General features: G+C 38.4%; 1 protein-coding gene and 2 long non-coding RNA genes across 4 annotated transcripts; 2 read left to right on the top strand and 1 right to left on the bottom strand.

Moving 5' to 3' along the window:
- The first annotated feature begins 566 nt into the window (after positions 1 to 566).
- LOC141631929 (uncharacterized) lies at positions 567 to 1,871 on the top strand. Its single transcript, XM_074444536.1, has 4 exons — positions 567 to 838; positions 1,089 to 1,482; positions 1,616 to 1,730; positions 1,846 to 1,871. Exons 1-4 carry the CDS (start codon positions 567 to 569, stop codon positions 1,869 to 1,871), a joined length of 807 nt encoding a protein of 268 aa, XP_074300637.1.
- A 2,501-nt stretch (positions 1,872 to 4,372) lies between these two features.
- LOC141634166 (uncharacterized) lies at positions 4,373 to 7,478 on the bottom strand. The gene is made up of 5 exons (XR_012538923.1): positions 7,273 to 7,478; positions 6,304 to 6,486; positions 5,955 to 6,055; positions 5,165 to 5,235; positions 4,373 to 4,698 (listed from the first exon to the last, which is right to left on the bottom strand). It is a non-coding gene; the product is annotated as an uncharacterized LOC141634166 (long non-coding RNA).
- A 24,494-nt stretch (positions 7,479 to 31,972) lies between these two features.
- Positions 31,973 to 52,513, top strand: LOC141627458 (uncharacterized). 2 transcript variants are annotated; one of them, XR_012537022.1, is made up of 9 exons: positions 31,973 to 32,398; positions 32,652 to 32,956; positions 33,027 to 33,132; positions 33,490 to 33,556; positions 34,061 to 34,129; positions 34,244 to 34,521; positions 50,556 to 50,621; positions 50,717 to 50,805; positions 50,905 to 51,115. It is a non-coding gene; the product is annotated as an uncharacterized LOC141627458 (long non-coding RNA). The 2 variants fall into 2 exon arrangements; XR_012537021.1 differs by adding an exon at positions 52,234 to 52,513 and having other exon boundaries at positions 31,973 to 32,221; positions 32,316 to 32,398; positions 32,652 to 33,132; positions 33,490 to 34,521; positions 50,905 to 50,956.
- Positions 52,514 to 72,089: the final 19,576 nt, after the last annotated feature.

Here is a 72,089-nt window from a genome sequence, read left to right as displayed (position 1 = left end):
TTAGACCGATATTCGCTTAATTCAAAGTGAATATAATAGTGTCATAAAATGAATATCACATTACATAACACACGTTCATCAAATTACACTATCATATTCATTTAACTCAACGTGAATATAATAGTATCATAAGGTGAATATCACACTAAATACTACATATTCATCAAATTATATTATCATATTCGCTAAAATCAAAATGAATATAATAATGACTTATGATGAATATCACATTTGATAAGACATAATCATCAAATTAAATTATCATATTCACTAAATTCTAGTGAATATAATAGTGTCATATGATGAATATCAAACTCGAGACCACAAATTTAATCATAAATAATGATAGATAAAACATAAAAACTCAATTTAATTTACACTATTATACAACTTTTAGGGTTTAATATAATTTAAACATAAACCCGATATATTAGAATTTTATTAATCAAAACACGAAGTACTTTTAACACATACCATCCTTGAATGGTAACACTTTTGGATTTTTCCCTGGGAAAAGAGGGCTTAGGCAGGGGGATCCCTTATCCCCCCTCCTGTTCACTCTTTGCATGGAGTACCTTTCAAGGATACTTACTGTTGTGGGGCAACAGAGTGACTTCAAATTTCATCCCCTCTGCTCTCATCTGAAATTAAATCACCTCCTCTTTGCTGATGATCTCCTCTTATTTGCAAAAGGGAATGCTTCTTCTATTATGTGGATTTTAAGAGCATTTGCCACTTTTTCTGCTGCTTCTGGTCTTCAGCTTAACAAGGATAAATCTGAAATATACTTCAATGGGGTGCAACATAATACTCAGCAGGATATACTACAAGTGTCTGGGTTTGTGAAGGGCTCCCTGCCTTTCAAATATTTGGGTGTCCCTATCTCCTCTAAAAAATTGACTAGCAATGAAGGAAGGAAACTTATTGATAAAATTGTGGCTAGGATAAGAGCTTGGGGGGGCCAAACACTTATCCTATACTGGACGGCTGACTTTGGTCACCTCTGTTCTACAATCCCTTCACTCTTATTGGTCGAATATTTTCCTCATTCCCAACTGTATAATGAGCAAGATTGATGCTATCTGTAGAAACTTCTTATGGGGTGGCAATGACCTATACCTAAGAGCACCTGCTATCCACTGGGATCAATGCTGCAGGTCTAAATCTGAGGGTGGCTTAGGTTTTAAAGCTACTAAAGTTTGGAACAAAGCCATCCTGGGGAAGTATATTTGGTGGATTGCCAATAAGAAAGACCATCTGTGGGTAAAATGGATAAATCATGTGTATATGAAAGGGACTCATTGGACTATTTACACACCCCCAACTGATTGCAGCTGGACTTGGAAGAAAATTGCTCACCTCATGGGTATTTTCAGGTCAGCTTATGTTAATGACAAGTGGAATGGTACCATAAAAGATTACAGTGTGCAAGAGGGGTATAGGTGGCTCAGGCCTTCCCTTCCTCAAGTTCACTGGTGGAGGGTTTGTTGGAATAATCTGAACATTCCTAAAACTTCCTTTATTTACTGGGCAATGATTCAAAATAGGCTGTTTACCCGTGATAGAATGAATAGAATGGGGTGTCATCAGGGTCTGAGTTGTTACATCTGTGCAGGAGCTGATGAGAGCCATCTTCACCTTTTCTTTGATTGCCCTTTTAGCACCAGATGTGTTTACCTTTTGCAGTCATATCTTGGTATTCACTTTGATCCCAGGAAGCTTACTCAGTGGTATAGATGTGGAAGAAGACTTAGTCTGCTGGTCAGGAAGTTTGTTACCAGTTGTCACATTAAGCTGGTCCATTCTATTTGGCTGGCTAGAAATAGAGCTCGGCTTTCTGACCAGGTTATTCATCCAGAGCAGCTATGTAACACCCCCATACTCCAAGTGCCTTACCAGGACCACTCAGGTATAAGGATGCTACCATCTCGGTTACCTGAGGCAATGATGATCAAATAGACAAAACGAAATAACATTTAAATAGTAATACTTTAGCGAAAGGTTACAATCCAAAACCAAAACCAAAACCAAAATACGAATACAAGTTCTCAAACCAACTGTCTAACAACTAACTGAAATGTTTATTAAACTACTAAGCTACAACGGAAGACTTCTATCATCAGACGGTGGCACATCCCAGCTATCCCAGTAACTCGACTCATACCTGCTCAATAACTGCTCACCATCCCCGAATGGATCACCACGATTTTAAAACATTAAACGGATCGAGACTAATCACACAATTTATATAAACCAACAACACAGTAAAACAAACAGCTCAATTATCACAGTTATTCTCCGAACTCCAAACCCAACTCCACAATCCTGACTACACACTAAAGTGTGTAGCCCTGCCAGAGTGCCCATCGCAACAGTCACTCCGCCGCTGGGGACCGCAACCGTTCCCACCTAAGCCCCGCTCATCTCCATCGAGCGATAAACCCAAATCCATTAATGTGCACATCCCTTCTGTGGCGGGTTCCACAGAAGGCGAATCATGGGCGTGAAGCCACTCCCGCAAGTGACTCCACTCAGCCAGGGACGCACCCCGAAGAACACAGACAGATACAATCAATCACAGCTACAACCGACAATCAAAGCCAACAATCGTCACAATACGAGTATGATAATATTCAACAATCACAAACACCAATCAACACATCATGGGACTAATACTGAGTAGGGAAACCCTACCTGGAAATCACAACACAATCAGACGATCTCACAGCTGATATCAAAACGCTTCCCCTACGAATCCTCCTCCTAACATACAAACATATAATCACTACCAATCACAAAATACAACAAAACCCCCAATTCCCAATATTAGGGTTTAACCAACTTTAACGAAATACTATAAAAACGGTACATAGAGCTTACCCTCGACGCAAGGAGTACAACGGTATAAAGAAAGGTAAAATCCGACCTTCCAAGCTCCGGGATTTGCCAACAATGCGATTGATGCGAAGAACGTAGTTTGATTTCTCTTTTTGAAAGTAATTAGGTTTTAAAAGTGTTTAAAGAAATGTGGCGGAAGTTATTATATACTTAATCGCATTATTAACAAAACCCGACAAATCGTCCCCCGTAAACCGGCTACTCGATCGAATAGCTGAGGTACTCGATCGAGTGCCCCTTACTCGATCGAGTATCTACGTTACTCGATCGAGTACCCAACAGGTCAGAAACTATTGTTAAGACGCAACTCACCCTTACTCGACAGAGTACGGCCTACTCGATAGAGTACCCAGAGACTCATAAATCCGTAGTATTACAGTCTTCCCTCCTTAAAAAGAACTTCGTCTCCGAAGTTCAAACCACAACAAAACAAAGACACACTACAACACTCCCGACTCCACAACCAAAACATAACTCGGCATAAAACATGTTACTAACCCAAACTCAACCCGACTCAACGACAACAACCATACCGACACAACATAAAAAGGGTATAAAAACTCTTAAAAACTCTTTGCGATCATCTCCTACCCCCTAAAAGAAACAAGGTTACGTCCCCGTAACCATACATACCTGATCAAAAAGGAAAGGGTAACGCTCTCTCATGGCCTCCTCTGCCTCCCATGTAGCTTCCTCAGTCTCGTGGTTAGACCAAAGAATCTTAAGCAAAATTGTCTCACCACTCCTAGTCTTCACTACAAGAAAAAGGCCTATTTGCAACGGACCAATCCGTTGCGAAATAACCCTAATCCGTTGCTTATATACAGTTTGCAACGGATATCCGTTGCAAACTGGTGCGTTGCTTATATGGCGTTGCAAATGAAAAAATATGCAACGGATCGGCGTTGCTAATTTTTATGCAACGGACGTATATTATTTGCAACGAATGATCCGTTGCTTAAATGAGGTCCACGCGGCACCTGTTTGGTCAATTATGAGACGGATTTCCGTTGCAAAAAAAATGTTTTCCGTTGCATAGTAGAGGGAAAAGTCAACAAATTGACTTTTTAAATTAATGGATAGCCGTCACAAAACCTGTAATTTCCGTTGCAAACACAAATGCATTGACTTTTTTAATTAATGGATAGCTGTCACAAAACCTGTAATTTCCGTTGCAAACACAAATGGGAGATTCAAGCATTCCTGCATCCATTTTCCTCCATTTCGTTACGATATCAAACAATTAAACAATAAACTTTACAGAAGCCACCAATATAGAAACTTGGAATTGTTCATTTAGCAAATTTAAAAGAGTACATACATTGAAAACATCCTCAAAAAAAATCCATACGTAATTTGCTAAGCAATTTCGTTGTCTAGCTATTATGGAGTAATCTAGCTAATTAGTTGGGATTGATGTCGAGTTGCCACTTCCACCATCATCATTGAAGTCGTCTCGATTTTGGAACTATCACAATTTGGGTCAAAGTCAGACCCAAACTTTGCTTGTAGAAACGCCTCCATTCTTTGTACTTTGTCTTCGAGCACTTTGTTGCGGAGCTCAGTTTCAACATTCTTGCTCACAAGTCGAGGTAGTATTCCGGGCGAATAATCCTGGTCGATATTATTGGACTCTCTACTTCCAGTAGCCGAGCGTTCTAAGTAATGCTCGCGTGCGGCTTCAGTACCAAAAACTAACCCCTTCTTATTAAAGCCGCATTTTTCAAGGTAGATTTTATCTTTATTGATATCCGTTTCACCTTGAGATTGAAGGGCACTAATTTCTGCCTCAATAAATACCTGGAACATAATCCAACCTCATCATGTCCAGTCCTTATTCTGAAGGCGGGGCTCTATATGCTCTAGGTTTAATGAACACTAATCATGGGGAGGGCATCAAACCATTTCTTCGTGATAGCCTACGCAGTACTAATGTTGAGGTGTGATATTTATTTTTAAGGATTTACTATTTAGTGTCATTTTGTTTGGTTCATCAGTGGAGTTAAATATGTGGGAGGCTAGAGTTTACATAATTTAAATTCCTACACTACAGCTAAACCATCATAACATCCAAGCCTACACTACAGCTAAACCATTATAGCATCCAAGCCTACACGAATCAAGCCTACACTGCACTTGGTGAAAGTTCAACACCATCAAACCACAAGCCTCACACATCCCTCCATTGTATTTCAATACTCGGGTTGGAATCAAAGACAACCAGCAAGACGAAGTTTCAAAATCATTTAAAAAAATCAAAACTTACAACGTAATCTTCAGCACATTGACATCTCTTCTGATTCCATCACCTCCATAAAAACAGCTCTTCTGAACGAACTTAGAACAAAAAACAATATTTTTATCAGACATGAACAACAATAAACTACTGAAAATTTGAAGTCAAAAGGAGGCCAACGTATTGAGATAGGAGTAGCTTGTTTCACTTTTGTGTAGCAGAAGCTCATAACAGTCAGGATTTATAAACAAACACAAATCTTCAAAGATGACATGCCTAATTTGACGAAGGATATGGTAGAAAAGTATCGAGAATTACCTTCAAAAATTAATATCATCACACATCGCATATTTGTTTACGTCTCCGAATTCAATTATCAAAGGAAGAAAGCAGACTACGATCGTGGGTTCTTATTTAATCTTAGAAGGATGATGGGAAATATTAATATAACCCAATAAAAGATGAAACTCAAAAAACTTAGCAACTATTTAGTACATACAAGACTAATCTAATGGAAAGATAATAATAGGATCACAAAATATCATACGTATCTAGACCAATATGAGCATAACTTACCTTCATACCCATTAGGGTCACATCGTACAAGTGTGATGGAGTATGTATTCACCATGTTATTAAAAAAATTAGTCACAAAAAATAGTGCTCTTCAAACACACAATATGATTAACAAATTCATATCCAAAGTAAGCAGAAAATAATAACAATTCATGTCAAAAACATTAAACCGTATGCGCATTATCGAAGATTAAAACAACTCTTTCAAAGAATAAAACGAGAAATAAAAGTCGTAAATAAGGACCTTGCATAAACGGCATTTGATGGAGGAAGGGTGCTGAGAAGAAGATGACTTGCTAGAAACAACTTTGGTCCAACGTAAAATGCAATCATAGCAAAATTTATCTACAAAAAAAGCCCATAATTTATAGTTAGGGTGCCTGAATTTTTAGTTTTAGGGTGCAAGCAACTAATGCTAAAAAGAAAAACTTTAATCCTACGCCCTCCCGTCTCAATCAATTGTTTACCTTTTATTAACATATCTATCCTCACAATGAGCATAAAAGGTAAACAAATGAGTGAGACGGAAAGAGTATAAATAAAGAGTATAAATAATTGAAGAAAGTGAGAAGAGGGTGGTAGAGGAGACATACAGAGACAGTGATCCAAAAAAGATTCATGGGTCAGCTAACATCACACTGACAAGTGCAAAGGACTTAGCTTTAAACATGGTCTCTACACAACATTCTAGATTCAAACACAACACTTCACTTCTACATTGGCAAGCTGCACCTAGACTGCTAGCGTATACAAAGCGGCTGTTGCTGTAGAAATTTCTGAAGGTTTGCAAAAGATCATTACCAAGAGCCTAAGAGGCACACTTATGAATGCAAGAAAACAAGAAATTAATAAACAAGAATTTGAAAAATAATGACTACTATATCTCAGTTCAATTCTTTAGTATTATCTCAGTTCCGAATCTTGGGTCGAAGATATAGAAGCGAAAAAGGTTACTATATCTTACGAGTACTATACAATTACCGCAACTAGAGATGGTTAGGTGTTAATTTATATATATGCTGACATGTATGTGAACGTGAAAATATGACCAGGGGTACCTTCCGTAGTGTACCTCGATACGTCTTTGTTTTTAACCTTGAAGCTTCAATATTCACAAACTTAGCTCAACCTTTATTAATGAGCAATCGCTCTCAATTTTATCAGTCTCGGACAAGTTTAACCATAGATTACACTTTCAAGTTGATGAAACGCCTGAAGCTTCAATTCTAACACACTACGCTCAACATTTATTAACAATTGCTTCCGATCTAATAAATCTCGAGCAAGTTATAACCATAGACTATGCTTTCTCTAGCTGATGCAACATAGTCTAAAGCAATATATACCTAATTTAAATTGATTAAAAGCCCCCAATTTCAATAACCCTAAAAATCAAGTAATATCAATTCAATCCTAGTAATTCAAATACAACAACAATTGATTATCAAACAAGAATAGTAACATTGGACAACAAACTAATGCAGTCGATTAAGCATAAAATCGGATGCAAAACCCATAAACCTAACTAAAACGAAATTATTAAAATGGTAGATTATACATACCGTGTTCAGAAATTACTCAAATGCGAGAACGGAAAAGACGGAAAGAAGGATGAGCCGCCAATGAGAGATCGATTGGGTCTAACGGTGGCAGATTGATTGGTTTTTGGTTGGATGATAATGGTGTTAATCAATCGATTATTTTTTTGGGAAATTTTGTTTTCCTTTTGGCAGTGGAAACTGAAAATTAGCATTGTAGGTTTAATTTTAGGTTTGGGGAAAATTTTAAGATAATTCACAAAGTTTTGCGCCTTTTTTTTTAAAAAAAAAGAAATGTTTAGATAATGTTAATATGAAAAGCGTTTTTTATTGTTTTTTTAACACAACGCTTATTTAGGAGAGGCGTTCTCTTTATTGCTAGAAAACGTTTAAGTAACTTAACCGTAGCCTTTTCTACTTGCCAAATGTGATTTTTCTACTAGTGGAGTTGGGGTTGTGAATTTGGGGTTGTGAATTTTGACTTGTCTAAATAGTATAAAAGATGAGTTTTTAATAAAGAGGGAAAATGGAAATAAAACCCGCGCATGATGGTTTATTGGGAATTGTAGGAGTTTAACCAATATGCAACAGATAGGCATTACAAAATCCGTTGCATAAATTAACCAGCTTTAAATTTATTAGGCGGGTAAATAGATATGACGCATATCCGTTGCAAATTTTCATTAAGCCGTTACATAATTTAATATCCGTTGCAAATTTTCATTTAGCCGTTGCATAATTTAATATCCGTTGCAAATATAATAATATCTGTTGCAAGTAATACTTAGCAACGGCTTATACAGTTCGTTGCAATTAGTCCGTTGCAAATCAGCCTTTTTCTTGTAGTGCTTCCTAACCTTCCGGTCAAGAATCTGCTTAGGTACCTCAAGATATGATAAAGACTCATCAAGCTCTAAGCTCTCTGCCTCTAACACATGTGATGGGTCACTCACATACTTCCGCAGCTGAGATACATGAAACACATTATGCACTCTCTCTAACGCAGCTGGTAAAGCCAGACGACATGCAACCTCTCCAACCCGCTCTAAGATCTCATAAGGCCCGATGAACTTATGACTTAGCTTGCCCTTCTTCCCAAATCTCATAACCCCACGCATAGGAGACACTTTCAGAAGAACCTTGTCCCCAACCTGAAACTCTATACCCCGGCGATGTAGATCTGCATAACTCTTTTGCCTATCCTGAGCTGCTCTCATCCGTTCCCTGATCATCTTAATCTGTTCAACCATGTCATGTACCATCTCTGGTCCTAGAACCACTGCCTCAGCACTGTCGTCCCAATAAATCGGACTCCTGCATCTCCTCCCATAGAAAGCCTCAAACGGTGCCATGCCAATACTAGTGTGATAGCTGTTGTTGTAAGAAAACTCCATCAAATCCAACCTCTGTTCCCAGCTACCACCAAAGTCTATCACACAAGCTCGTAACATATCCTCAAGAGTCTTGATGGTTCTCTCAGTCTGACCGTCTGTCGCCGGATGAAATGTTGTACTCATCTTCAAAGTTGTTCCCAAAGATTCCTGCAACTCTTTCCAAAACCGTGAGATAAACCTCGCATCTCTGTCAGATACTATGTCCTTAGGGACTACATGTAACTTAAGCACATTCTTCCGATAAGCCATAGCTAATTGTGCTTTAGTCCATGTATCTTTCATTGGCACAAAGTGAGCTGACTTGGTCAGTCGATCCACTATTACCCATATCATGTTGTTACCTTGTTGACTCTTTGACAAACCCACGATAAAATCCATAGAAATGGATTCCCACTTCCACTCAGGTACCTCTAAAGACTGAATCTTACCTTGTGGTCGTCATTTGTTCCCCTTTAACTCTCGGCATGTCAAACAACGGGCCACAAACTCATTTATTTCTTTCTTCATCAGGCCACCAAAACGTGTTCTTCAAGTCCTTGTACAGTTTGTCACCACCTGGATGTACTGAATATGGTGTATAATGTGCCTCTGTCATGATAGTCTTTTTCAGCTCCTCATCATTAGGGACACACCACCTACCATCGAACCTCAAACTACCATCTGTATGAATAGAGAATCGAGACACTGTCCCTTTCTCTAATCCAGCTCTCCACTCAACCATCTTAGGGTCTATCACCTGTTTACCTCGAATATCATCATAAAGATAAGGCTGTACTGTCAAATCTCTCACAACATCCCCTCTCTGCATCATATGTATCCCAAACTTCCCCACCTCATCTCTCAACCTCATAAAAGATAGAGCTGTACACAGGGAATGTACACTCTTCCTACTCAAAGCATCTGCAACAACATTGGCTTTCCCTTCATGGTAGATAATATCCATGTCATAATCGCCAATCAGCTCCATCCACCTCCTCTGTCTCATGTTCAACTCCTTTTGAGTGAAGATGTACTTGAGACTCTTGTGATCTGAAAATACCTTAAAGGTCACCCCATAAAGGTAATGTCTCCAAATCTTGAGAGCAAACACCACTGCACCCAACTCTAGATCATGTGTAGGGTAGTTCTCCTCATACGGCCTCAATTGCCTAGAAGCATAGGCAATCACCTTACCTTTCTGCATCAACACACATCCCAACCCATTCGTTCAGGCATCTGTATAAACCTCAAAGTTCTCGATCCCTTCAGGCAATGCTAAGATAGGAGCTGTGGTCAAACGCTCCTTTAATGTTTGGAACGCCGTCTCACAACTATCATCCCAACGAAACCTGTTCTCTTTCCTCATCAAAGTTGTCATAGGTCTAGCTATCTTGGAGAAATCTTTCACGAACCGTCTGTAGTATCCAGCTAAACCCAAGAAACTCCTGATCTCAGCAACATTCTTTGGTGCTTCCCACTTTGTCACTGCCTCAATGTTTTTAGGATCCACGCCTACTCCCTCCTTAGAGATCACATGCCCCGGAAAAGCAACTTTTCTCTAACAGTAACTCACACTTGGACAAGACTTAGCATATAACTCATGCTCCCTCAAAGTCTGCAACACAATCCTCAGATGCTCCTCATGCTCCTCCTTAGTCTTGGAGTAGACTAAGATGTCATCTATAAACATAGCCGGTGCATTAGATAACCCAAACGACATCACCACGTACTCATAATGACCATACCTCAACGTGAAAGCTGTCTTTGGTATGTCCACCTCTCTAATCTTCACGTGATGGTACCCCGACCTCAAATCAATCTTGGAAAAGACTGATGCACCACTCAACTGATCAAACATGTCATCTATCCTTGGCAAAGGATACTTGTTCTTCACCGTCACTCAGTTCAGCTCTCTGTAGTCTATGCACAACCTCAAACTCCCATCTTTCTTCTTCACAAAAAGAACTGGTGCTCCCCACGGTGATACACTAGGTCTAATGTATCCCTTCTCTATCAGATCATTTAACTGTTTCCTAAGCTCCTCCATCTCTTTAGGACCCATCTGGTACGGTGCCTTAGAGATTGGCCCCGTCCCCGGTTTCAACTCAACTGTGAAATCTATCTCCCTCTTCGGTGGCAACCCCGGAATCTCCTCTGTAAAGACATCCGCAAACTCTCCCACTACTGGTATCTGATCAACTGTCGGACTCTCTATCCGGTCATCTCTCACATGGCATAAGATCAAAGGGCATCCCTTCCTTAGATAAGACTTCAAGGTGACAGCTGCAATCAACTTAATTTTGGGTTTGACCACAAACCCACGATAAGACACACTAACACCCTTAGGACCTCTCAAAGACACTTTCTTTTTATGACAGTCTATCTTAGCTTTATACTTTCCCAACCAATCCATCCCGACTATCATCTCAAAACCGTCAAAAGGAAACTCTAGCAACTCTACAGGTAGATCAACTTGCCCAAGTACCATAGACATATCTCTATACAACCTCCCACATGATACAGATTCACCCGAAGGTATAAAAAATTTCTCACTAACAGACTCATATACCCTCAAGCCCAACCGTTTAACATGACTCGAAGATACAAACGTCTGAGACGCCCCCGAATCAAACAAAACAAAGGTATGAATACCGTTAACAAGAAAAGTACCAGTGATAACATGTGCATCATCCTCAGCTGCTTTCTTATCCATCATGAACAACTTTCCATCGGTCTTTCGTCCACCTCCCGGACAAGATCTTGGCCGATGTGGTGGCTTAGCACCACCCCTGGTTGTTGTTGTGGTTCGTAGCTGGTTTGTGATAAGAATTATCGCCATTGCGGTTACCTCCACCCCGATAGCTCGACTTCCCGGTTAGACCATGACCGGACGGTCTATTGCTCGCATAACTCGTGCGGGTCCCCGAGAATAGCTTCCCGAGCCGATCCCCGAAAAGCTCCCGGTGCACTCGTGCACTCATGTCTCTTGTGGCCTACACTGCCACAGCCAAAGCAAGTCATCCCCCAACTACCACTACTACTCACACGGCCACGCCCAAAGGAAGCCCCAACACTGAACCCTAACCCAGCAGAAAACCCTCTAGCTTGATTGTGGTTGCCTTTCTTGTGACTAGATTGGCCACCACCCTCACTCTTAGCCTTTCTTTTCTCAACACCCACTCTCTCCTGAGCCATCTCCACCAACCTCTCAGCTCTCCCAGCCCTCTCATAAGCTTCCTTAACATCAGTAAGGACTCCCACAGGCAGCTTATCCATGATCTTAGGGGTCAACCCCCTCTCAAACCTCAGCGCCAGGTTCTCCTCACTCAAACCCATATCCTCAGCATACCTAGACTTCTCATTAAACTGCTTGTAGTACTCAACAAGTGACATATCAGATGTCATCTTAAACCCATCAAAATCCTCTCTCAGCTTACTCCTCACATGTTCCGGTACAAACTCTTTCCTCATAGCCCTCCGAAACTCTTCCCAAGGTATAGTAGGTAAGCCCTGGTTCGCATACATCTCCCTAGCACCCACCTTCACCTTATCCCACCACTCGCCAGCTGCTTCCCTCAGGTAGAACGCAGCTTGTTCTACTCTCATCTCATCAGGGCAGTGAACCACGTCTAGTATGTTCTCCATCTCACGATGCGAGTTGTCAAGAAGGTTTGGTTCCCCGGTCCCCTTGTACTCTTTTGGGTTAAACCTCGCTATATAAAGGCTGATCTTAGAGTGATCAACCTCCTTGTCCTTTCCCACTTTCTTTAAGGCCTCTGTAAGAGCATCCTGATGCTCCAATATCTTAACGATATCATCTATGTTCATGGTCTCAGCTCTCGCATACAAAGCGTTTCTCTTGGGCGGCATCTTGAAACTATATAAGAAAGGGTAGACATAGACATACACACTAAAACCTCAAAACACGAAAGCGGATTGCCCAGAACACACTCGATCGAGTGCCTAAACATACTCGATCGAGTAGCGGCTACTCGATCGAGTGCCCACCATACTCGATCGAGTGCCCCGACATCAGACCCCAAACAGACCTTCTAATCTCTAACATACTCGACCGAGTAGCCAGGCTACTCGATCGAGTGACCCCCTACTCGATCGAGTGCCCTATGTACTCGATCGAGTACCCGAAAACCACTATTCTGGTTATAAAAACATCAAATACCCACTCGATCGAGTCAGACCCACTCGACCGAGTATCTCACCTACTCGATCGAGTACCCCTTTACTTGATCGAGTCATGTTGACTCGTATATACTACCCGCATGTTATCTCACATATCCCAACATACTATGTGTAACACCCCCTCATACCAAGGTACCTTACTAAGGACTACCCTAACATGAAAGGCTGTTACCATCTCGGTTTCCCGAGTTTAGTATATCAAAGTTACAATTTCCAAACAACATTTATTAAAGTATAAAGAATTAGCGAATACATTATCTCAAATCAACTCAAACTAAAAGTGTAAGAACTTCAATACGATCAAATCATTGACGGCTAAACTCAGAATAAATGGAAACTAGACTCAAGTGATGTCTCCCCATGTCCGTCCCATAACTAAACATCTCGCATTACTGTCATATCTGCTCACCATCCCCGAATGGATCACCGCAGGTTTACAAAACAACAACACGGGGTCGATTATCGCATAATTCAAATAAGACAAACAAATAATGTAACCGGCTGATCATCCTCCATCCCCGGTCTCCCAATTTCACACATTAACCGACTACACACCGAAGTGTGTAGCCCGCCATTACCCATCGCGACAGGTAATCCTCGCCGCTACTTGATGGGTGACGCGACCCCATCCCCACCTAGTCCGGCTCATCAACGAGCGACTAACAATCCCTGTCCCTTAATGTGCACATCCTCCCGTGACAGTTCCACGGAGGGCGAACTAGGGTGTGAAGCCACTCCCGCAAGTGACTCCACCACAATCACACATACCACAAAGATCACGGTTGCCACAACACCACTTCCGTCACAACACAACCACATCACCACCGTCACCACAACACCAACACTCCGATGATCGTGACAACAATCATACACAATACAACAAATATCTCAATTCAATTACGGAAAAGAACCGAGTAGGAAACCCTACCTTTTCGCAATTCGCTTACGCCGCAATCAACCATACAAATGCATAACAATTACCACATCGTCACCTACAACAACAATCATATAGTTCCAATCACTAATTGCAAAACCCCATTTCCCCCAATTCATGAATAAAGACAAACCCTATAATTAATCATCAACAACATAGGGATAAAGACTTACTGGCGAAAGAAACAAAGGATGAATGCACTTGCTATGATCACACACACACACAAGGGGAGATTTAGTGAGGATTAGAGCGTCGTTTGAGTGATTAGGTTTTATGAAATGTAATAGGAAACTGTTTTGCGTTTATAAATAACTCTAACCCTTTCTAAATCAATCGCGGAAAAATATAACCGTCAGACCGGATACTCGGTCGAGTAAAATGTATACTCGGCCAAGTATCCTCTACTCGGTCGAGTATTCACCATACTCGGCCTAGTATTCCTACAGTAACCCAAACAAACTACACTCTTGGCACTACTCGGCCGAGTAGGCTCTACTCGGTCGAGTACTTAGCTTATAAAATCCGTAGTATTACAGTCTTCCCCCTTAAAAAGAACTTCGTCCCCGAAGTTCCAACCCAACCTATAAACCATGGACACTTAACACTAACTCCACAAACCACTCTTCCTTCCACAACATGGCTCATGATATCGTCTCAACTATAGCATAGGCTCCCAATACTGACTCCATAACATTACCAAATAACCACAATATAATGTTGCCAACCTTGTCTCACTTCCATAACACTCAATAGCACTCAATCCACAAAAGAAGATCAACCATCAAAACGGAATTTTACATTCTACCATCCTTAAAACGAACTTCGTCCTCGAAGTTTACTCAAACACATAAATATCATCTTCCAATCACAAAACTATCGGACTCATAATCATCATCATTTAATCACAACACTATTGAAATATTCTCTCATTCCTAAACATCGAACTACTACAAGCACGGTCATTACCTTTAATAAAAATCAAAACAAATATCCGTCCTTTATGCTACACCAACACTCTACTTCCAATTATAGTACCATATGCACAACCATTAAAATATCTTTTATCGCATCCTATTCCTCTTAAGATAAATGTTACGTCCTCGTAACTCACTAATACTAAATCCTAGCTATATCTTCTCATTATCCCCATCACCACCGCATGTCAAAGATAACCACTTATAATCTGAACAGTCGCCATGCATATATCTTAGGCTCTCTTACTTAAACAACTCTCATCCTTCAATTCACTCGTCACACCCCCTAACCTATACCTCAAAATCTTTAACTTAACCCAAAACTTCAACTCTTCCACATTACCGCAACATGACACACCTCTCTATATAAACTATATAAAACTCATATCACCAAAAGCATAACTCACACTCCACACTTGTTACGTACACTCACACTAGATCCTCAAGTTCTTTTCTTTCATTACCGCAAAACTCATACATAACTTAACATGACACCAATTCCCAATATCCTGCACTTACTATCTCAACAAAAGATTATGAACCACCTGCCGCTTTTAGATCATTACAACACATATTCCACGAATCACTTGCCATGACTATGACTACCGATGCCTCATCTTAAAATAAGATCAAAATTATCAGAATAACTTCTCACAATCGTATCCCATCAATGAGAATATCACTATACCATGACAACAACGAAAACATATACAACTCTCTTTCATATCCTACTCTACTCTCATTCCCAAACCAAATCGGTAAGAAACATCAACAAACAAAACAACAGTCTACATGTTCAACCAAAACTCACAAGGAACAACAACAAATAAAACAACAATCTATGTTTAACTGGTATGCACTTTTGAAACTCGTATCATAATCACCTCACCTACTCCACCACAACCGGTGACGGCATCGCAACACCGCCACCAACAGCCGCACCGCAGTGCGAAAATACCCGCATCACAATACTAAGTACCGTGCCCGGATCACCACCTGAGGCACCACAACCACACCGATAGACATCACAACATACACAATCCCATAAACACTTACTCAATATAACATCTCGGACAAGAAAAACTTACACAAGACTGCTTTACCAGATCACAACACCATATATCATACGGAATAAATAGACAAGAATCTCATGCATACCATCCATACTTTCTCATGGAATAAACATATATCATGAATACACATGCAAGTATAACCAGTCTTGTCAGACCACCCAAACTATGAATTTTGATCATCATTCCATTAAGTTATCAGATTCAACATATGTTACAGAACATTCAGATAACAACATTATAACTATCACACCATACCGCTTCTCGTGAGGTCACAACCTCACACAAACATTTATATATTTCTTAGACCCATAATCACATCTAACTAGTCAATTGTGATCACGTAAGTTACCACTTGACAATGAATATCTCTTATCCGGACTTAACTCAGGTGCCCTTCCTAACATATCTTCTCTTACACACAATTATCACCCCTCCGGCAAATGTAGCCATAACATCAGTACTCAACTTCCAGCGAACACCTCGTATATCCACATCTTATACTTCTTCACAACCAAACATACTAACCAACTCCCCAAAATCAACCTCATTAGAACAACTAACTTCCCTAAAGTAACATCACCCTCAGCCACTAGTGACACTACTATGACACCAACATCCTTCATGTGACTACTCTCTTACTATCACTTCTTAATATAACAATCTGTTTCCTCTCTTTGGTTATCATCCCAAATACGAACATCCAATCCATCAACAAAACATACCTCAACATTATTCCCAATTCTATCCTTTATCATATCGCTACCTAACTCCCCACCAAAATCTCAGATCTTGCAACACCCCACAAGCTTCTTATTCCCTTAATACCTCGAAACTCACGGCTAACACGTCGTCCCGCTCTCCTATATAACCATTAACTCACACCCTCTAGTGGGGATATCGTACATTTCATAATTTCCTACCTTCATGCTCCTTAACTCCGGTCAACGTTCTCTCAACTTACTTCCATCCCTCTTTCCCTCTTTTTACTCAATAATGCCAATTAATAAGTCATCTCCTTTCTCTTTCTACCTAACCCTTTAGTCATTTGTTTATTTTCCATAGCTCTACAACTCTAATTCCATTAATTCATATCAATATCTTATCATTCTTCTTATCTTTTATCATCTCTCATCTTGCTTCACACTCACCCTTGTCACCATCAAGTCCACGCACTAACAGTTACTCTTCAATTAGTCGTATCTCCCTTTCGCATCTCTAGAAACCAAAATTCACTTCATACCGTTTGTCCAAAGAATTACACACTAGGCTCACCCCTTGATATTCCAACTTCCCAAACTTAGCCACTTTCTACAAATCCACATCGCGACATAACTTCCTTTAAGTTCACTATATACCTCTCTTTCCTATCTTCTTACAAAAACCTTCCATTACATATATCCTTAAGCAACTCTATCCTAGCTGTCTTCCTCCATAAATCCTTACACATCCAAATATGCCACTATTCGTATCCCTTATCTCAGTCTTTCATTCTCATGCTTCTTTACACTTACATCACCCTTGCCCATATACACTTACTTTTATACTACTCAACACACGACTATATCACTCATCATATCTCACAAAACATGCTCTTTACCTCGATTAGCTCATCATTCTTCCCTTTTCTTTTTCCACTATCCTTCACAACCACATTAACACATGTCTTCCTTACCCAACACATGTCCCTCATAAGCCGTCATTCTCCATGTCATAACTTCCGGTAACTTACGTATCAAGACCATATCACATATAAAAGAATGCGTTAAGACTCAAAACATACATGTGTATATACCCTACGACTCAAAACAATGTAAAAACATAGCCACCGGCTCAAAACAAAAGTAAGAACATAGCCACCGACTCAAAGTGGCCGCCCAATGAGGTACTCGGTCGAGTACATAACATACTAGGTCGAGTAAAAGGTACTCGGTCGAGTAACTATATTACTCGGTCGATTTTTCAACTCCAGAAGCAAACTCAATTATCGCATAAGGATTACTCGGTCGAGTATTGGGAATACTCGGCCAAGTAGACCTTACTCGGTCGAGTATGAGACTACTCGGCCGAGTTCACGACTCCATACGCTAAACAGTATTATCACAGAGAGATTACTCGGCCGAATATGGAATACTCGGTCGAGTATAAAAGATACTCGGCCGAGTAGGGACTACTCGGTCGAGTATCGGCGCAGTTCTCAGCACCGACCAGTTTTCGTAAAACAGTCATATCTCACTCGTTACTTGGTCATTTTGGGCGTGTGACCTATCGTTAGAATCGTAAGAGGACAGGTTATCACCTCAACTTGGAATCACAGCAATATCATTTCCAGAACTCGACTTATGACAGTTTTAAGACAACCCTTCCCTAATCGTTCTTTATACAAATCAAGTTTCCTAAGCCAAAACAACTTGAACATACATAAGGCAACAATAATAATTCAATACCTCTAAAAATCAGTACATAGTTGAACATTTATCATACTCACATTAAAATTAAACACGACATTTACATATATAGACGCATGACCTTAATCACATGCTTCTACCAACAATCAAGCATTAAAATCATCATGTTCATATGCACATGTACCACTACCATACTTCATGCTCAGCATTGTATTAAACAGATAACATGATCACATTCTTCATAATCAATATCAATCAGATACAAATTCACAATTCACCTTTCATATTTTACCATGTTCCAACACTTAACATGCCAACATATTCCTTCTCAAAGTTTAACATGAAAAATCCTCGATGCATCTTTCAACAACTATCACATTCCACTTCTTTCATCATTTCATCCAACCATGCACAAGGTTCAAACTATAGATATCACACTCACAGAACTCAAGCATACAACAGTTTCCCCCCCATGTGACCGGCTTGAGATCGTAAGGGCCTTAATGCGACTTCGGGACGTCTTCCAAGTCCTTGCGGTAGCTCCAAACAACTCTCCCCGGGTTAATTTTATTTAGACTCCCTAAGTTCATTGGGTTCATTTATTTTAGGTGCCGGAATCGTCGGCTCTGATACCACTTTGTAACACCCCCTCATACCAAGGTACCTTATCAAAGACTACCCTAACATGAAAGGCTGTTACCATCTCGGTTTCCCGAGGATAGTATATCAAAGTTACAATTTCCAAACAACATTTATTAAAGTATAAAGAGTTAGCGAATACATTATCTCAAATCAACTCAAACTAAAAGTGTAAGAACTTCAATACAACTAAAATCATTGACGGCTAAACTCGTAACGGCGGAAACTAGACTCGAAGTGATGTCTCCCCATGTCTGTCCCATAACTAAACATCTGCATTACCTGTCATATCTGCTCACCATCCCCAAATGGATCACCGCAGGTTTTACAAAACAACAATACGGGGTCAGTTCTCGCATAATTCAAATAAGACAAACAAATAATGTAACCGGCTGATCATCCTCCATCCCCGGTCTCCCAATTTCACACATTAACCGACTACACACCGAAGTGTGTAGCCCTGCCAGATTACCCATCGCGACAGGTAATCCTCGCCGCCAGTGGGTGACCGCAGCCCATCCCCACCTAGTCCAGCTCATCAACGAGCGACTAACAATCCCTGTCCCTTAATGTGCACATCCCCTCCCGTAACGGGTTCCACGGAGGGCGAACTAGGGTGTGAAGCCACTCCCGCAAGTGACTCCACCACAACCACACATACCACAGCATCACAGCTGTCACAACACCACTTCCGTCACAACACAACCACATCACCATCGTCACCACAACACCAACACTCCGATGATCAGCAGACAACAATCATACACAATACAACAAATATCTCAATTCAATTACACAAGAACTGAGTAGGGAAACCCTACCTTTTCGCAATCCGCTTACGCTACAATCAACCATACAAATGCATAACAATTACCACATCGTCACCTACAAAAACAATCATATAGTTCCAATCACTAACTGCAAAACCCCATTTTCCCCAATTCATGAATAAAGACAAACCCTATAATTAATCATCAACAACATAGGGATAAAGACTTACCGGCGAAAGAAACAAAGGATGAATGCACTTGCTATGATCACACACACACAAGGGGAGATTTAGAGAGGATTAGAGCGTCGTTTGAGTGATTAGGTTTTATGAAATGTAATAGGAAACTGTTTTGCGTTTATAAATAACTCTAATCCTTTCTAAATCAATCGCGGAAAAAATATAACCCGTCAGACCGGATACTCGGTCGAGTAAAATGTATACTCGGCCGAGTATCCTCTACTCGGTCGAGTATTCACCATACTCGGCCGAGTATTCCTCGGCAGAACCCAAACAAACTACACTCTTGGCACTACTCGGCCGAGTAGGCTCTACTCGGTCGAGTACTTAGCTTATAAAATCCGTAGTACTACACTATGCAACATTATAAACTCAACATTATAATATAGTTAAGCATGCAATTCTACCAAGCTTTTCATATGATCAACAAAACAACTATATCATATTATCAAACGCCACATAGTAAACAACCAACATGCTTCTTGATCGAACAACATTTCTATACATTTCACCAACCTTTCATGCACAAACTCAACCTTCTACTCCAAACATCCAACAATTACAGCATACATCACCACATTCACATACAAACTAACAAACATCACATACGACCTTGACATATACCCCCCATGTGACCGGTTCAAAATTGTAGGGCGAGTTCGCGACTTTAGGACGTCTCCCAAGCCTTTGCATTAGCTCCTACAACCTTTACCCCTGGTTCATTTTAATTTACTCCATATGTTCATTAGATTCATTGGTTACCGGTTTTAGGATCGTCGCCTTGATACCATTTTGTAACAACCCCATACTCCAAGTGCCTTACCAGGACCACTCAGGTATAAGGATGCTACCATCTCGGTTACTCGAGGCAATGATGATCAAATAGACAATAACGAAATAACATTTAAATAGTAATACTTTAGCGAAAGGTTACAATCCAAAACCAAAACCAAAATACGAATACAAGTTCTCAAACCAACTGTCTAACAACTAACTGAAATGTTTATTAAACAACTAAGCTACAGCGGAAGACTTCTATCATCAGACGGTGGCACATCCCAGCTATCCCAGTAACTCGACTCACACCTGCTCAATAACTGCTCACCATCCCCGAATGGATCACCATAGTTTTTAAAACATTAAACGGGGTCAGTACTAATCACACAATTTATATAAACCAACAACCCAGTAAAACAAACAGCTCAATCATCACAGATATTCTCCGAACTCCGAACTCCAAACCCAACTCCACAATCCTGACTACACACTAAAGTGTGTAGCCCTGCCAGAGTGCCCATCGCAACAGGTTACTCCTCGCCGCCAGTGGAGGACCGCAGCCGTTCCCACCTAAGCCCCACTCATCTCCATCGAGCGATAAACCCAAATTCATTAATGTGCACATCCCTTCTGTGGCGGGTTCTACAGAAGGCGAATCATGGGCGTGAAGCCACTCCCGCAAGTGACTCCACTCAGCCAGGGATGCACCTCGAAGAACACAGACAGATACAATCAATCACAGCTACAACCGACAATCAAAGCCAACAACCGTCACAATACGAGTATGATAATATTCAACAATCACAAACACCAATCAACACATCATGGGACTAATACTGAGTAGGGAAACCCTACCTGAAAAGCACAACACAATCAGACGATCTCACAAGCTGATATCAAAACGCTTCCTCTACGAATCCTCCTCCTAACATACAAACATATAATCACTACCAATCACAAAATACAACAAAACCCCCAATTCCATATATTAGGGTTTAACCAACTTTAACGAAATACTATAAAAACGGTACATAGATCTTACCCTCGACGCAAGGATTACAACGGTATAAAGAAAGGTAAAATCCGACCTTCCAAGCTCCGGGATTTGCCAACAATGCGATTGATGCGAAGAACGTAGTTTGATTTCTCTTTTTGAAAGTAATTAGGTTTTAAAAGTGTTTAAAGAAAAGTGACGGAAGTTATTAAATACTTAATCGCATTATTAACAAAACCCGACAAATCGTCCCCCGTAAACCGGCTACTCGATCGAGTAGCTGAGGTACTCGATCGAGTGCCCCCTTACTCGATCGAGTATCTACGTTACTCGATCGAGTACCCAACAGGTCAGAAACTATTGTTAAGACGCAACTCACCCTTACTCGACAGAGTAAGGCCTACTCGATAGAGTACCCAGAGTCTCATAAATCCGTAGTATTACATGCTAGTCAAGCAAGTTTTGCGAGATATGTCCATCAGATTTTGGGCCATAAATCAGCAGATAGTTCAGAGTAGAGATAAGTGTTGGCTTGATAAGATAGCATCTTTGAGTCTGTAATCTTTTTGTTTTCCGTTTATGTTCACATTGTATGTAATATCCCCTGGATGATGTACTTTTGTTAATATTAATATACTTACCTTTTACCAAAAAAAAAAATTTAACACATATCCGCTAAGTTAGAATTTAATTAATCAAAACTCGAATCAAGATTACAAAACCACTGTGTTGGATGGAAAATTAATTTTTATGCATGATTTTTTTTGATAAAAACGGAAGACGTAGTTTGAAACAGGAGAAAAAAAGAGTTTATGGAAAGTGATAATTGTTAAGTAGTGGGGACTTTTGTTATTTTTTTTTTAATATTGGGAGTAGGAAGTACCATACACCTAAGTGTATGGTATAAGAATTGCCTACATATTACTAATCACTTGTATGGAGTATTATATATGGAGTATGTTATAACTAAAATCCCACTACTTTGGTACTAACTTTGTTTTTTTGTTTTTAGTACTAAAATTTTTGTTAGAGCCTTACTAAAGCTCTTGTATTTCACATATATTATCCTACAACCAGTTGTATATTAGCATTATACAACTGGTCTAATCCAATCCCACATTTTAAAAAAAAAATACACCAAAATCAAACGTTAAACCAGATCCCTCTTTAGAAAACTTTCAATGTTCTCCTATTCATCATATAATGAAAAACAATAAGCAATTAACAGTACCATAAAAAGAAAAAAAATGCTTTTAAAAGTATTTTAAGCTAAAGTTCTACATCAATTTACATATTAATATGTATTTTTGGGGAATATTTTGAGATCTCGAGTTTTGTAAGATACATTCTGAGCTTTCGAGTAAACTTCTTGAGCTCTGAATTTTCTTTAGCCTTGTATTTTTTTGAGTTTATAAGTAAAGTTTTTGAGCTTTTCAAGATATATTCCGAGCTTGCGAGTAAGTTTTTCGAGTTCGATAAGAAACTTTTCGAGCCCGGTAAGAAACTTTACGAGCTGTGTAAGAAATATTATGAGCTTACAAACAAATTTTTCGAGTTTCATATGTATCAAAGTGTAATGCTGTGAATTATTAATAAAGGAAATCAAAGATGAAAACCTAATATATTGTTACGTGTATTAGGGCCAATGCTCGTCTAATCGTCTTATCTCACCTTATTCCTTCGTTTCTCCTTCTACCATTCTTTTACATTTCATTCTACACCTCCATCATCATCTGGTCATTATCATCCCGTCTCCATCACCGGTCTACTGCTAATTGTCCATTAAATCTTTGATTTTGTTTAGAGATGGAGAATTAAATAGTCGAAATAATGATATTAAGGGAGAAGATGATTGAGTAATTATATATATTGGAGAAGCAGTGAGAAAAATATGGAGAATAGTAAGAAGAGAGGAGAGATCTAATGTAATACTACGGTTTTCTATGTCTTTGAGTACACTATCGAGTGGGGCTTACTATGTCGAGTAAGTATGTTTGGTTTACGAAACAGTGTTCTGCTGATGGGTACTCGATCGAGTAAGTTGGGAACTAGATCGAGTAAGGGTCACTCGATTGAGTAAGTTACTTACTCGATCGAGCAAGTTGGTTTTACAGGTTGTTTTTGACGGGTTTTGATAGCAACGTGAGAAAGATATATAAACTTAATCCGTCAATTTCTTTTCATTTTTACACTTTTCTAAACTTCACAAAAATAAAACAAAGTTACGTTTCTTCTCTATCTCTCATTGCTATCAAATCCTAAGGGCTAGAGTCGACGGATCGTTGTGTTCTTTACGCCGTTGAGATCGTCGTATTGTGGGTAAGATCCTAGTATAGTTTTTTTGTTGTTTCATTGATTTTGGTTGAAACCTTAATTGGGTAAATTAGGGGGGTTTTAGGAGTATTGTGTTTATTAGATAGTGATTGTATGATTGTATGTTTGATAGGATGTGATTTCATTGAAGAACGATGTTGATTAGCTGATTGTGACGATCTTGGTGATTCCTATTCCAGGTAGGATTTCCTACACAGTTATTGGTTACATACATGTTGGTTGGTTGATGCATTGTTGGTGGTTGTTGATTATTAACATTTGTCTATATCGTATTGGAATTGGTGATTGTTGGTTTTGTGTTTGGCTGTGATTGTTTGTCTGTGGTTCTCGAGGTGCGTCCTCGGCTGAGTGGAGTCACTTGCGGGAGTGGCTTCACGCCCTTGATTTGCCCTCTGTGAAACACGTCGTAGAGGGGATGTGCACATTAAGGAACATGGGTTATCGCTCGGATGAGATGAGCGGGGCATAGGTGGGAACGGCTGCGGTCCTCCACTGGCGGTGTGGAATACTTGTTGTGATGGGTATTCTGGCAGGACTACACACCTTAGTGTGTAGTCAGGTGTGTGGAATTTTGATGGATATTGGATGATTAAATTGGATGATTGTTGTATTGCTTTAGTTGTATTGTTTTATGTAAACAGTAACTGACCCCGGTTTAAAAGTTTTGAAAATTGCGGTGATCCATTCGGGGATGGTGAGTAGTTATTGAGCAAGTATGAGATGATGCACATGGGATAGCTGGGTTGAGTTGCCACGAGATATCTAGAAGTCTTCCGCCGCGTCTTAAACATTCATTTACATTATTTGAATTAGTTTTTTTGGGAACAGTTGTATTTTACTTTATCAGTTCTAGTTTTGGACTTGCTTCACTTTAAACATATTTAATAAAGTATGTTTCTTTATTGTCTATTTGATATACATTGCCTCGGGTAACCGAGATGGTAGCATTCCCATGCTTTAAGTGGTCCTGGTAAGGCACTTGGAGTATGGGAGTGTTATAAAGTGGTATCAGAGCGACGATTTTGAAACCTGTAACTAATGAACCCAATGAATCTAGAGAGTCAAAATAAAATGAACCCGGGTAGAAGTTGTTAGGAGCTACTGCAAAGGCTTGGGAGACGTCCTAAAGTCGCGATCTCGCCCTACAACTTTGAACCGGTCACTAGGGGGTGTCATGGGATCGCTATGTGTTTACTAATATTCTATTACGTATGTTGGATGATATGTTGTATAGCAATGTTGGATGAATGATTGTGGTGGACTGGTGAATTTGGTGGAAAAAAGTGAAGAAGATGTACGTAGTAATATGTTGTGGATGATCATGTTGTATGGTGGAAGTGATTTATAATGTGGCAATCTTAGTAACATGAGATTCGGGGATGTGATATGATTATACATGATTTTGTTTGCGTAAATATATAATAAAGTTATATACTTGTTTACTGTTGTTTCATATGCACATGTTGGATGAAGAATGTGGTTGAAATGGATGAATTGATTGGAAAAGATGGAGTGGCAATTGCATGAGAATATGAATTTCGTGATTAAGAATATGTTTAGGTAATGAAGTGGAGTTGTAATATTGTTGTATTAGTAACATGGGAATAGGATTTGTAATGTATAAGTATGTTTTGTTTTACGAAAAGTTATAAAGTTAAAGCATGCGGGTAGTACATGATTGATAAGTTGAATGTTATGTGAGCACGATATATGTTATTATTTGGCTTTTGGTAGATAGTAACATGTGGTTAAGGATAATGGTTTTATAAGTATCGAGTCTCTTTTGTTCACTTTGTTGATATTTAAGTTGTTTGAAAGGGAAAATCAAATAGTTATGTTGTTCAATTATAGAGGAGTTGTCTTTAAACTATTATAACTTGAGATTTATATATGAGTTTTATGTGATTCCAATTTGAGGTGATAGCTTGTTCTTTTACAATTCTAAAGACAGGTGACACGCCCAAAATGACCAAGAAACGAGTGAGATATGACCGTTTTACGAAAATTGGACAGTGTTGAGAACTGCATAGGGTACTCGATCGAGTGGCCCTTACTCGATCGAGTGCACTTCGTGTTACTCGATCGAGTAACCCTTACTCGATCGAGTAGCCCTGGTAATTTATTTGAAGTGCTTCTGACCTTCACCTACTCGATCGAATAGGCTGTACTCGATCTAGTGACCCCTGTTTTGGGTCATATGCTTATCTTTTGACTTCGTCGCATATCATGTTTAATTGAAAGTTATCCTTTTGCTTCTTTATGCATTGTTTTACATATGTGTTGGTCGTGATGTGTAAGTTACCCAATCTTATGATGAGGGGAGTGGCACCTTCTAATGGGTATGAGTTTGGTGGGGAGGACATGAGTTATATGTGGTTGTGATGAATAGTGGAAAAAGAAAGGAAGATGGATGAGCTTATCGAAACATGGAGAATGTTTTGTGAGATGTGGTGAGTGATATAATCACGAATTTGAGTAATGTAAAGGTAAGAGTATATGAGCAAGGAGTGATGTAAGTTTAGGGAACGTGAGAATGAAAATATTGAAATGAGGGATGCAAATAGTGGCAAATTGGGATGTGTGAAGATTTATGGAGGAAGATGGTTAGGATTATGTTGGTTAAGGTTATAATTAATGGAAGTTTGTTATAGAGGTATGGAAACGAATGGTGTATAGTGAGATCGAGTTATGCCGCGATGTGTAGGTAGTGGCCGAGTTTGGGAATTTGTAATATCAAGAGATGAAACTAATGTGTGATTTCCTTGGACAATTAACGGTATGAAATGAGTTTTGGTTTCTAGAGGTGAAAAAAAAAACTCTGCTTGTATGGACGGATTGGTGACAAGTGTGAGTGATAGCATGATGAGAGAAGATTCATGGTAAGAAAAAGTGAGATGGTACTGATATGAAATAAAGGGATTCGAGTTTTGGAGCAATGAGAAGGTAACTGGAGCACTAAAGAGTTAAGTAGAAGGAATAAGGAGTTGAATTGTTAATTGATTTTGTCGAGTATAAAAGGAAAAGAATGAGAGGAGTAAACTAGGAGAATGTTAACCGGAGTTATGTGATATAGAAGTAAGGAATCGTCGAGATGTTTGATACTATCATGAGGATGTGAGTTAATGGTTATATAGGAGTTTCAGAACGACATGTTAGTCATGAGTTTCGAGAAATTAAGAGGAGTAAAAAGTTGGTAGAGTATTTGCAAGGTACGAGATTTTGGTGGTGAGTTAGGTGACGATACAATTAAAGACAGAACTGGGATGAATGTTCAGGTAATTTTTGTTGATGGACTTAATGTTCGATATTTGGGATGTTAACCGAAGATGGGAAAGAAACCGTGATATTTAGAGATGAGTGTAAGAGGTTTGATATACGAACAGTGGTAGTGTTGAGGTGTTGTCACTAGTGTTTAAGGGTGATGATAAGCAGGAAATATAGTCATTCTAAAGAGGTTGATTTTATAGAGACCAGATTGATATGTATAATTGTGAGGGAGTATAAGATGTGGTTATAGGAGGCCGTTGCTAGTAGTTGAGTATTAGTGGTATGGTTACATCTGTCAGGAGGTGATAGTTATACGAATGGGAGAATGTGTTATGAAGGGCATGCGAGTTTAAGCTCGGGCGTGAGATAACCTTTATCTAGTGGTAACTTACGTGATCAGGATTGACTAGTTGGATGTGATTACGAGTCTATGATGTGTATAAATGTTTGTGTGAGGTTCTAACCTCACGAGAAGTGGTATGGTGTGATAGTTATACAATTGTTATCTGAATGTTCTGTAATGTATGTTGGGTATGGTAACCTAATGTAATGATATTCAAAAAGTGATAGTTTGGGTTATCTAGCATGGCTAGTTATACTTGTATGTGTATTCATGATATATGTTTATTCCGTGAAATGGTGTGGATGATATTCATGAGGTTCTTATCTGTTTATTCCATGTAATATGTTGCGTTGTGATCTAGTAAAGCGGTTTTGAGGAAGTTTTCTTGTCCGGGAAGTTATATTGAGTCAGTGTTTATGGGATTGTATAAGTTGCGATGACTATCGGTGTTGTTGTTGTGCCTCGGGTGGTGATTCGGGAATGGTACTTCGTGTTGTGATGCGGGTATTTTCGCGCTGCGGTGTGGCTGTTGGTGGCGGTGTTGAGATGCCGTCATCGGTTGTGGTGGAGTAGGCGGGATGTTTATGATACGAGTTTTCGAAAGTACATACCAGTTATACATAGATTGTTGTTTTGTTTACAGTTGTTTCCTGCGAGTTCCGGTTTGGACAGATAGACAGTTGTTTTGTTTATTGATGTTTCTTACCAATTTCAGCTTGGGAGTGAGGGTAGACTATGATATGGAATAGAGTTGTGTATGTTTCCGTTGTTGTCATGGTATAGTGATATCTCATTGATGGGACACAGTTGCGACAGGATGTTGGAGTACTTGTGATCTTCTTTTAGAGGAGGCATTGGTTGACATAGTAATGGCAAGTGATTGTGGAACATGTGTTGTACTGATCTAGAAGCTACAAGTGGTTCATAATCTTTTATTTGGACAGTGAGTATAGGGTGTTGGAAATTAGTATCATGTTAAGTTGTGGATGAGTTTGTGGTAATATAAGAGAGAGCTTGAGGGTCTAGTGAGGGTGTGTGTCACAATTGTGGATCGTGAGTTATGATTATGGAGATAAGTACATGTATAGATGAGTATGGCGTTTTGCGGTAATGTTGAAGAGTTAGTGTGGTGATTTTGCGGAAGATTTTATGGGATAGATTAGATGGGGTGCAAGATGAATTGAGGAATGATGACTGTTAGAGGAAGAAAGACCTGGATATAGGAATGGTTGTAGGTGTTGAGGTTATAGTCGGTTATCGTTGACATGCGGTGGTGATGAGGATTTTGGAAAGTATAGCAAAAGATTTAGTATTTGTGAGTTACGAGGACGTAACATTTATCTTAAGAGGAGTAGGAAGCAACAAAGAGAGTTTGATGGTTGTACATGTTGTAGTAGATTTGAAAGTTTGAGTCTTGGTGGAGAATAAAGAATGGATTTGTATTGTGGTTGATATCATTAAAGGTCATGGTCGTGCTTATAGTAGTGTGATATTTAGGAGTGTGAGAATACTTCGATAGTGTTTATAGTTGGATGATAATGTTTATGAGTTCGATAGTGTTGACAGTTGGATGATAATTTATAAGTAGGAGTAAACTTCGAGGACGAAATTCCTTTTAAGGGTGGTAGAATGTAACATTTCGTTTGATGTTTATGAGTTTCTTGATATTGGATTTTCTAGTGGATAATATGTAGTGAGGCGAAGCTAGTGTTGTTGGTGGATGGTATTTGGAAAAGTATGGAGTTAGTGTCGACAGACTATAATGTGGTGGATACGATATCGTGAGCCATGTTGTGGAGGTAGGCATAGTTGGTGGAGCTGGTGTTAAGAATCCATGTTTTAGAGGTTGGTTTTAACTTCGGGGACGAAGTTCGTTTTAAGGAGGGAAGACTGTAATACTACGGTTTTCTATGTCTTTGGGTACACTATCAAGTGGGGCTTACTATGTCGAGTAAGTATGTTTGGTTTACGAAACAGTGTTTTGTTGATGGGTACTCGATCGAGTAAGTTGGGAACTCGATCGAGTAAGGGTCACTCAATCGAGTAAGTTACTTACTCGATCGAGTAAGTTGGTTTTACGGGTTGTTTTTGACGGATTTTGATAGCAACGTGAGGAAGAAATATAAACTTAATCCATCAGTTTCTTTTCATTTTTACACTTTTCTAAACTTCACAAAAATAAAACAAAGTTATGTTGCTTCTCTCTCTCTCATTGCTATCAAATCCTAAGGGCTAGAGTCATCGGATCGTTGTGTTCTTTACGCCGTTGAGACCGTTGTATTGTGGGTAAGATCCTAGTATAGTTTTTATGTTGTTTCATTGATTTTGGTTGAAACCCTAATTGGGTAAATTGGGGGTTTTGGGAGTATTGTGTTTATTAGATAGTGATTGTATGATTGTATGTTTGATAGGATGTGATTTCATTGAAGAACGATGTTGATTAGCTGATTGTGACGATCTTGGTGATTGCTATTCAAGGTAGGATTTCCTACTCAGTTATTGGTTACATACATGTTGGTTGGATGATGCATTGTTGGTGGTTGTTGATTATTAACATTTGTCTATATCGTATTGGAATTGGTGATTGTTGGTTTTGTGTTTGGCTTTGATTGTTTGTCTTTGGTTCTCGAGGTGCGTCCTCGGCTGAGTGGAGTTACTTGCGGGAGTGGCTTCACGCCCTTGATTCGCCCTCTGTGGAAGCCGTCGCAGAAGGGATGTGCACATTAAGGAACATGGGTTATCGCTCGGATGAGATGAGCGGAGCTTAGGTGGGAACGGCTGCGGTCCCCTACTGGCGGTGTGGAATACTTGTTGTGATGGGTATTCTGGCAGGAGTACACACCTTAGTGTGTAGTCTGGTGTGTGGAATTTTGATGGAGATTGGATGATTAAATTGGATGATTGTTGTATTGCTTTTGTTGTATTGTTTTATGTAAACAGTAACTGACCCCGGTTGAAATGTTTTGAAAACTGTGGTGATCCATTCGGGGATGGTGAGCAGTTATTGAGCAGGTATTAGATGATGCGCATGGGATAGCTGGGTTGAGTTGCCACGAGATGTCTAGAAGTCTTCCGCTGCGTCTTAAACATTCATTTACATTATTTGGATTAGTTTTTTTGGGAACAGTTGTATTTTACTTTATCAGTTCTGGTTTTGGACTTGTTTCACTTTAAACATATTTAATAAAGTATGTTTCTTTATTGTCTATTTGATATATATTGTCTCGGGTAACCTAGATGGTAGCATTCCCATGCTTTAAGTGGTCCTGGTAAGGCACTTGGAGTATGGGGGTGTTACATTTAATGTACGTTGAATTTGTGTTTTAGGTTACAACTGTAAGCAATTATCCATACTCTTTAAAAATCCCAAACTTGGGTTACTGTAGCCGTAACAGTACTTTGATCATTTTTATCCATTATGCCCTTACCTTTGCTTCTTATTACTTCCGTACCCTTTTTTCGACTCATCTAAAGCTCATTCTCCCTCTTTTTCGTGTCCCACACTGCTCCTCATTCTCCATTTTTGTTTCTCTATGCTCTTCACTCTCCATTTTTGGTTCCTCTATTTTTCGTGGATGGTTTGCTAATTTCTTCATTAATATCAATCATCAATCAATTCAATTATGGAGAAAACCCTACCCAAAACAATCACCATAATTCCTCTTCCTCCTCCAGAAAGCAGTTCACTTATCAAATCAACAACAATGGCGATGACGAATTCAATCCGGCTGTTACAAACACGTAGCAAGTAAGTTGTCTTGTTCATTATTCTGATTTTCTTACTAATTATTGAGGTGGATTTATTGATTTGTGAGTTAATTATTGATTTGTGAGTAAATTAAATAATTTCGAGTTTATTTTTTGGCTTTAAATTGATTGCATGCAATTGATTTGGGGCATTTTATAGGTTTAAATTGATTGCATGTAATAATTTGGGCTAATTTTAATTTCTGAGTTATTTTGGTGCTTTGCTATTTCGCAATAGCCATGTTCTTGTATAGTACTCCATAATTATGTAAAGGGCGTTTTGTTTGATTATGAATTAAATAAGTCAAGGTTTTGTTTTTGGGGTTTCAATTGATTGCATGCAATAATTTGGGTGTTGATATGTGTTTTTACCTAAGTGACAATCCCTGCAAAACTGGGTTCATGCCAAAAACTTAGTTTTGTTAAATTTGACTGGGACAATTCATGCGTAAAGAGCACAAAAATGCATTCAAAATTGCGTAATCACTTAATTTCATATGTCATTCATCTATTGGTTTCTTTCAGTTATTGTAGATTCGAACTAGCTTTAGATTTGTATTCTATACTTTCATATTATCTTATATCTGTATTCCTTAAGTCCTTACTACTATGAAGAATCGGAATAACATTGTCTGTCATGCTGTTTGGTCAGGGATCAAAAACTCACTTGGGTGGCACAATGCGACTTGGTTCAAGGAGAACATATTGTCATGTCAACGAATGCACGAGTGCAAAACTGTATGAATATAATCACTATTATGAATGAAACAGTCTACTACTATGTTCTTTCATTGCAAGATTCATATAAATTTGACCTGGAGGCTGGAACGTACTTTATTCAATCTCTGTCAATAGTTACGGAAATACAAATTTTGCTGAAGAGAGACATCAGCATAGATATGAGGTTTGTGTACATGACAATCAGCTTAAACAGCTCTATGTGACTCCAAATGACTTGATGTTGTTTGACTGACTTTAGTGTATGCTGTGTATTTTAGGTGAATCCAGATATATGGTTGCTCAACTAGAAAGTGTTGATATGTCTTTCACCGGAAAAGATGAAAGTGGCTAACGAATGGAGGTTGGAATTCATCTTGTATAGCTATTGCTTCAGCCATATATCCGATCATTCAAAATTTCGTAATTTTTAAATTTTGAAATAGCACTCATTTGGTGCAACTCTTAAAGGGTTGTTAACATAACGGGGTAAAGTTGCAAACATCCGACCCCGTTTACCATGCTATTTGCAGGAGCTCTCGGGCTACTGGGGTCGGTTATGCTGTTAGTGTATCGTATCTTTACTAAAAGTATTCTGAAATTTTATTGTGTCACAGATTGTTCAGCTGCTAGATCATCCTTTATTCATCGGATCTCAATTCCATCCCGAGTTTAAGTCAGATTCCATGCTATTTGCAGGAGCTCTCCGGGTACTGAGGTTGGTAATGCTGTTAGTGTGTATCCTATCTTTAAGGGAGAACTCTATTAAAAAAATAATTAATTAAGAGCCTTTTGGTGATTGATGTTTTTTGGGTTCATTATTTGTCCAAAGTATTGCTGGGTTAAGCTCTAAGGATGGAATCTATGAATAAATGCAGATTATTTTGGAATTGATTGAGCTGGAAGTTTAATAATTGGGGAAGTGAGTGGATTGCTGCGGTAATGTTTTTGTATATTATGATAACAATCTTGGCTGATATTCATGGTTCTAGTGGCAGGTTGAAGGAGGATGCAAACTACCCAAAGGAGCTCATCAGAAGAGGCACAACATATGCTTTTCAACAAGAACTTGACGCTGCAATTGCCGACTTTACCAAGGTATCAAGTTCATGCTTCTGTTCTGAAAGAGTTTGCTCTTTTTGACAAGAGCGTTTATAAACTTGTATGTACGCCATGGATGCAAATCCACTAGATGGTTGAGGCATGGAAGCGTCGAGTGCAAGCTCGTGCTGCATTAGGAGACTCTGAGAGGGGTAAGAATAAAGGGGAGGGACTCTGATGTTCTTTGTATAATCTACGTTTCCTAAGAAACCGGAGACTTATTGTTCCTTAGTTTTGGAATATGATGTAATAACACAAATTGACATTTTTTTAGTCCTCGATTTGTTAGTCGTCTCTGATCATTTGTCACAAACGCTTTCTGAATTTTACCACGGTGTTGAATTTGTGATCCAGATAATTAATAACCTGACTGAGGCATTGGCGTTAGAGCCTAATCCAGCTGATATACTTCATTTGAGAGGTCAGTTAGCTAGACTCATTTTCAGTTCATTTGATTCTACATTCTCCAACCTTTCATTCTGCATTTCCATTTGTAATTCTATCAACCACAAGAAACACTTATAATATAATCGTCTTCCGAAGTTGAAAATTAGTGAAGGGAAGGACGACCCCTTAAGGAAATTAGAGAAAATGACTTCACGTTTAAGTCTCATTATAATAATATGACTCTTTTATTATGTTATAAACTATTTGCTAACTGGAGTCGGAAAATCTACATGGCATTTATAGTGTTGTGAGATGTTTTTGGGGTTTGATGATTTCATGCTGATTTGTTGACTCCCTCCTTGAAATCGACTTCAACCTTATGTTCGGGTATGCTGATTTCCTTGCCCAAGCTGAATCACTCTTTTGGATAACACTTGTTGCGTCCCCGAAATAGACCCTTACATGGAGTAAAGGCAGTTTATGCATTAATTTAATTGCTTACAATGAATTTGTGGTGATGGTGTCTTTTCGTTTTCAGAATGAAATGACATCAGTTGAGCACAAGAAAGTGGAGGAGAATGTTCTGAGACTTTTTGAAGAGTGGCAGGTTATTACCCCACCTGAAAATTATTATCTATGTTTTTGAACTAAGGCAGTACTCATCCTCCTGATCAAAATGTGCTTATCCGACTCGCGCACTAATTCTACCCATGTTTTGTAGAGGGAATAGAAACAACGGCACAGGAAAATATTGGAGCTTCAGAAAGAAATTGATAAGAGGCAGGCTCTGGAGTTAGTAATAGAGCAAATTAGAGGAGCTGTTCAATTTATGGAACATATGGAAAGAGATGTCGATGCAAAGAAAAAAGGAGAACAACAATAAAGAGTTAAAGGATAAGGAAGAGGAATTGGAGGCTTTAAAAGACCAGACCCAGGCTTTGACTGTGAAAGAACGGAATTCCAACGATGTTGCAGGGTGCACGAAAAGAGCTCATCAATGTAAGTATTCTTGTTCGCCGAGCTATGTTCCTTTGAATCCTATTTTTTACCCGTGTCTGATACTTGCGCATATGTTTGAATGTTGAACCCAATTCGTACTATGACGGCTTCAACATTTCTAGATAAGCCGTAGAGGAAGGGTTGCTTGACGAATGTAGAGAAAGAGATTGACATATTAAGTATTTTTATGATTGTAGTGATTTCAAGCCTTATTTGCCAAAAGTCTCTCCTTCCACTTTAAAAACTCTAAAACGCTTCAAATTTGTAAATTTTACCGCCTGACCCGTTTCACAAGTATATCCCACCCATGATTCTCTATATTTTTAGTTACTCCATATAAAAAGGGACATTCTGTGGCCTTCTCATGTCATGATAGAGTGAATGAATAAGGAGAGTTGCAGACTCCTCTATCCTCTAATCTCTGCTATTCCCTTTCCTTTCAAATTTCATCTATTTTTATGTAACAGATTCATTGCTTTCACATATAGTCTAAGGTTTTCACTTCAATACAAACTGCCAAGGGTAATTCCCAAATGTACTTTCGTGTGAGAATTGTGAAGATATATCGATAGCTCTGTTTGGTGGTTGCCTCGTTGGTTGCTCGGAAATTTGGGGTTTGCTTGACATTGATTTTGTTAGTTGAGATAACTGGTTGTGGAGTGGATAATTGTTCTTGAAATTTTGTTAGTTGAGTTTTCTATTGTTTATTGATCATAAAGTCTTTAGCTTGATTGTGTAGTTGGGAAAACGATGGCGTAATTTTGAAGAAACCAATTTTGAGTTTGATTCAGGTTCAAATAATGTCATCATCTATACAAAATAAATATAAATGTCATGGTCGGAACAACTATTCATTTAGGTTTCGGTTTCTTTAAGTTTTATAAGAAGTTACGCTTGTATCCTCAGTCATCACTTTCAAATTAGCAGGAAACTTTCATGGTCTTCAAGATGAGAGACTGATCACTACTTAAAATGGCAGCTTATGACTTCAATGAACTGTTCATAGCCTAAGCTTATGACTAGGACACTAGAAACTCAATCATACCATGTTCACTATTGTTACTATGTAGGTAATCAAAATGTATATATTTTCTGGACATATATTTTAGCTATTTATCTTAGACATGGGCATGTAGATAGTTAAATGGTAGAAGAAAGTCGGATGTCATGCGGTCAGGCCTTGGTGAATATTCTATTACTACTCAATATGATAAGAAGCAATCTGGATATCGGGTTGCAGAGTTATTAATTTCGTTTTTTGTTACTCATTATGAATGGCTCAAAATTGTACTCAAATCAGTTTCCCTGGAATTTGTTTGAGATGTACTTGGAGCAAGTCAGCAAAGATGCTGCTTCCGCTGGGAAGAGCTTAACATATTCTTGCCGGATAATTGTGTTTGTGGATTTTTTTGGGGTACCTTTTAGTCTACGGGTAATTACTTCATATTATAACATCTACCTCAGCGCCTAGCCCCCTTGTCTAAATTAGCAATGATTATTGTATAAGATAGACTTTAAATATGAGACGGTGATTATTTATTGGTGTTGCTTGATTTCATTGTAGGACGGCATTATTCTGTAATATTGTGGTTTTGTTTAGTTAATACTAGGTGCGATTTTGATAATGTGTGTGGTTGTATGCAGTGTACATAGTCAGGACTCATGTGTGCATGGTTTTAAATTTCAAGCACATATTGTTAGGTGAAGAAAATAGGACTAGCACCTAAAACTCGTAGTTTATAAGTCACAGCTTTTCGACCAAAAAGAGCAATACATGCCGAAAAACCTTCTTGTTAGACAGAATGCTTAGAAAGAGGCTTCAGTACAGTTTGTGTTGAGTAAGGTTTATCTGATGTGGTTACCGGTGCTGACACTTTTTTTGGATATGTAACTTTATTGTTACCATCCACCCGATGTTGTAACTTTCTATCAAAGAACTTGATATAATACGTATTTCTGTTTTAGGAGGACCCAAAATATTGTATCATCTTATTGGTGGAGCCTTCGTTTTTTGCCATCTCTCAAAGTCTTTAACTTTAGACTATCTTTGTTATGTGAAGTCACTTTAAAGTTGGTCATGATATTGATATAGAAATCAAGATTAAATGTAGTATGATGTACCTAAATAGATTCAGAGATCAAGTCAAAGCGAGTTTTAATAGCGAGGCTAAATTGCAGATCCAAGGGTGCCATTGAATTGGGAGGAGGGGGATAGTTACCAATGGTGGGTAATTAAGAGGTAGATATCTCGCTTCCCTGATTTTTACTTGGTAGTTGACTGTATTTTTCAAGAGCATATCTTGAGCTTGACAAGAATTCTTTGTATTTTGCTTAAATTATCAATTTTTTTCTTCAGATCTACTTTTTTTATCGTACTGTAGCTGATTTGATTCAACTATCTGCCTAGCGTCGGCATGTGTAATGAAAATGTCTCTGCTGAAGAGGAACATGTTGGCACCATACCAGTTCTGGTGTGCTTATAACTTTGCTTTACTAACTCATAGCTTTAATCACATTGCTCGTGTTTTGCTTCAAAGATGTCTCATTAAATAAAGATGAGCTTTGAAACATGAGCTATGATATTATACATCTTGGACCTGGGAGGCGTGTATGAAAGAGTTGCATCAAGCAGGGGCAATTCTTGCCTTGTTTAGTCTTATCATCCGTAGATTTGTTATTTCCTCAATATTTTAGTGTGTATTTGATGAACTGAAAGGGAAAGGGAGAACAAAGGCAATTGATGTATCACTTTCATATATACTTTTATAGCTCCCTTTATACCGTTTTACATACCGTTTCGTGCCTATCATATCATTTATATGCTTTATTTCAATGAATTGTCGATACTGCCGCTATTTTGTGTTTTGATGCAGAAATGACTCGTTATGAGTATGATCAAGATAAGATTAGCATGGCGGAGACGGCATAGAAGAATACACGAAGCATGGCACGGGAAACGAGGAATCATGAAGACTAGAAGTGAAAGAAGAGAAGAAAGAACTGTGAAGCAAGTTCCTCGATCGAGTCATCACGACTCGATCGAGCAGTTTGTCCACGATCGAGTCACCTCTGACTCGATCGAGGATCCTCTCTGGCGGGTTTATTTCCGGAATTTCCTAAAACGTTAATCTTTTGTTATAAATTAAAGACTCGTGTTTTATTGTTAGACTACGTTATATTTTGCTTGGGTATTGCTGGAAAACTCTCTTAGAACCCTAATCTTTCCCTTGTATGGTACTAATCTTTCCTCGTTAATTAATCATTATTGTTTTATGTTCTTCAATTATTGTTTTATGCTTGAAATTATGTTTTCATATTTAATCATATTAATTGTTGCTATTATAATTATGAGTAGCTAATCCCCTCATCTAGGATGAAGGGGATCTAGGTTAATTAAAAGGGAAAGTCAATTAGTTGCTATTGATATCGTTAAAGTTGTTGTTTGATTATTGTAATTCTTCTAGTTAATCAACTTGAGGCCTGAGTTATTAATTAGTGTAGCAAATCGATCCTATCGCCGACCGGGTTAGAATTGATATAGGCTGCGATAATCAAATAGAAAGTATCTAATCATAGCGACCGCATGTTAGAATCAATCTAAAGGGCATAATGGAGTCGACCGATCTTATGACCTTAAACAACTTGATAAATCTAGTAATTGATTGATAATCCCCGACTGATTGACCTAGTGAACCTAATTCCTAGACTTTTAATAATATTGTTATTCATCCTTTATTTACATTGCAATTAGTTTGTTAGAAACAACTCAAAACAAAACCCCCCGAAATCGGTTACTTCCAGATAGCTTAAATACTCTTAGACTTAGCTTTTACCGCCTCCCTGTGGATTCGATACCTGTCTTATCACTAGCTATTCTTGTTAGTCCTGAGATAGTTTTACTTTGATTTGGTAATACGACTTTAGCCACATCAAATTTGGCGCCGTTTCCGGGGAGGCAACAATTGTTTAGTCTTTTTGTGTTTATTTTGTCTTTTTGTCTCAGGGAACCCAGTTCCTTGAGACCGTTCTCACACTTTCTTGTTAGTTCTGTTTATGCCCAGGTCTAATAGGTCCGAGATTATTCCTTTTGATCCTGAACCTGAGAAGGCTTTTCGCTACAGACGGAAATTTAATCAAGAAGTGGGTCAAGTTGAAGACTTGAGTATACTTGACGTCGAAACGGCGAGCTCCACAGAGTCAGCCGGTCGGTCTTACGAAGAGGAGGAGGAAGAAATTCCTATTCCTGATATTCCTATTCCTGATATTCCCGAAACTATCATCATGCCTACTCTAGCCGGTCATTACGAGCCAACCTTGGCTTCTATTCCACAAGGATTCAAGCGCCCACTACCACCAATGGAACATTCGAGATTCGGCCATCTTACATCAATTTGGTGGAACGAAACATGTTTGGAGGGACAATTCTGGCCGAGGACCCCGCGACGCATATGGAAAAGTTTGTCACTTACTCTTTGTTCTATTCCATTATCATTTGGAGTGACACAAGATCAAGTTAAGGGTGCTCTTTCCTTTCTCTCCGAAAGATGGAGTGCCGAGTGGTTAAGAGATATGGATATGGATACTGAGGGAGTTACAGACTGGAATTCCTTGGCCCTTGCTTTCTACAAGAGGTACTTCCCGCCTCAGAAGACTAATGCTTTGAGGAATCAAATTACTAGTTTCAAGCAAGGAGCTACTGAAGATTTGAATGAAGCTTGGACTCGTTTCAAGCGTTTAGTTCGATCGAGTTCCCATCATGGTTTCCCAAAGTGGTTCCTTTGCAACCAGTTTTATAACGGGTTGTTTGACAATCATCGTGCCCTTTTGGATTCATCTGCGAATGGGAGGTTTCAAGATAACACCAATGATGGTGACGCGTGGAAGTTGATTGATCAGATTGCTACCCATACCGCCAGGTATGGAAATCCTAGGGGAAGCACGCGAGGTACTGGAGTTGATAGTGCTCGGCGCAAAGACAGTGGAGACTATTTCAGCCCAAATTGCTGAGATAAAGACTACCCAATCATTGGGTAGTAAAGAGAGAGTTCATGCTATGAGTCAGCAAGTAGAGGAGACTTGTGCTAGATGCGGTTTGGATGGTCATGGTGCAGCTGATTGTATAAGCACGTTGGAGCAGGTTAATGCCTTTCAGGCTTACAGACAAGGTGCACAAGGTACACCTTTCTCTAATTTTTACAATGAAAGAACGAAGGAGCATCCGTTCCTTCAATGGTCTAGCCAGAATGTGCAAAACCCGCAGCAGTCACAACCGCAAAAGAATCCTTATATCCCTCCTAACAATCGCGGTAATCAACAACAAGGGGGATATCAAAAGCAAAATCAAGGAGGCCAGCAGTTCAACAATCCATATCAGCAGCCTCTTCAGCAAACTCCTCAACAAATTCCTCAACAAGCTCCGAACAATGATATGGCAGAGTTGCGCAATCTTTTGCAACAAACTTTGTCGATGCAGCAGAAGCAGACGACTCAGATCTCTGAGTTGATTTCCCATAACAAGATGCTAGATAATCAAGTGGCTCAGATGGCACATCAAAACCCATCAAAACAGGCCGTAGGTCTTCCTCCTCAAGGTAAACAAGCTCATGAGCAAGCTAATGTTATTCAGCTGAGGAGCGGTACTTCTTATGTGAATCCCGACCTACAAAGCCTTGAGAGAGATGTGCCCATTATTGTTGATGAGGTCCCCTACATGCATCCCAAAGGATTGGGTAATTTGGAGCTTAGTGATGATGAGAAAGAACCTGACGAAGTTGAAACACGAGCTGACGATAAAAGTAAAAAAGACGAAGCAGCTGAACCTGTAAAGGTTCCTCGATCGAGTCAGAGGCGACTCGATCGAGGATCCAGCCACTCGATCGAGTCACCCCGACTCGATCGAGGATCCCAAATTGTTAGCAGACGGTGTTTCAAAAGTTGTTTCTAAAGAGAAGCAAGCCGAGCCCATAACCATTGCACTACCTTTTCCTCACCGACAACAAAAATCCAAGTCTGTATAGGTTCGGTAAGTTTATGGAGGTCGTGAAGAATCTACGGGTAAGTGTCCCTTTTTCTTGAACTAATTACTCAAGTGCCGGCTTATGCAAAGTTCATGAAGGAGATTTTGACAAGGAAGAGATCCTTTGACGCGGTGGAAACTATTGCTTACACTCAGAAGTGCAGTGCCATGTTTCCAATTAACTCACCACCGAAATTAAAGGATCCAGGAAGTTTTTCTATCCCTTGTCAAATTGGTCACCTTTCTATTAGTAAAGCTCTTTGTGATTTGGGAGCTAGTGTCAGTGTTATGCCGTATTCTATCTGTAAAAAGTTAAATATGGGTCCGTTGACAGTTACTAATATGATACTTCAGATGGCCGATAGATCTATTAAATACCCACTGGGGGTGTTAGAGGATGTTCCCGTTCGAATAGGGAAGTTTTTCATCCCCGTTAATTTTGCTGTCATGGACATGGCTGAAGACAACCAAATCCCTATCATCTTGGGCAGACCGTTCTTACATACTGCGGGGGCGGTCATAGATGTTAGGCAAGGGAGATTGACCTTAGCTGTGGGGGATGATATGATTATTTTTAACTTAGAAAAAGCATTGAAAAACCCCATGATAGAAGAGACTTGTCATAGTATAGATGTTGTTGATTTTACTATTGATGAGTGTCTTCCTATGTGTTTGGACAGGATCCTCCGGAGATTTCCCTTGTCACGGATCCGGTGATCGACGAGTTCATGGAGTCCGAAGTTCATCAAATTGAGAGGCTTCTAACTGGAGAGGAATGCCCACATCGGAAGGTATACGATTTGGGTGTCACACCTAAGGTAACTGAGGTAAAGAAACCTGAATTAAAACCTCTTCCCTCTCATCTCAAATATGAATTTCTTGATGACTGTGAAATGAACCCAGTGATTGTCAATGCTAACCTAACTGAAGGTCAACTATCTGCTTTGTTGACTGTTTTGAGAACTCATAAAAAGGCAATTGGGTATAGCATTGACGATCTCAAAGGTATTAGTCCTGATTTTTGTATGCATAGAATTCACTTGGAAGAAGGCCACAAGCCTAGTGCACAAGTTCAGAGACGACTAAATCCTCCAATGCAGGAGGTGGTAAGAAAAGAGGTACAGTAAATTACTTGATCTTTGGTATTATTTTCTCTATTTCGATTTTAAATGGGTCAGTCTGTCCAAGTTGTACCTAAGAAGGAGGTACTACAGTAGTAAAGAATGATAAAAATGAATTGATTGCTACTAGACTTGTCACAGGATGGAGGATGTGCATTGACTATAGGAAGTTGAACACGGCCACTAAAAAGGACCATTTCCCACTTCCTTACATTGACCAAATGTTAGAGAGATTAGCATGTCATAGTTATTTCTGTTACCTAGATGGCTACTCCAGTTTCTTTCAGATACCCATTCATCCTGAGGATCAGGAAAAGACCACTTTCACTTGTCCATATGGTGTATTTGCTTATAGGAGGATGGCCTTTGGTTTATGTAATGCTCCTGCTACCTTTCAGCGTTGTATGATGGCCATATTTTCTGATTACATAGAGTCTATCATGGAGGTCTTTATGGATGATTTCAGTGTATATGGTACTGATTTTGATATTTGCTTGAGAAACTTGACTAAAGTTTTGCAGCGCTGTAAGGAGAGCATCCTTGTTCTCAACTGGGAGAAGTGCCACTTCATGGTTACTGAAGGGGTGTTACTCGGTCATTTGGTGTCAGGTAAGGGCATTCAAGTGGATAGAGCTAAGGTTGAGGTAATTGAGCAACTCCCGTACCCGGTTAATGTTAAAAGTGTGCGTAGTTTTCTTGGTCATGCAGGGTTCTATCGCCGCTTTATAAAGGATTTTTCTAAAATTGCTCAACCTCTAACTCAGCTTCTTCATAAAGATGCTCCTTTTGTGTTTACTGACAAGTGTGTTCAAGCCTTTGACATGATCAAACAAGCACTTATCTCAGCTCCTATTATTCGATCTCCGGATTGGAGCCTTCCTTTTGAGATTATGTGCGATGCCAGTGACTATGCGATTGGAGCGTTTTTGGGACAAACGAAAGGACAAGGTGTTACATGCCATTTACTATGCAAGCAAGACTCTCGACGATGCACAAATCAACTATGCTACTACAGAGAAGGAGCTTCTTGCAGTTATCTATTCATTAGACAAATTTAGAGCTTATCTTGTTGGTTCTAAAGTTATTGTACACACTGACCATGCAGCTTTAAAGTATCTTTTAACCAAACAAGAGGCTAAACCTAGACTTATTAGATGGATTTTATTATTGCAAGAATTTGATTTAGAAATCCGTGATAAGTCTGGTGCTGAAAATGTTGTTGCAGATCATTTGTCCAGATTGAGATTCTCAGGAAGAGAGATTTTGCCCATCGATGATTCTTTTCCGGACGACCATCTTCTAGTCGTAGTGCGCAAATACCCCATGGTTTGCAGATTATGCCAATTATTTGGTAGGAGGTACACTTCCTCTTGACTTATCTTATCAGCAGAAGAAGAGGTTCATGCATGATGTGAAGAGGTACTTCTGGGACGATCCCTATCTGTTCAGAGAGTGTGCCGATGGTATATACAGACGATGTATCCCAGAGGGTGAGGTACGTGCCATCCTTTCTCATTGTCACTCTTCTTCATATGGTGGTCATCATGGTCCTTCTCGGACCTTTGCTAAGGTAATGCAATCGGTTTTTATTGGCCTACTATCCTTAAGGATGCTACTAACTTTGTCCGTTCGTGTGATGCTTGTCAAAGAACTGGCAATATCTCGCAAAGGCATGAGATGCCTCAAACTGGAATCTCCGAAGTAGAGATTTTTGATGTTTGGGGCATTGATTACCAAGGGCCGTTCCCTACATCTTTTGGGAACCAATACATATTAGTGTGATAGATTATGTTTCTAAATGGGTGGAGGCAATTGCCACCCCCACTTGTGATGATAAATCTGTTGTTAAGCTGTTTCAGAAGACTATCTTTCCACGGTTTGGAGTGCCTCGCGCAGTGATCAGTGATGGAGGCAAGCATTTCAATGAGCGTCATCTCAATTCTCTCATGAATAAGTATGGCGTTACACACCGAAGAGGACTGGCTTATCATCCTCAAACCAGTGGACAGGTAGAGGTTTCCAACAGAGAGCTGAAACAAATCTTGGAAAAGGTGGTAAGCAAGAACAGAAAGGATTGGAGTCGGAAGCTCGATGACACTTTGTGGGCTTACCGTACTGCTTTGAAAACGCCGATTGGAACCTCACCTTACCGACTTGTCTATGGCAAGTCCTGTCATTTACCTGTGGAGCTTGAGTATAGGGCTATGTGGGCCATTAAAGAGCTGAATATGGATCCCTCACTGGCGGGTGAGAAACGACTGATGTAGTTGAATGAGCTAGATGAATTTGTTGCATGCCTATGATAGTGCTCAAGTATACAAGGAGCGAACGAAGAAGTGGCATGACAAGCATATCTTGCAAAGAGAATTTCATGTTGGTGAGAAAGTTCTCTTATTTAACTCTTGTTTGCGCTTGTTTCCAGGTAAATTGAAGAGTAGATGGTCTGGACCGTTCACTGTTACTGATGTGAACAAATTTGGGTCAGTTACACTGCATTCTGACACAGGAAAGACCTTCAAAGTGAATGGGCAATGCTTGAAGACATACTATGAAGGTGCTTTTGTGGGGGTAATAGAGGCTCTTGACCTCTTCCCCATTGATTCTTCTTACTGATGAAGAATTACGGTCGTGCGGGACCGCAAAAACCAGCGCTACCGAGAGGCAGCTCGGATTTTGTAAACTATTAGTTTGTAATTAGGATTTAAATTCACGTATTGCTTTTGTTTTTATGTTTCCTTGAACTTGGAGGGACGAGGAGAGGGTACTTGATATGCTTTCAAGTGTCTTTTGCAGGAATTTTGACGGGATTTGAAGTTATGAGTAACAAATGACGAAGAAAGGAGCCCATACCTACTTCCTCGATCGAGTCAGCTGCGACTCGATCGAGGAACCTATCAGCTCGATCGAGTCAGCTGCGACTCGATCGAGGAACCAGTGAAGAATTTCAAAAAGTTTAAAACGAAAGTTGGGTAGTCCTGAAATTGGTTCCTCGATCGAGCCAGCTGCGACTCGATCGAGGATCCAATTTAGACCGGGTTCCGCGTTTTATTTTCACCGGTTTTATGCTTTTGTTACTCTAATTCCTTTCAATTCCCTTCTTCTTTGGTTACTACTTTCCTGCATTCTACCTCCTCTACTACTCATTCTCTCTATATTCAGCATCAATCATCATCAAAACTCACTTAAAACTTGTGCTTAATTGCTTATTACTTGTTTGAATCGTTCTCTTGTGCTTATTTTCTCAATTCCATTGCTTAAATTGCTCAGGTAAGTCGCGATTTGGCCTCTATGTGTCTCGAAAATTCTGATTTTTCTTGCTTAATTATTGAGTTTATTGTATTAAATCTTCCATTGCTAGTATACAATTGCTATTTCCTTGCTTTCTAGCCCCTTGTTGAAATTCATGCCTAATTTGCTAATTTGGGAATTAGGGTTCTTTAAAATCCGGGTAGAAATTTTGCATTAAATTGGTTAGAATTGTATTCTATTGCTTGGAATCTTCCATATATGATACATACTCATGTTCCCCTAAGTTTTTGGATGCTTTCATTGTCATTTGGAGTCTTAAAATTTGATTTTTCGGACCCATTATTGCCAAAAACGGGACTGTTTTTCTGATGAGGTTGAAATTTGATTTTCTACTTGCTTTTATATAAATAATGTCGACTTCTGGGCAAGGAAATAAGCGGACTAGAGAAAGGAGAACCCCGGTTCAGCAACCCGAGGTGATTCCTGAAGAGATTGTGTCTTCGGAGGATGATTTGTCTCCCTTAGACGATTATCCATTTATCGAATTTCGTGACAAAGCATAGAAGGACAGGTTTGAGTATCTGTTAACTAAGTCTATGAGTGCCACTCGATGTGTTGATAGGAAAATTTTGCGCACTTTGAAGATAGACGACATTATGTTTGGCATGTTTAATGAAATCGGGTTGCAGGGTCTTTTCACGCTCCACGAGTTATTTTACCCTGCCCTAACTCTCGAATTTCTGAGCTCTTTTACTTATTTCCCCAGTGATCACCTAATCAGATTTCGTTTGCTTAATGTTGAACGGTCTTTAACCTTTGGCCATCTTTCTGAAATCCTGGGATTGGATAAGCTTACTGAAGGGGACTTGTATGGTGTTGGTGGGTTGTCTGTTGTTCGTTATTTTCCATTGTTTACTGGTTATATGGATGCGGACGTCAGTGCTATGGCTTTGTTAGATGTCCAACACGTTTGTCTTCGTATGTTTTTGAGGTATTTGAACTATTTGTTGTATGGCCGGACCGATAAGCGCAAGACCTCCACTATTGAGGTCTTAATACTTGCTAGTTACTTGAATCCTTATAGGGAGGAGACATTCCAATTCTCTCCCCCTGCTCTTGTCTATTCGGCGTTTGATAGGATGATCGGGAGGTACGGGAACCTTGACTGTGGTGCTCTTGTCACCAAGATTGCTAGGGCTGTTTGTGACTTTGAGGGTGATGACCCATATGAGCCCATGGCTGACTTTGAGCCACTTGTTGATGATGACCACCTTCGCTATGACATTTCTTATCTTGATATTAAGAATGGGAAGGACCATTCTTTGGAGGGTCCGGTGAGTCATACATGCTTCTTCCTTGCGCCCGTTTGCTGTTGTTGACCCCCTCAAGGAGAGTACCGCCGTGGAGCGACCCCACCCGTTACTTATCCGATTCCCGAGGATATTTTGGTTACTTTTCCTGGGTCTAGTACTACTACCGCCACCGGCGGGCGCCGGAGACGTCGTGCACCCACTACCCACCTGCCAGGCTCCTTCCAGCCCGCTCCTCCTCCACCTCCTTCAGCCTATCCTACTTCAGGCTATGCTCCAGGTTACCATTTTGATCCCGTCATTGAACGGGAAGTGAGGACGCATACGGGCATCAACACTGCTTTGACATAGAGGAGGATGTGGGAACAGATGGGGGCTATGACTTTAGCTTCCGGGGGGCAGTATCGCGGTGTGTCACCTTCTTACTACACTACTCCTGGTGACGACAGTCGTGTGTTCTATCTTTACGGAGTGACTCCTACGGAGTTTGGACAGTTTAGCACCGAGTTTGGTGCATTAGGCCGTCCCTTCTACACTCCAGTCCACCCCCTCACCTACTTACATTTTTGCGGAGGACACCGGCATCCCTTATTCCCAGAGAGGCCCGTTTGGCCGTTCTTTCGCTTCTACTTCCACCGCTCATTTGTTCTCGGAGGCACTCGTGGTCGAGGCCGTGTTCGGAGAGCCACTCGTGGTAGAGGCCGGCCGCATGTGCCGTTCCCGATCCCGAGCTTATGTCCTTATATGCCGATATTGATGATTTTGATGATACTGGAGCCCGTGAGTGATAGCCGGTCACTACATCCCTCTCTTTCCATTTGGTTTTGGGGAGGCTACTTGCATTCAAATTGGTATTATCTTTCTTGTTTTGTTTTATTGCATTTCTTTTTACCCTCTTTCCTTTATTAGTAGTGTCCTATAGTTTGTTGATTTTCTGTGTGATTGCTATGCTGTAGGCGTCACAATGAGGACACTGTGACATTTAGGTTTGGGGGAGTGTGTTTATTTCTGTTGTGTGCTTTTACTTATTGTTGTGTGAAAAAATCAGAAAAATTCCGAAAATTCAAAAAAATTGAAAAATTATAAAATACAAAAACATGTTTTTATTTACTTTTCTTTATTTTGAATCGAGTCTTGGTGAATTGTATAGCAATGATGATAACTTGCTTTGTCTTTGCATTTGAGTCTCATTTAGTTGTCCATGTACGTTGTTTTGACCTGTTAGCTATGATAAACAAAGCTCTTTACTCAAGTCTTGACCGTCATAATATGCCTTATGCCGAGTAGACTTGACTTTATTTTGTTGGTAAACCACTTAAATTTCTGAGGTCTTTAGAGCTTCCTAGGCCGGGAACATTAATAAACCGGTCTCATTGTTATTTAGGCTAATGAGTGTGGTCTCCTTGTGGTATATGTAATATCAAACTGCATAAGTGTGACATTAGTTTCTTAGCTTTGCGCGTTCATTTGATTAAGTACATGTGGATAGGCGATTCTTATTGTTCAAATAAGCCTTACATTACCCAGTTTTGTTAGCCCGTTTGAACCATGTAGCCATTTTATATCCTATTTCTTAGCTACATTCCAGAATTTGCCTACCTTTTTCGGGACGATCATGATTGCTTGAGTCTTTATTGTTATAGCTACTTTGGTTGGGTTGGGACTTTTATTGTCATGTGGGTAGTAGCTATCTTTTTGTAGCAATTGTGTGACCTCTTATGTTGAAAAGAGAAGTATTATGAAGCAGCGGGCAAAAAAAAAAGAAAAAAAAAGTCTCGAAAAAAAAAAAGAAAGAAAAGAAAAAGAGATGAAAAAGAAAAGAGTTTCGAAAAAAAAGATTCGAAAGAGAAAAGAAGAAAAAAATGTATGCTTCATTCGGTTTTGTTAGGAGGTTGTGTGTGGTAATTACTGGAGTCTAATGCACATTTGGAGAGCCTTTACATTTCTCTCATATGTTGTCAAAGTTGAGATTATTTCTCCAGCTGGATGTTTGTTTTACTTCTTATTAGGTTTGGCTATTGGTCTAGTGCTGCGACTACCGTCTGAGCCTCACATATCCATACGTGCTTTTGCACAAGCCACTTCTATACCCATGCCACTTTACCACCATTCTGTCCTTGATACATGTACTTGGTCTGTTTCGTGAATGCGTATTAGTTGGAGAATCTCTTATCACATTAGATTGCATGCATATCTCATAAGTTGAGTGAGAGTCTTACCTCTTTCTATCTTACATATATCTCACCCATTATGAGTGCATGAGTGAAACCGCGAGAATCCAACAAAATGGTCTTGCAAGGTTGAAAAGTATTTGGTTGAGTCTCGGTATCATGTCACATCTTGAGTAAGAGTTGCGTTAGTCTATTACCCGTGCTTTTGAATTTGTTTTATTAGCACCATTTTGGTCATTACTTTGTTCTAGATATGGACAGCTGAGTCTTGTATGTGCCTAGACATTTGCTCTGAGTTATTCATTCACCATATGTTTGTTGTTCTTTGTTTGGTCTGACTGCTTTGCTTGAGGACAAGCAAAGGTTTGGTTTGGGGGAGTTTGATGTATCACTTTCATATATACTTTTATAGCTCCCTTTATACCGTTTTACATACCGTTTCATGCCTATCATATCATTTATATGCTTTATTTCAATGAATTGTCGATACTGCCGCTATTTTGTGTTTTGATACAGAAATGACTCGTTATGAGTATGATCAAGCTAAGATTAGCATGGCGGAGACGGCATAGAAGAATACACGAAGCATGGCACGGGAAACGAGGAATCATGAAGACTAGAAGTGAAAGAAGAGAAGAAAGAACCTGTGAAGCAAGTTCCTCGATCGAGTCACTGCTGACTCGATCGAGCAGCTGTCCTCGATCGAGTCACCTCGACTCGATCGAGGATCCTCTCTCTCGCGGGTTTATTTCCGGAATTTCCTAAAACGTTAATCTTTTGTTATAAATTAAAGACTCGTGTTTTATTGTTAGACTACGTTATATTTTGCTTGGGTATTGCTGGAAAACTCTCTTAGAACCCTAATCTTTCCCTTGTATGGTACTAATCTTTCCTCGTTAATTAATCATTATTGTTTTATGTTCTTCAATTATTGTTTTATGCTTGCAATTATGTTTTCATCTTTAATCATATTAATTGTTGTTATTATAATTATGAGTAGTTAATCCCCTCATCTAGGATGAAGGGGATCTAGGTTAATTAAAAGGGAAAGTCAATTAGTTGCTATTGATATCGTTAAAGTTTTTGTTTGATTATTGTAATTCTTCTAGTTAATCAACTTGACGCCTGAGTTATTAATTAGTGTAGCAAATCGATCCTATCGCCGACCGGGTTAGAATTGATATAGGCTGCGATAATCAAATAGAAAGTATCTAATCATAGCGACCGCATGTTAGAATCAATCTAAAGGGCATAATGGAGTCGACCGATCTTATGACCTTAAACAACTTGATAAATCTAGTAATTGATTGATAATCCCCGACTGATTGACCTAGTGAACCTAATTCCTAGACTTTTAATAATATTGTTATTCATCCTTTATTTACATTGCAATTAGTTTGTTAGAATCAACTCAAAACAAAACCCCCCGAAATCGGTTACTTCTAGACAGCTTAAATACTCTTAGACTTAGCTTTTACCGCCTCCCTGTGGATTCGATACCTGTCTTATCACTAGCTATTCTTGTTAGTCCTGAGATAGTTTTACTTTGATTTGGTAATACGACTTTAGCCATATCAGCAATGGTGGTGCTATGGAAAATTTAAATTGATCACCCACCCCTTCTTATTCAACTATGCAATAAGTCTATGCACGTCTTTTACTCCAAATATCCGGAGCCCTTTTTCTTGCTTGAGTAGTGAAGTCGAAAGTCATTGTTAAGAGGCAAGAGGTCCCCTCATATACTTAAATGTCTAAAGGCATCTGATTTTTGGTGATAGAAGTTAGAACATTACATTACAAATAATTATTTGTTTCTCATAATTGATAATCTTTAGCTCCAATAGCCCGTCATTAGTTTTTCGACTTTAGGTCAACATGAATGAACCCAAATGCTTCAAAATTTTAGCATATTTAGTTTTGTTAATATCATTGCTTTATTGGACAGTAGTAGTGTGGTAAGTTACATAAATTATTGCTTTATGTCTTACCTCCTACTATATACCATGTATACCTTGGTCTATGAATCTACTTCTTGATCGATGGCTTATCTTAGATCTTGACGGAAAACATTCTTATCTGACTTTATGTCATACTGGTTATTTTGCTACTGAATTAATGCTCTGGTTCAAATTAGTTTAATTCAGTTTTATGTTGCAAATACATCTAGGAATATGCTGTGGCTAATATGAACCGACATGAATTCAAAGCTCGACAGGAGCAGGAAGGAAAACATGTAAGTATCTATTGATCATTCAAGAAGTGTGAAAGTTGAATGCATAGTCTTGTAATCTCGTTGCCTTACTGTGCTTTTATCTACTGGTGTTTTAGAGACTCGCTGATGCCATGGACGGGGAGATGACGAGATGGGCCCTGGAATAGAAGGAAAGTTACGAGCGCTATTGTCATCTTTGCAACAGGTAGAATTTTTCAGTGAACTACCTTATAAATTTGATTACCTTAGGTTGATTTATTCTTGCCTTTATTTGACACATAATTTTATGATTTAATCCTTGGAGATTGTATTTATCTTTGTCGCTAAGCATGGTGCTTGGTTACTTCCAAACCATGGTATTATATATCAATTTTGAGATTTCATCCTTAAATATGTCTTGGTGGGCTCTTCTTGGTAATAGCACTGTAAATGCGGCTAAAACCACTTTAAAAGACGATCCCTTTAAAGTTTAACCTTCATAATCTTGATGACTAAGTAACGCTGGATATTTAATACCTTAAATGAAATCCGCAACGTTTCCTATTCCCCCCCCCCCCCCTTTGTGTACACGACTGCTGACATGCTAATTTTGACGATTTTAATTAGGAATTCAAGGGGCTGATCAATTGATGTTCGTTGTGTAGGTATTCATAAACTTATTGGTTTAAAATGGTTATTGATTGTGTAGGTTTTTGGAGTTGCTTAAGATGAGATTTTGATTTTTCGATGAGATGGTTAACTTGTGAGCTAATGTCCAATAAGTGGAATTTTTGGTTGAGTGTGGTGTTATTAGCTATTGGGGGATGTACAATGCATTAACATAATTGGCTAAATTGCGGATTGGTTTGATGATAGGTTAGAGTCCTGGGCGAATTCTAACTTCTAATCTAAGAATTAGGAACCTAAGAAAGTTGTAGTCATAGTTAGCTAAATAGCGGATTGGTTTGATGATAGGTTGAAGTCCGCTCCTGAATCTCGTAATATTTGGTTTTTACTTTGTAGTGGTAATTAGAAGTCTTTGGTGTTATTTATCAAGTTAGGTAGAGAGTAATATAGTTTAGGAATAGTTAAAACTGCTATTCAAGTTAAGTCATATGAACAGTCCTACACCTTGTGTGTAATATTTTTTTTTTGTCATTTTCACTCTACCTATCTTGAAGCTTCTTATGCAAAGTACCTCTTCATCATAACCTTTATTTATTTTTTTGTCAAAACAGAGGGGCTAAGTTTCAGCTACCGGGGAAATACTATAAAAAAGGAGGGGCGAGAGTTTTAGTTAGCGTAAATAGAAAGACTATTATGCAAATAAGATAGCATTTATGAAAAGTCACGATATTAACCTGGACATGCCCACTTCACAGTTCACACTGTGTGTTAGCCCGTCTCCTTCTTTTCAATGCCTGGTGTCGTTACATAGTAGGAAAATGTATCTCCGAATAATCATTGAAAAGGTTATAAAGTGCATATATTATAGCAGCGATGATGAAGCTGTGTTTCAGTACTTATAAAGTGGATAAAGTGGGATGTTACTGTAACACAATGTCAGTTAAAAGGAAACTTTTAATGTTTAAACTTTAAACGACATGTTTTTTATGTTTAAAGGACAAGATGTTAAATGCAGACAGTCATCAAGTCCAGGCCCAACTTCTTGCATCGCCAATGCAGATGGTGATTGCGCTTCTGCTAACATCAATGACTCCCACACGGTTTTATTTGTGAACTTTTCCAAGGCGTGTCATTATGGCATGAGACAAAAGCTTACTAAGCGTGTTATGTATTCGTTCAGAGTGCTTTAGTGCAATCGTTTTGCATTATAATCTCGATCTTTATGGATGCTTGCAAAAAAAAAAGGCATTTGCCTTTATGCGAGTGTAATACTACCTCTTTTTATTAAATTAGTCGTTCACTTGTGCATCATTATTTTGCGTTAGACATGCCGTTTTCAAGCAGTTACACGGGTTTTGTAATAAAAATTATGGTCGTTCCACCATCTATAAACATATAAAGGACCAAGCACCTTTCTATTGATACATTACTGACTTACTTCCGCGTAGCATTCCACCTTTCTATTTTTACCAACTGATCCATCCCTAAGATGATCTCAAAATCTCTTAAAAGAAGTTCAATTAAATCCATAGGAAAAGAATTTTTCCGATTAAAATAGTCACACCCTGATGCACTTTCCCAAAACTTACTGACTCCCCCGAGGGTATTTCTACATCATATTTTATCACACCAGATTTACTTAATTATAAGGTACGAGGATGATCACTAGAAATAAAAGAATGGGTAGCTCTACCTGTTTTCTACAATTACAGATTATTTTGTCACGAATTCCTTGTAATTTGCCACAATTTTTTTTCGTGTCACACCATTCATGACTACTTGCCTTTCTTTTAAACATCTATCATACTACTTAATCCTTGACAATTAAATTTAAACTTTAAGACAATTCTATAGCATAAAGATCACAAATCGGTTAGGGGTAACATATTCCGCATATCTCTAGACATGTAATTCGAAGCATATAATTCACGTAAATACAACCAATTTCATATAAACATGCAATAATTCAAATAATTAATATTTCTCCATATTATGCCATCCATTATATGTCAAGAAAATTTCCATGAGTAATTATGCCACAAATTAAAATATGCTCAAAAGAAATTCAATCCACTATAGTTGCCATTTCATAGGCCACACACCTCCTCCCTTTTATTCGTCTAAAAATTTCTTAGCTTTTAGTTCTCATCCCGCAAATAAGGTTAGTAACTTTCGCAATTTCAGAAAATAGTTAGACCCTTAAGGTAAAACATCCACGCTAACTACCCCACTCTCTTAACCTTCCTCGAGGTGACCAGCTCAAAACTGAAAAGGGCTATATCGAAGACGTCTCCTTAACCTAAGAAGAGGGCTCCTAAACAGTTTCAACTCCAGTTTCATTTTATTAGATTTATCCGAAGTTCATTAGATTTTTTTTTTAGGCCTTAGGAACGTTCGCTCTGATACCACTTTGTAACACCCCCATTTATTTAGGAGCCTTTAGCAAGAGATTTCCAGATAAATAAAGGTGTTACCATCTCAGTTGCCTAAGGTAGTAAGTATAAAAGGCAAACAATTACCAAAGTACTTTAAGACGATATAAATAAAGTGCCTCAAACGGTTTTATAACAAAAGTTCCAACGAGATAATTAAATAATGAAATTATGTTTTAATACAACTGCAGCGGAAATAATATAAATAGTGTCTGAATAAATTAAGCGATCTCTAGACTCCGACGAAGGTCATACGTCCCATGCTCCCTGCAAGCATCAACACATCACAAAAGCTAACATGTAATCAATATGCTCCCCAATATTTGGTTCATCACATGTGTTCACGAATACACGATCAGCCATGAGGTAGAGTAGGATAACTAAACAACGATATATAATATAATAAACCTGTAACCAAAAGACAACAATAGAACTCATGCTAAAAGACCGTTACTCACGGCTCAACCGTGTACCACAACCGTGTGCCACCATCGACACATCACAGACGCATACACCATCATATCGCAAATACTGCTCAGGTCCACGGTCACCCCACGCCACCGTGCCTGATCGACCACAATCGCGCAGGTCCACGGCTCTTCCACATCCCCGTGCCTGGCCGACTACTAATCTCAATCACAATACCAATCCTCTTTCAAGATGCCAATAAACAACAGAGAACCAACCAGCAGTGACAATAGTATAACTATAAGATGCTCAAGACAAAAATTGTAACAATAAACTCATGATGGAATAAATTATCATAAGACAACGCAATAACAATTTATCTTATGCCAACAATGTAATAATAATTTATCTTACAGTAACCATGTAATTTTAGGAAATATCGGTATACTTCCCTTGAAATTTAGGATTATAACGAAATTATAATTTATGAAAACTAGTCATAAATGAATCGCATAAACAAAATAGAATAGATCAAGAATCAACCTTTGGTCCTAGCAAAATTGGCCTAAGAACAATATCAAAATGATATTCGCCTAATCGTTGCACCCAAGATGATATGAGAAATGCCCTTTTGTTCTTGCTAGAATCGATCCCCAAATTCCCTAATTAATTTAGGGTTTTTTTGTGTTTTGTTTTGATGAGACAATTCTAGGTCAAATTAGGTTAAAAAGTAGTAGAAATAATCTCCCTCTCTCCCTATTATAACCGAAAATAAGGAGAGGAATAAGGGAAGATATTTCTTCCTCTTTTTCGGTTTATTTGACCGAGTGACTCCTCAAATAAGGAGAGAAAAATCTCCTTATTTTTGGTAGTTATTCTAATGTATATATTGTGTATTAATTATAAATTGTCATTTATTTTATTTCGTATTAATAAGTCTACACACAACAGCTTGCAGTTGATTTATTAATGTCGGTCTGTAATAATTTATTATGACAATATCGTATAATATATACTTTAACTATAAATATCGCATATTTATAATTAGCTAATTAAATATAACTGGTTATGTTTAATTATGAATTAACAACTTAATTCGTTCAAACTAACATTATATACATTAATTAAATATAACATATTATATTCAATTTACGAATTGACAGTTAATTCGTCTCAGCTAATATTATTTAATTAAATTAAATAATTGTCTCATCAACACATTGACTAACTGTTTAGTCAAATACATGGACTAACCTTTTAGTCAGGCATCAATGTGATTATATTTTCATACAATCACATCTCTCAAACACATCCTTTAGGTGTGACTTTTAGGGACCAGTTGATCACCGCCATCAGTATGATAATAACGTCAAACTTTCTAGCAAGCCAGCCGTTATTAAGTAATCGTTAATCAACTGATAAAATACGAAGTATACCCTTGTGAACCTATAAGAGATTTATAAATGTTATCACACTCATTGTGGAGGACACAAGCTCCAACAGTAACAATAATCCGTCTTATAAGAAATTCATCAGTTCATCAATTTATCAAATAATCAAGGTTGAGTAGATGTCCTACCTTTAGCAAATCTTCACAATTCAATCAATAATTAAACTTAGAAAGCCTCTTCCACAAATCCACCACCTAAACAACAATTAGATTGTATACCATTATAAACTATTCTTATTGATTAATTTAAGATGTAAAATACCCAAACAATCACTCAAAATTATCCCAAACTCATCCCTCATACACGGCCAACCCGACGGTGGTCAACCCGTCGGTCAACGGTCCGGTCAAAACAGCGGTCAAGGTCTGTCTTTGGTCAAATGTAAACAATTGATGTAAGGTGATTAGATAACTTACCACTATTAATTTAGTGTGAGGTGAAAACTCCATCTTAAAGTTGTCTCACAAAACTACTCTTCCTCACAAGTTATATGTTGAGTTTTTGATGTGGAATAAAAGTGATGGTGTGGGTATGAAGAAGATTATTTATAGTTGTAGATTAGGTTATAGGAAGGTTATAGGAAATTACATATATGGTAGTATAGATAACACCCAAACCAAATACACCTCCCCAACTAAGGTAATTAGGACAAAGGGCGAATGTAAATAACAGACCTCGAATGTAGCGCGAACGTACTGGCTGAAGGTTAAGGTACAAGCACATGCGACACGAATGTAGGTCGAATGTAGCGCGAATGTACTGGCTGTAAAGTTTCTTTATTAAGTTCAATCTACATTCGCCCTACATTCAACCACTGAGTTATAAGAAGGTTGAATAATACACATGCCTTCAAAACCCAAACGCTAGATAAAATGCTATCAAATCATGAGTATTACACCATGCGATGCACGGGCCCTATTGTAATATCTTATGATATATGATTCAATAATACTCTAACTACCAATAAACTTAAAGAGTTTTAGAAAATTAGTTACTTTTGTTATATGACCTTGGTGACTTTTGACATCACTAAAATAACTAATTAGCTAAATTCAATTGATTTTATTTGACATCACTAAAATAACTAATTAACTCAATTCAATTGATTTTATGAATTTTGCCACTAATTATTTAAATTCATGGCTACATTTAAACATATTGTTTTAATCAACCTCACTTCACAAGTCCAATCCGGGTTGTAAGTGATCGAACCAAATAGTTATAGTACAACCCTACTTAAATACATAGTTATTGCCAATTTGTAACTTATAAGCTTCATGTCTATAGCTCAATGCCTAGTAGAGCCTCTTTATAGTATCTTATAGCTAAGTAAAATATTTTGTGATTATTTTCAATTGTTAGAATGGTTTTGTTACATTACTTCTACAAAAAATATTTGAAACCGGCAGTTTATATTAAGGCCTCGTTTTCCGGTTGAAAAGAATTGAAGCGAACTTAATAAAGGTGAACTGAAGTTAATGGAGTTGAGCTAAAGTAAGAGTAAGCCTTGTTCATTTCGGTTGAAAGGAAATGAATTTAACTGGGTTGAACTGAGCTAAACTGAACTAAATAGAGCTGAGCTGAACTAAATGAAGCTAAAATGAGTCATTTCTCTTTGGCTGATAAGTGCTAAACTTAATTAACTAAACTCAACTGAATGAAGGTTAGATGAACTGAATATAGCTGAGCTGAACTGAATGGAGATGAAGTAAGAGTTGTTTTGTGAAAAGATAAGTTGAACTAAACTGAATAGAACTGAACTGAAATTAAGCCAGAAAGAACAGGACCATAAATTAAATCAGAAAGAACAGGGTCTTAATCTATGAAGACATGAGTTGGACTAAACTAAACTTGAATAAAGTTAAACTGAACTAAGCTGAGCTGAAATTAAGTCAGAAAGTCTTAATTTGTGAAGAGATGAGTTGAACTGAAATGAATTGAACTGAAATTAAGTGAAATTAAGTCAAAAGAAGAGGGCATACGAATTAATTTGTCACTCAACGATAGTTTTTTTTTGTGAAATTATTTATTTGTTCTTAGATAGTATACGATCTCATATCATATGAATCTTTACAAATTAATTAGTTCACAAAGTGTTGCTATGAGGCGTGAATAAGAGACTATATTTACACCATGCAATTAGTTTTTATTTTTTATTTTTTTTGCTAATCTTATTGATTCAAGTAAATGAGCTTATTTGCTGTTATAACAAATTGCCCATATTGAAAATAATCGAATTTGTTTTGGCTAATAAGTTTATACCTAGAGAGATTTATTTTTGTTTTTTTATGAGTTTGCTAGGTGATAAGTTGGCTTTTATTCTAATTCCTATTCTTATACAAACACTATGACTAAGCTTAGAATGGAGTTTTATCGAAAGTTATAAACAATGTTTTATAGCAAATAATCCAACGGGTTTACTCACATGTGAGTTATGCCACTTAAGTAAAAGAAAATTGTATGATTAACATCATAGAATCGTTAACCAATTCTTTGTTAACCAATTCTTAATATTTTATGTAGTGTACAAATAATCACGTAGTATCTTAACAATATCTCTATTTGTACAAATAATCACATAGTGTCATCTCCTACATAAATACACTTATAAGTTTCGTTATCTCAAAGTGCCTAAATATCAATTTTTTTTTTGTTGAAATAATGCTTCAAAAATAATTCTCGTTTTGGGTTCGGAAATAAACGATTTCTCATTTAGGGTCCACATAGGCACAAATTTTGTACGGACCTAAGGGGCATAGAATCGCCATATCATATGGTGGTTCTTGGACATCAATTTTTATTTTTGCCTACTGACGGCTCTGTTTGTTTAATTTTTCTCAATTCCTAATATATTTTTTTTATTCACAACAATGACTGTCGACTCCGACTACTCGAAATCCCCACCAAAGAAGCTTACTCCTCTCTCACTTTTTAACAATGATATTTGTTGAGTTTATGGATTCAAGTACCTAAGAGGGGGAGGGGGTGAATTAGGTACTATTTTAAAAATTTATAACTTCAACTTTATTGAATTAAAGTGAGTTACAAGAACAAAAGAGATTAGAGGATACTTTGAATAATATAGAAAGATTGAACAAGTATCACGATGAATGTTTCTTTCAAGTATGAAAGCAACAATCGTTTCGATCGTATCTATTTGTCTCGGTTTGTGGAATATTACTCGAGACCAAATGCGAAAGATGATGAACATTACTTCTAAGTTTAAGCGAAACAAAACAAACAAACAAAGTATAAAGCAGCGGAAATAAAGTAAACACTTGAACACGAGATTTTTGAATTGGTTCGGCAAGAAACTCAAGTGCCTACGTCCAATCTACCTTTTTATTACTTTCCTTTAGTGATCTACTCCGACAACTAAAAGACCCTTGTAATAAAAGACGCCAACCTACTCCGGTTGCAAAGCTAGTACAAGAACTACTCCGTTCTTATGACAAGCTAACTCGCAATCTACTCCGATTGCCAACTCACAACCTACTCCGGTTGTCAAGAGTTAAAGACTACTCCGTCCTAAACTCTACTAACACACTTAGAATGTTATAGGATCAAGTTTTCACTAACACATTCTTAACAAAGAATAGAGGTGAACAACTTTTACAAGATCAACAATTCTTAAGCAAGAGAGTTTAGTATAGAAAAGCAACAGTGGCCACGACTGTAGAAACTGAAGATACTTGAAGACTTTTAAACAGATTTTGCAAACAAACACGGTTTTTAAGCTTTAAAAATACTTTGCAAATATGGAAGAATTAAATCAGAAAAGTCTTAGGAATAAATGAAGGAGGGACTCGGTATTTATAGAGGAGGTGAGTGAAGGGGTTGCTAGGGTTTTGAAGGGTCAAAGACCTCACATGTGAAGGGCAATAGCAACCACCTAAAAACTTGCACCAAAAAGGAGTCTTTTGCAAAGGTAAGAATAGAGAAAGAAGGTTTGAAAGATAACCTTAAAAGCTCATGCATTTTCAGAAAACAAAGGATGTGAGACAAGTCACATGATGACAAGTTAACACAAATATGGCAAAAAGCAACTTTTGTTTTCTTAAAAACCAAAGGATTGAATTTGCATAAAGAGGAAACATTTTGAATAATTCAAACCACTCTTTATTGGATACTACCTCCTTAATAAAAATCTGAATTTTTATCTTTGAAAAATATGAGTCACGTGAAGGCATTTGAAAGATAAAAGGAAGCTTCAAGTTTTTACGAGTTGTGGCACATCCACTCATTTGTTTACTTGTTGAAGCAAATCATATCCTGGACCGTTTCTATTACTCTATTATACTTAACTTTCTCACTTGTACATTAGATGACACACGACTAATTACAATGGGATGATAAACAACTTCAACACTTCTTAATCCAAGCTTGATTACATCATTAATCTTGAAAAGGTAAACTAAGATAACACAAATCAAATGGGCATGTTATCATCAACATAAGGAACCCAACAAATTCCCCCTTTGATGATGACAAGCCCCAAACGAATGTATAAGCAATGTAAACACCTTGATTCAAGATTTTTAACAAGCAAGATCAAATGATAGAGAAGGGACAATATTACCTTACCAAGGGCAAAAGCTAGAATCAAACTATCATGACAATTTTACATTGCCCCAAACAAGAATCAAGCTAAGAAGGTTAGGCAAGACATTAGTTTAATCAATAAGCAAGGAGATTTAAAGCATGAGTTTACCTTTTCCCCCTCTTGACATCATCAAACGGATAGGGATGTCAAAAGTATTAGAGTGCAAATAGTCATAAGAAAACACAAAAAGACACATGTAAATGTGACAAGGTAACAAGGTCAACATAAACAAGGATTAAGTATAAGCTAACCAAAGTTCAACATAGCTAAACAAAGTTTAAAGTACACCACCAAATGTTCAAAATAACAAGCAAGAAAACAAGTCTTAGAAAGGCACAACCGGTGGGACAAAATGAGATGGCAAGGGTAAAATATTAATAGGCCGAGAGGGAAGGGAAAGGCTAAGGGGAGGAGGCTTGTTCACCATCCGAGCCACTACCCAACGGATCATCATCCACATGAGCATCTTCACCACTTTCTTTTGTTGACACAAGGGTGGAAATTATATCCACCTCTCCACGGATGAGGTCCAAAGAAGAAGCAAGAGCCGAGATTGCCAAGTCCTTTTGACGAGCATCTTCCCTAATCCACGCACCCAACTCAGCCACGGCATTAAGCACTTCCCGCATATTACCCATATTCCCTTGACTTGATGACCCAACTTAGGGTCCTTCTTAATTTTCACAGAAATTAATTCATCATTCTCAACCTTGATAAGCATCTTCCCCATTTGCCCATCACTCATGACATCACACATATCCAACGAACCCAAGCTAGTGTTACCAACACCCCTTGTGCCTTGAGCACAACCGATAACCACATGCCATAGGGTAGGTAAATCATACTAGAAGAAGGTCGACGTAGCTTGGTCGAAATAAGGTGAAATCGTTTGAACATTAACCCGACTAGGTTCACCTTCTTATGGGTAGCAATATGATAGATTAAGTATTGTTGGGCTATGGTGAGTTTTCCCCTATCACCCGAGGGGTAAATAGACCTACACAACATGTTGAAAATAATTCGAAGAGGAGGTGGGATTTGGGTGTTGCTCACGGGTCCAGGAGAAACGGTTTTGGGACAAACGGTTTGAGCAATGCTAAGAGGGGAGGCATATGGTAAGGCAACCCAAGTTTCGGAGGGGAGTTTGTCATAGCCTCCGACAGAATATTAAGAAGAGCAAAATCAGATTGAGACAATTTAAGGGGCTTACCGTTCACCTTAGCCGTAATGACCTCACCCGACTTTTCAACCCGAACCGTTGCAAAGAATTGGATCACCTCGCTCACAAATACCGGCTCACGCATTTCCATGATTTCTCCCAACCTTGAGCTAAAACTATATCACGGATCGAGTGAAAGGCAGCGGGTCAAACCAAGTTTGGTTGTAAGCCCGAGGAGAGTGAATGGCTTTGATGTTCATTAACCTCTCACAATTTTTATAAATGGAAGTAGGGAGGTCAATACTCTCAAGGTGATCCCAAACCATGGCCAAATCCCATTTCGAGGTTAGGGAGACCGGATCCGAGGGAGCAAGGTATACAAGCTTTTTCTTCAATGGTTTCGATTTTTTCAGAGGAGGTTCACTGGGATTTTCAATTGGGGTATCAACAAAGGGGTTATCAACATTACTTTGCTCGATAGTTTCTGAGATTGGGGGTAATTGAGAGGAGGAGGCCTTTTCTTTTCTTTTGTTGTTCTTTTTCGCCGGAGTCGGGTCGGACTCTGGGATTTCGCCGGATTTTCGTTCAAATCAAATTCGGTTTCATCTTCAACATCTTCAACCAATACAGTGACCGGTTCAGCGGAGGAGCTCGGAACAGTGGAGCTTTTCTTCCGACCACCACGTGTGCGTCGTCCTACCATAGTGGCGATAGGTATGTCGCGGATGATGGAGGGACAGTGGAGTTCGGTGATGATTGAGGGTTAGGTGGATCTGGGTTTGTTGAAGGTGTGGTGTTTGAGGTTTGTGGAGGGAATGCGTAAGATGTTTTGACTGGAGTCATGGTTGGGGTTGGTGATGTGGGCGGATTTGATGTGACAGGGGAGGTAATTTTTGTGGGTTTAATGGGTATGGTTGTGTTAAAGGAGGTTTTTACCATTGTGGGTTAAGGGTAGGTTAGCTTTGATGGTGTTAATGGATTTGGGAGATGGAAGGGTAATTGGGTTTAGGCGGTTTGGACGGGTAGTGATAGGTAGTGGGTTGAGGAATTTAATGGCCCATTTAATGAGGTAGGAGAGGTGGTTGGCCCGACAAAACAAATTTAATCACTCGAAATAAAAAACGCAAGGTATCATATAATAAACCTAAATTTAGATATGAGGTTGAGTGATTACCGACTCACAAATACGGTGTCAATTTTTGGTCCAAACATGATGTCAATGCACTTAGAACACTTAATAACATATATCCAAATTTAATTTAATCAATTAAGGAATTTTGTAATACTCACACTAAAAATCACAAGCTATTAATTAACCCAATTTCTAGTCTAAATTTCTCAAAATGTTCTCTTGCACGTGGCTTAGTAAAAATATCGGCAATTTGATTTTCGGTCTTGCAAAAGATAAGTTTAATATGTCCTTTTTCCACATGATCACGAATAAAATGGTGACGAATATCAATATGTTTGGTTTTAGAGTGTTGAATAGGATTTTTGGAAATATTTATTGCACTCGTATTATCACACATTAAAGGAATGGAGTTAAAAATAATACCAAAATCCAAGAGTTGTTGTTTTACCCAAAGGAGTTGAGAACAACAATGTGCCGCACTAACGTACTCACTTTCGGCCGTAGAAAGAGCTACCGTGTTTTGTTTCTTTAAGGCCCAAGAAGTCAAGCAAGGACCCAAGAACGTTGCAATTCCGGAGGTACTCTTTCTATCTACCGTGCACCCCGCATAGTCCGCGTCCGAAAAGCCTATAAGATCAAAAGGACAATGTAAAGGGTACCATAGGTAGAGATTTTGTGTTCCAATCAAATACCGAAGAATTCGTTTAACGGCTTTGAAATGTGATTCTTTCGGATTTGCTTGGAACCTAGCACATAAACACACGCTAAAGAGAATGTCGGGACGACTTGCGGTCAAGTAAAGAAGTGAGCCTATCATACCTCTATACACCTTATCACTAACATTCTTACCGAGTTCATCCTTGTCCAATTTGGACCCGGCTACCATAGGTGTATCATGAGGCTTACCATTAGTCATCCCAAATTTCTTAAGCATTTCTTTGATATACTTTTGTTGATGGATCATGATTCCATCCTTTGATTGCTTAATTTGGAGCCCAAGGAAGAATCCTAACTCACCCATCATGCTCAATTCAAACTCCGATTTCATTAGTTCCGAAAAATATAAGTAAAGGAGTTCATTTGTTGCACCAAATATAATGTCATCAACATATACTTGTACAACCAACAGTTCACTGGACTGTTGCTTCAAGAACAATGTTTTGTCAACGGAGCCTCTTTTAAAACCATTTTCAATAAGAAATTTAGACAGTCTATCATACCAACATCTTGGTGCTTATTTTAAACCGTAAAGAGCTTTGTCTATTTTGAAAACATGGTTAGGCAAATCATTGTTCTCAAAACCCGGTGGTTGCTCTACAAAGACATCTTCTTCCAAATATCCATTTAAGAAAGCGGTTTTGACATCCATTTGGAAGAGTTTAATGCCTTTGTGAGCCGCAAAAGCTATAAGCAATCGTATGGCCTCAAGTCTAGCTACCGGTGCATAGGTTTCATCGTAATCAATACCCTCTTGTTGGTTATAACCTTGCACCACTAGTCTAGCCTTGTTCCTTACCATTTCTCCCGAGTCATCAAGCTTGTTGCGAAAGACCCACCTAGTACCAATGACGGTACGATTAGGCGGTCTAGGGACTAAGTGCCATACCTCATTTCTTTTGAATTGATTGAGCTCATCTTGCATGGCAAGCACCCAATCTGCATCAATCAAGGCGACTGTTACATTTGAAGGCTCAATTTGAGATAGGACGGCATTATGGGCACAATACTCATTGAGATGAGCGAGATTGTTGACGGATGATCTTGTTCGAATTCCCGAGTTGAGATCACTTGTGAGATTAGTGAGTGGATGAGAGCTTTGATGTTTCCACTTCTTTGGAACAATGGTTTCTTGTTCCCCCTCAACAAACATCGATCCATAATGGATGCATTTTATTGGCCTGGAAGGTTCTTCATCCTCACTGTTTTGGGCTGCTTCAGTTCTGGAGGTGGATGCAACAGTCGTTGGGTCTGTTGCTTCCAAAGAAGAATCAGAAGTACTACGTGTTCCCCCTGAGTTCTTTGCTCTCCTTTGAAGGTGACAGTCTCGTATCATTGCAATTCGGTCTTTGGGAGCTTCTTCATCCGTGAACACGAAGTCTTTTTGAACAAGACCAATTTCAAACTCATCATCCTCATCCTCATCATCATCATCCATGTTTTGTACCTGCCCATGCACACTAGATTCATCAAAAATGACATGGATGCTTTCTTCAATTAACAAGGTTCGTTTATTGTAAACTTTATAGGCCTTGCTATGATCGGAGTACCCAATAAATACTCCTTCATCACTACGTGGATCGAACTTACCCAAGTTGTTTTTACCATTGTTGTGAACAAAGCATTTGCTTCCAAAACATCTAAAATATGAAATGTTGGGTTTTCTTCCACGCAATGATTCATAGGGAGTTTTATTTAAAATACTCCTTATCATGACACGATTATAAATGTAGCAAGCGGTATTTACCGCTTCGGCCCAAAAGTTCTTAGGCAACTTACTAGTTAATAACATTGTTCTAGCCATTCCTTCAAGGGTTCTATTCATCCTTTCAACCACACCATTTTGTTGTGGGGTTCTAGGAGCCGAGAAGTTATGGTCTACACCATTGTCATCACAATAAGCACCAAATGATGAGTTTTAGAATTCGGTTCCATGATCGGTTCTCATTGAAACAAGTTTTAAACCAAGTTTATTTTGAATCTTCTTTAACCAAATTAGAAACTCATCAAATGTCTCATCCTTAGAGCTTAGGAAGAGTGCCCAAACAAACCTAGAGTAATCATCAACAATGACACACACATAACGACTACCACCTCTACTTCTAGTTCTCATTGGTCCACACAAGTCGATATGTAAAAGTTGCAAAGGTTGAGATGTACTCATAATTCTTTTGGATTTGAAGGAACTTTTAACATGTTTACCTCTAGCACATTCATCACATACTTTATCAATGTCAAATTTTATATTAGGAATGCCTTCAACTAAATCAAGTCTTTTAAGGGTATTAAGAGTTTTTGTACTAACATGACCAAACCTTTTATGCCATAACCAAGGATCATTGTTCATTACACTCATGCAAGACATGGTGTGACCGGATAGAGAGTTCAAATTAGTTAAGTAAACATCTTTGACACGTCTTCCTTCGAGTATTAGTTCATTAGTAGTGGCATCAAAAATTCGACACATATTGGCATGAAATTCAACAACATTACCCTTATCACAAAGTTGAGAAATACTAAGGAGATTATGTTTCAAACCTTTGACAAGCCGCACATTGTCGACACAAAGTAAGGATGACTTACCAACTTTTCCAATACCAATTACTTCACCTTTCTTGTTGTCACCAAACCTTACCGTGCCACCATCATACGCTTTAAGTGAGAGGAATTGGCTTCTATCACCCGTCATGTGACGAGAGCATCCACTATCCAAGTACCAATTGCGGCCGCCTCTCACCAAGCCCTACACAAGATTAGTTTTTGAGTTTAGGAACCCAAATGAATTTGGGTCCCTTTTTGTGATCAACATAACTTGTGGTGTCTTTCTTAATGTTCATTTCTTTTAATGCTTTGGTGTTCTTATCAATGTCATCAAATCGTTTTGTACATCCATTAAAAACATGACCATTGTCACCACAATAATTGCAAATGATGTATTCGGGAAGACCTACATACTTCCTTCCTCTAAAATCATTTTTAGGCTTCTGGATGCAACAGTCAGCCTGACTCTTCCATTTGAACCCCAAACCAGCAGATTTCTCACATTTCTCGGTTTGATTCGTGAGGAAGTTTAACACAGTTTGACTTCCTTCCCATTTTTCAGTGATGTTCTTAGCATTAACAAGTTCATTGGTCAAGTCATTGACACGAGAAAGAAGATGCAAATTCTTTTCCTTTTCTCTTTTAAGTTCATCATTGTTAGCACTTTCTATGGACAATCTTTTCTCAACAATGAAGTCATGGGTGTGATTGTTGAGTTTAGACACGAGATAAATGATTCTTTCTTTGGACTCTTCATATTTAGATGTCATCTCGTCAAGTCTCTTGCTTAGATCAACGACTTCATCGGATCTATGGTGAGGAGAAGACCTAGAAGTACTACATTCGGGCATACCTTTTTGAAAGAAAGTAAGCCTATTATGGAGATCTTCTATTTCATTCTTGAGACAAACAACCTCACTTTTAAGACACTCATTTTCATTTTCCAACCATTCACCTTTTCTTTTAAACTTGTCTAAGTCGTGGTCAGAAGCAACAGTCTTAGAGACTGTTTCTCTTAAGTCTACAACTTCAACTACAAGGTCATAGATCTCATTTTCAAGAGCATCTTTGTCCTTCAAAATGTCATCACGTTCCTTGGTTAGTTGGGAAACTTGCATCACCAAAGTTGTGTTGACATTTTCAAGGTCAGAGACGTCCGTGGGGGTCAACCTAAGACGCTCTAGTTCTTTAGTCAAATGTTTGTTTAACTTGTTGACTCTTTTGACTTCATTATATGCCTCGAAGTGACGAGAACTTGTGATCTGTTGCTTTGATTCATTTTTGATTAAAGTTTTCTTGAGCAATTTCCTCAATCTCATTTTGCATTATATCAAGCTTATTGGTTTGAGACCGACACTTATCAAGAAGTTGGTCAAGAAGCTTACATACTTTCTCTTTGGAGTAAGTTCTAGCCTTGGCCTTTAGATGATTTACCTCGTTGTCGGAATCGGAGTCGGAATCGTCGGGGTTAGCCATGAGGCATCTTAAGTGTTCAAGTTTTGAGGTTTTTGAGACTTTTTCTTTACCATGATTTGCAAGACACATTTTAGCCTCAAGTTCCTCCTCGATGAGTTCCTCATCTTCCTCGGAGTCGGACATTCCCCATATAGCACTCATGACTCTATGTTTGTAGTCCTTTTTAACCTTTTCTCTTCTTTCCTTAGATTTGATTTCTTCCCACTTGGGACATTCTTTAATTTGATGAGTTTTATCACCACATTTAAAGCATCCCATGGTGGAAGTAGGTCGTCTCTTAGGAAAGCGTTTTTTCGAGTAATTATTAGTGAACTTTTTGTTACCTTGTCCATTGACCAACCCGGCTAAGTTCCTTGTGAACATAGCAAACTCGTCTTCCTCCTCATCTTCTTCATCACTTGGAGAAGATGTGAGGGCGAGACTCTTTCCCTTTGATGACTCACTAGAATGCTTATCGAGATTAAACTCGTGAGCCATTAGTGATCCCATTAGTTCATGAAGAGATAGGGTTGACAAGTCTTTAGCTTCCTCTATGGCGGTGACTTTGGGTTGCCATTTAGGGCTTAGACTACGAAGGATTTTTCGAATGATGTCCTCGGACTCGAAATTCCTTCCTAGACTTTGAAGCTCATTAATAATACAAGAAAAACGAGAAGAAAAACTATTTAAAGACTCGTCCTTTGACATTCTAAACATCTCATATTGTTGCATGAGAAGGTCAATACGGTGTTTTCTTACTTGGGACGTCCCTTCATATGCAAGTACAAGGGAATCCCAAATAGATTTTGCCGTAGGACACCCGGAGATTCGACTAACTTCCCCCTCACCAACACAACGTTGAAGAATCGACATTGCTTTGGAATTCTTTTCGGCAAGCTTGAAGTCGTTCTCATTGTAATTTCTTTCCTCTTTTGTCTTGGTGAAACCGTTAAGAATATTGGTTTCCTCAATGGCAAGAGGTCCATTTTGGATGATGTTCCAACATTGATAATCGATACTTTTGATGTAATGTTCCATTTTGAGTTTCCACCATCCAAAATTCGAACCGGTAAAGACCGGGATCTTGGAGTGTTTCTCGGAATCCATTACCCACGAATCAAACTCTAAGGTGGTTAGCCTCGATCAAGAGCACGAGGCTCTGATACCAATTGTTGAGTTTATGGATTCAAGTACCTAAGAGGGGGAGGGGGTGAATTAGGTACTATTTTAAAAATTTATAACTTCAACTTTATTGAATTAAAGTGAGTTACAAGAACAAAAGAGATTAGAGGATACTTTGAATAATATAGAAAGATTGAACAAGTATCACGATGAATGTTTGCTGAAGTATGAAAGCAACAATCGTTTTGACTGTATCTATTTGTCTCAGTTTGTGGAATATTACTGCAGACCAAATGCGACAGTATGATGAACTGTTACTTCTAAGTTTAAGCGAAACAAAACAAACAAACAAAGTATAAAGCAAATGGAAATAAAGTAAACACTTGAACACGAGATTTTTGAATTGGTTCGGCAAGAAACTCAAGTGCCTACGTCCAATCTACCTTTTATTATTTTCCTTTAGTGATCTACTCCGAAAACTAAAAGACCCTTGTAATAAAAGACGCCAACCTACTCCGGTTGCAAAGCTAGTACAAGAACTACTCCGTTCTTATGACAAGCTAACTCGCAATCTACTCCGATTGCCAACTCACAACCTACTCCGGTTGTCAAGAGTTAAAGACTACTCCGTCCTAAACTCTACTAACACACTTAGAATGTTATAGGATCAAGTTTTCACTAACACATTCTTAACAAAGAATAGAGGTGAACAACTTTTACAAGATCAACAATTCTTAAGCAAGAGAGTTTAGTATAGTATAGAAAAGCAACAAATGGCCACGATCGTAGAAATCGAAGATACTTGAAGACTTTTAAACAGATTTTGCAAACAAACACGGTTTTTAAGCTTTAAAAATACTTTGCAAATATGGAAGAATTAAATCAGAAAAGTCTTAGGAATAAATGAAGGAGGGACTCGATATTTATAGAGGAGGTGAGTGAAGGGGTTGCTAGGGTTTTGAAGGGTCAAAGACCTCACATGTGAAGGGCAATAGCAACCACCTAAAAACTTGCACCAAAAAGGAGTCTTTTGCAAAGGTAAGAATAGAGAAAGAAGGTTTGAAAGATAACCTTAAAAGCTCATGCATTTTCAGAAAACAAAGGATGTGAGACAAGTCACATGATGACAAGTTAACACAAATATGGCAAAAAGCAACTTTTGTTTTCTTAAAAACCAAAGGATTGAATTTGCATAAAGAGGAAACATTTTGAATAATTCAAACCACTCTTTATTGGATACTACCTCCTTAATAAAAATCTGAATTTTTATCTTTGAAAAATATGAGTCACGTGAAGGCATTTGAAAGATAAAAGGAAGCTTCAAGTTTTTACGAGTTGTGGCACAGTCCACTCAGCTGTTTACTTGTTGAAGCAACAGTCATCTGGACCGTTTCTATTACTCTATTATATTTAACTTTCTCACTTGTACATTAGATGACACACGACTAATTACAATGGGATGATAAACAACTTCAACACTTCTTAATCCAAGCTTGATTACATCATTAATCCTGAAAAGGTAAACTAAGATAACACAAATCAAATGGGCATGTTATCATCAACATAAGGAACCCAACAATATTCCAAGTCTCAATATTACCAACGTTCTATTAAACGGCAATAATTATGATGAATGAGCAAGAAGTCTTCATCTTGCACTTCGCACGAAAAATAAACTCGAATTCCTCTCGGGCACAGTGGTCCTGTTCGTGCCAATGCAAGGCAGGTAGTGGCTCGTCCTCATCTCATCGGGTAGTTTTAAACGAGTTCAATAATTCGCTGACATCTGCCGAAGTGAATGAGCTTTCTCGGATATGACATTCTCGCAATTCCACTCCTCGAAGCAACGAAAGGCTCTCTGGTGATAATGTGATATCTCTTCTTTGTCTTGGACTATTGATACGGGCGTGTCTCATCATATATCGGGATGCATAAATCATTTCTCGAATATTCGGGCTATTACGCCATGCTCGGTAGGGCTCCCTAATGGTGATTTACAGTAGCTACTCAATGTGGCGAGATCATCTTAGCACCTCAATTTGTGCTAAAGGACGTCCTTTTTGCTTCTAATTTAACCTGCAATTTAATTTCCGTCTCTTATTTATTACGCGATGACAGTTTAACAATCCAATTTACCCACAAACTTTGTCTTATACAGGATCGTCATATATGAATCTCGACAACCCGTTTCTGGCATCATCTTCTACTATAATGGATATATTCCAACCATGTGCATCTCCAACCCTACACAAAGTTTCCTATCACGTTGTCATAACTTTAATTATACAGACAATGTGCCAAAAACACAATAAGATTGGAATCCCATATGATATATACATAACTGAGCTGCAAAGACAGAAAAACAAAGGAGTCATCAATGTCAATACTATGTGCAAATAAAAAAAATCGTTGGAACAATAAATAGAAAGAAGTTGAATGACGATCAAGCTTGGCTTTAAATATATAGCTTTGCAGATAATATAATGGAGATAGAGTCGTATCAGACCTCTTAAACATAAATCCTAATCATTGTTACTTATAAACACTATCTTTTTATTATTTTTATTTTTGCAAAATTGTATTTACGTAATTTACAAAGTCTAAAGTATTTTGGAAAAATTGGAATATCTATCATCGCTCGAAAAAAAGCTTCCTTTAATAATATAGACAGATAGATAATGATCGGAACGAAAAAAGAATAAAATAAAATTTCATCATAATATTGGATGATGGTTGATGCTACCTACTATTGTCGGACTCTCCTTTAAACTAAAATAATTAAACCATATTTATTTTGTCCATATAATTAAAAGTTGGTTTTTATATTACTCTAATCTTACATATGTAAACTTTCAACTCTCAAAAACTCTAAGTAAGGACTAACTTAAAATATATAGACAATCAAAAGCATTTAAGATCATTATAATGCGTAGCTACTTTACAAAATAATACATATTTATGTACGTGGTATACGTTATTTCATGTTTTCGATAGAGTGAGCAAAATTCGGTGAGATTAGACTTTAGAGAGTTTAAACATAATATCCGACCAACATGTCAAGATAATTACTTCCTTTTACTATAGTATGTCGTCCAAATATGTAAGTTATTCACCTCCTTTGCTTTACAATTCCGGCGTCTTATTCATTAAAGAGCTAGTCTTGTATAAGGTGATTTTACGATAATACACTTATAAAACGAATCCGAACATTAAAAAATCCCATTTTACAATAATTTTGTGTAAAACCGCCACACAAATATTTGCCTTCATTGAAACATTACAAAAATAACATTCTTGAGTTTTGTTTAGGTGACTTTTGGCTTTTTATTAGTGGTAAGAATTTCAAGTGACATAGATACATTTTCGTCAATAGAAACCTTGTACAAAGTAATACGCCCTCCCTTTCGGTCATTTATTTACCAATTTTATTTTAGGGTGTCTCATTTATTTATTTACTTTTCTATATTAAGAAGGTTTTTTATAGGTTATTTGATCAAACATATGCATTTGGTCTACTTGTCATTCACTAACAACCACCACAAATGATCTCCTGTGACACCCCGCGATAAAGCGGAAAATATAACTAATAAATTAAAGCGGAAATTTGTGAAATTTTAAAAACTTTTTATTATTAGTTAAGGATTAACACGCGGGTGCCAAAAATGAAATGAGACAAATACAAAAAAAACAGCCGAACTTCGGTTATTACAACCCAAGTCAAGAAAACGGGGAAAAGATATCCCACGAATAAACAAATAAAGGGTTTCTAAACTAGCAAACTAAGGTCCAAGGGTTTAGTTCTCGCTAGCCCACACGTCTTCCCCAAGTAAGCGTCTTCACAACCTGTCATTCATGTAAACATG

This window comes from Silene latifolia, chromosome Y, assembly GCF_048544455.1.
Source record: "Silene latifolia isolate original U9 population chromosome Y, ASM4854445v1, whole genome shotgun sequence".
NCBI lineage: Eukaryota > Viridiplantae > Streptophyta > Magnoliopsida > Caryophyllales > Caryophyllaceae > Silene > Silene latifolia.
This window is presented reverse-complemented; position numbering and strand designations above follow the sequence as displayed.

What these genes read in the sequence shown, in the direction of transcription:
- LOC141631929 (XM_074444536.1), top strand. Translation starts at nt 567, where the DNA reads ATGGAGTACCTTTCAAGGATACTTACTGTTGTGGGGCAACAGAGTGAC. An exon ending in GATATACTACAAGTGTCTGG is followed by an intron (nt 839 to 1,088) that starts GTTTGTGAAGGG and finishes TGCTATCTGTAG; the next exon opens with AAACTTCTTATGGGGTGGCA. An exon ending in CCCAGGAAGCTTACTCAGTG is followed by an intron (nt 1,731 to 1,845) that starts GTATAGATGTGG and finishes CTTTCTGACCAG; the next exon opens with GTTATTCATCCAGAGCAGCT.